This window comes from Solenopsis invicta, chromosome 5, assembly GCF_016802725.1.
Source record: "Solenopsis invicta isolate M01_SB chromosome 5, UNIL_Sinv_3.0, whole genome shotgun sequence".
Lineage (NCBI taxonomy): Eukaryota > Metazoa > Arthropoda > Insecta > Hymenoptera > Formicidae > Solenopsis > Solenopsis invicta.
This window is the reverse complement of record NC_052668.1, coordinates 26,750,511-26,822,599: the sequence shown is the minus strand read 5'-3', so window position 1 is coordinate 26,822,599 and position 72,089 is coordinate 26,750,511. Positions and strand designations below refer to the sequence as shown.

Genomic DNA, 72,089 nt, shown 5'->3' with positions numbered 1-72,089 from the left:
AATTTTGTTTCTATTAGATGTAGTTTTGCAAATATATAATTAACAAAAATAATTAACGTCACTATTGTCTTCTCTTATCCAAATAACATATAGTTGAAAATTGGGTCATGTAAAACGTTTTTTAGACGTTTTTTACGGGGGAGGGGGAGAAGGATCGGACGTTAAGGAGAGAAAATACGATCGAGAATAGGAAGATACGCGTCAAAAAGCAGTTCGGTATCATTTTGTTTGTTGAGTCCTTTTTGTTGTCTCTTTATGTGCAACATTTCAGATATCGATCTTTTTTAAAAGATGGTTTTTTATCTAAAATTTCTACGTTATTCCAATCAAAATCATGATTGTTCTCGATGCGATGTTTCGTAATAACGTAAGAAGAACTGGATTTTCTGATATCCGATTTATGTTCCGTGACTTGTTTTAAGTTGACGTTTTGTCTGTCCCACATAAGACGACTCACAATCTCTACAATTAATTTTGTAGATTACATCATTGCACGATAATCGGTCTTTTTCCGCGGTTATAAATTTATTATGTTTGAAGGGGATTGTAAACGCTACGTTGCAGTCATACTTATTAGGGAAAGACAAAAATTTGATACCGACTTGATATAAGGGATCGTGAAATACCATCTAAAATAAACTATGGCAAAGATAAAATTTAATGGATAGTTATTGTCAAGTAAAATATTAATCATAAGAATGAAATTTTTTTAATGAAACTGTGGATGTGATAATGAAATAATTCGGTCCACCATACCAAAAACAACACCTTTTTTTATGACACAACGGGTGATGCGAAAGAATTCAACCATTTAAACCGATGAAGACTAATGAAGTCTGGGATCAATTTTGGTCCATAGGAAATAAATTTCACTTGTCAAAGTGTACATTCAATCGTTTATCGTTTAACAACAACGCGTACTCTCACTGTCTCTCAAGTAAGACTGTATACTGACTGTAAATCGAGTCGCTCGGGTAACATTTTATATACTTTAATGCTCACGGAAAGTCAAGCGGGCAAGAATATACAAATAATAAATAAATACATGTAAGCAAACGAAGAAATAGTAGAAGTCGTTAACTTAAAATGTAAATAAATAAATAAAAATATTATAACGGCGAGTTAGCTATTACAATTAAAATGTCACAAATTTAATAAAAAATATAAATAAATAAATGGAAATAAAAATAATTAGCGACGAGTTAACTGTTACATGCAATTAAAATGAGTCGTCATGATAGATAAAAATACAAATAAATAAATAAACTAAAATAAAAGTAATTTAGCGAGGAATATTAGATGTTAGGAATAAGAATTACAAAATTTTTAAATCAATTTCTTCAATGAATATTGAATGTAAAAAAAAAATAATTGTGATTTGCGAAACGCAATAAATCATTGTGTTCATTCAAGAAACTCTGATTTTAAAATTTTGATTTTTATTTCTAATACTTAATATATTCCTCCATTGTGCCAAACTGTATGGTAACATGTTCCAATATTACAGTTTATAATATATTTACTTTGAAGAATTATGCGGCTGAAACGGCTGACTATGAGTAACTTTGTTGTGTTACAAATGTCAAGGCTATTAAGAAAAAAGAATTACGTAAAGAAGGTGCATTGATACACAAGTTCCGTAATTATTTTTTCAGTATTCATGAAGTGGGTGGCATTGAATTGATTGCATCAATTCGAAGGAATTCCGAATGTTAAAAATAAAAATCGATTCCTCTTGGATCCTCATTTCGGTAGCTCACAAAGAAATGAAAACATATGCGGTAACAGTAAACATGTCAGCTTTCGGAATAGTTTTGAACGTGAGTAATTAATACCCATAATAGAATAACAGAGATGCATGTAAAAGATAAGAGAACCTTAAATTGTTAATTCTTCGGCTCTCCTACTTATTAGATGCTAATTGAAATATCCAAATGGGAATGAAGTGTCGCATTACGAATGTTCCTTAGAATATTTATATCAAATGGTTTTGAAAATTCCTAAAATATAAAATTAATTTTGCAGAAATTATGAGAAAATTACGGAATAGTCTAAAAATATTCAAGGATAGTCATAAAAGTTTTTAATATATTATCGAGAATAACCATATGTTTCAAGAATATTCTTCATATATTTTTAGAGTAATAATAAAATGTTTCTGATAATTTTTAGAGAATGTTTGCACATATAATATTTTTTAAGAATATCTAAAACATTGTTGCATGCTCGTCCTGAGGAAGCGACTATTATCGATTCACGCGAGGCGTTCGATGAACGCGACAAGAAAAGATTCCCTGCTAACGGTCTTGGAGTTTTCGGGACACGGAGCTGTCAGCTAAGATTGTGATATCTCTACGAACGAATTAATTATATCGACCTCTAACATTAAAGTCAGCGTTTCCTTTTTAAAAGAGAATGTTGATTTGTTTCGTCGCGCGTCTGATTCTTCTCTTGCAAGTGTGTGTGTGTCTCGCCGAGTGCGCAACAATATTTATGATGTTGAAACCGGCTAGACCAGGCAGCAGACGGCCACCACGCGACTCGCTCGACGCAACAAGATTTATGTTTATCGAGAAAAACTCCAGATACTAAGCAAATAATTACAGAGCATATATGTATCACTTGAGAACAGTCGTACAAAGTAACATTTCAGATTTAACAAGAAAAACAATATTTACAGTTAATGTTTTACATATTGACATCAATATCAATGCAAAGGCCGTTACTTTCATGTGTTTCCGTATGCGGATAGATATTCATGAGCAAACATTACTTGTACTTATTGTTAGACAAATTTACGAAAACGCCTTAGACGCAGAGTTGCCATTGAGGCGCCGATTTGCAGCCACACCGACAGCCAGAGGGAACAGACCCACTTGCACCGGCTGGCACTTTATCCCCACTTATCGGCGTACGTCGAGCAGCCAAGGCGACGAGTGGGGAGCTCTACTGTCTCTTTCTTTCTCAAGCGGTCTATCTCCTTCTCAACCTATCCTCTTCTGTCTCGAGCGTTCTCTTTCTTTCTTGTTACAGGCGCAGCTTTGCTTTCAACCATCAGCGATTTGAGATTTTCGTATCGCGGAGCAAGTCACGACGCGCGCGCGCGCGCTATGTATTAATATATATACACGTTTTCTACTTATACATATATAAAAAATACATGACGATATAGCGATTTTTTTATCTTAATGGTATATTTACAAAATGAGAAAAAAATTGAAAAAATATATAGCTATACTATGCATAAAACATTTATAAATATAATTAATCCATATACATGTTAACAAAAATCTTAATTATTTCTAAATTACAATGTAGAAATATTGCAATATGAAATATATAACACATATATATTACACATATTTAGCATGGTGGTATGTTAAATAAAGAACCAAACAGTATCGAAGAAATTATAAAATTTTGAATAATTGCACTAAGATGATAATAAATTATTACAATTGAAGTAGTTTTGTCAAAATAACATTTCAGGAATATTTGTCACAACTAAAATAAGTCTGAAAGCGTGATATGAATGTTTCACAATTATTTGAAAAATCGTTTGATTCTTTATTTATAATATTACCATGCTGAATGTGTAATATTTCATACAGCAATATTTCTACATCATAATTTAGAAATAATTGTGCATTTTGGTAAACTTTTATTTGAATTAATTCTTTTACAAATGTTTTACGTTTAGCACAGCTATAAGTATCTTTCCTAATTATTTCTTTCAAAATTTAATTTTGCAAATATATCACTAAGATGATTCGCATATCGTTATACTTTTACCGAAATACTATTTCTAAATTAATTGAACAGTTATCAATATTTTATAAAAGGTCAATACTTGTACATCTATTTATCTAAATGTACCTACACAATTGATGATTACAATTTTTATGCAAGATTTCGTTAGATAATTTAATACATGTTGTCCTATCGGGGAATGTTACGCGTCTCATCGCCAATTCGACAACTCTAGATCTGAAGTCACATATGGCTGTTACTGTTGCTATAACATGATTTCGACTCTCGAGATTCTTCAGTCGAATTCAGGCGATTACAATATTCAGTACTTTAATACAGCAAATAAAATGTGTTAGTATTTCAGTCCACTCTTGGCCACTATGCGCGTTTTTTATTTAAAATGTATCACGTTACAAAAAATTATGCTCACTTTTTATATGAAACAAATACAACTATTACCGAAATTATTTTTTTTTTTTTTTTAAATATTTATTTACACAAACGTACATAGTGTTGCTCAACGGAAACCGCGAGAAGGTGGTGGTCTCTTCCGTCAGGAGGAAAATGTAAAAAATTCTAATCTATACTTGAAAGTAATAAAAATTATAAGCAATATTTAATCAGCTACATTGTTTTACAATATTAACTAGTTGCATAAAAAATGGAATTAGTAAACGTTGTAAAATAATGTACCTGATGTAATATCACTTTCAAAATAAATTTTTTACATTTCCCTCAGTGTGTGTGTGTGTGTGTGTGTGTGTGTGCATGTGTGTGTGTGCGTGCGTGCGTCCGTGCGCTTAACTCTATATTGTTTTTACACGCTCGTTTTTTTCGAGCAATGTCCTTATAAAAAGGTACATACATATAAGTGTATAGGGTAATAATAAAAAGACAATCATTTATATTTATTTTTGTACGAGTAATTTATTTATTAAAATATTTATTAATAATTATGGTGCCTGCCCCCCTACTGCCAAAACCCCTGCCTCTTCGTCCTCCTCCCCTTCCTCTCTCGCCTCTACTTCTGTAATACCCGCGTTGCCGGTACCAGCGGGCACGAGAGCGTCCTGCACCAGGACCGTTTCGACGAACTGAAAAATAAATGTAACTCAATGTAAAAATAAAATTATATATATATATATATATATATATACACACATACATACATATATATATATATATATATATATATACATATTTACATATAAATATTGTAATAAGTATTACTATTATTTTGCTGCTGCTGTTGTGCATACAGCGCCTGCTGCTGTGGTTGCTCTTGCTGCAGTGGTTGCTCCTGCTGCTGTTGTTGCTCCTGCTGCTGTTGTTGCTCCTGCTGCTGTTGTTGTTCCGACTGGTGTTGGTGCAGCTGTTCTTGCAACAGCAGATTGACCGCTTGTTGAAGGCGGCCAATCTGCTGCTGCTGCTGCTGCTGCGGTTGCTGCTGTTCTTGCCGCCACTCGTGCAACATTTGTTGCATAGCCTCCATAGATTGCTCTATTTGGTCCAGCCTTCGCTGGAACCCTTGACGGACGATCTGTTTATCTGAAAAATACAAACAATGTTAATAAATAAAAAAAATATATGAATATATATTATGTAGTAATTCTGAAGGCAAGGTTGACGCAAAATATCAATAATTTTGTTTGAAATATAAATAATTTACATAATTAACATAATACTACAAGTAAATAATGCAAGCTATGTGAATTATTATAAATTGCATAACACAATACAGAAAGTTATAGCGCAATAAAATTATTAATATATCCCAAAGAAAAATAACTCATCAAGTCAATGTCAAATAGACATCGATTCAATCTAAAAATCATCGTTTTGACAGCAATTTCATTTTTCGCTAAAGAGCAATTTTAATAATGATAAAATAAAAATATCTAATATCCCAGAGAATTAAAAAAAAATAAGTTTATGTCATCAAGTCTGAGTTCATTTTGAGATGCAAAAAAAACTTTTTTTTTTTAAAGTCAAAAACAGAATTTTGTGCTTCTGAAAATAAACTCGTGAATTGACATAAACCTGTATTTAAAAAAATTTTTTTATAATTTTTTGAGATGTCATATTTTTTATTTTATCACTGTTACAATCACATCCCAGCGAGGAATTATAATGAAATCAACGTCAGAAAGATGATTTTTATATTAAAAATTTTTATATTAAATCAATATCCATGCGATATCAATTTGATGAGTTACTTCTTTTTGGAATATATTAATAACTTTATTCCGTTCTAACTTTCTGTATTGATATTCAATTAACAATTTGCATAGTAGCTTACATAGTAGTAAAAGAATCGTTAGACATGTAAACAAGACATATACATAACCCCTTGTATGAAAAATTATTTCTTTTATTCGTTGAATTATGATACGTCTCTGAATTATTAGACGCACAATCCCGTTAAAGAATTACTTTAATCATTGAAATAACATGAATTGACTTTATCATTATGTTAGTATTAATAAAATATTTATAACTAACCTGCCATATCGCTGTCCGTCGCTGTCGCAGGAACATAAACAAATGACAGCGGAGACGCGGATCATCGATAAACGCGCGTCCACATGACTTTTTACCAAGTGATTAGTGAGACGCGGCCTAAATGTGGCATCACTGTTCTGAAATATGCTTCAATTGTTTTTCTATGCTCTATGTTCATTGTTATCTATTTGGTCGCAACGTCTTGCTGCTGATCAGAGCTCTGTCTTCAGTTGGCAAATATTTACGACCAAAAAGGTAAAACGAATTTTTACACAACACATTCACAACACACACACTCACATATTCCGAAAGAGAATAGAATTCAACAAATAAATATTGTGGGAGTGACGAACCACGGGATCCTAATCTCTTTCTGTGACATTGGCAATATTTATATATATTTATTATTTAATTTATACGGAAATGTCCGATAAATCAATCAAAAAAAGAAAGCGAACCTTCTTAGAAGCTTGGCTTTCCGATAATCGATATAAATCTTGGATACGTAAAGTTCCATCCGATAATTCTTTCTACCATTGCACTGTATGCAATAAAAATTTGTCATGCAATTCAGCATATGTTTCGAGACACATGGATTCTGTGGGTCATAAAAATAAACTTAAAAAAGAATTATTAGAAAACAGTGATGAAGTATCACAACAAAGATATAAAACATTTCAGCCACAATGGTTAGAAATTGAAGAATATAAATGTTGGTTACGCGAAGTGGCACATAATAAAAGTTTATTTTTTTGTTCAATTTGCGATACATATGGAAGTATATCAGGGGGATTATCGCATATTGAACGACACGCAGAATCCAAAACTCATTTAGAGAAATGTAAAAATGTGGAAAAGAACACGTGTAGTAAAGAATCATATAGAAGTAATGATTTGCCATTTGAGGAACGTAAAAAAGAAGCTGAAATGAGATATGCAACATTAATTGCTAGTCTCGATATTTCTTTTAATAATGCAAAACACATTCTAGAATTTTTCCAAAATTTATCTGATGATCCACATGTATTGAAAAAAATGACAATGGGTCGTATAAAGTGCAGAAATGTTGTCACAAATGCAGTATACCCAATGATAAGAGAACATGTCGTAGACAACATACAAAATCAAAAATTTTGCGTATATATTAATGAAACGTCTGACATTACAAATGACAAATGGATGACTTTTCTTGTAAGATACGTAGATTTAGAGATATTAGATATTCGTATTCAGTTAGTAAAATTAATTGATATAGATGCAAAAGATTCCAGTTCGGACAAGTTAATTAACGCATTTAAATGTGAAATGTGGCGATTAAAGATACCATTTGGAAATATTGTTGCCTTGTCATGCGACAATGCGTCTGTCATGACTGGGAAACAAAAATCATTCAAAAAAAAATTGGAAGAATTATGTCCGAATTTGTTAACATTTTCGTGTCCTTGCCATTCCGCAGCGTTAGCAGCTCGTGCTGCATGTAACAACATACCCGATGTTTGTGATGACTTTTTAAAAAGAATTGTTAAATATGTTAACAGCAGTCCAAAACGTACTGCTATTTTCCGTGAATTTTGTCTCAGTTTTGAAAATAGGTATTTAAAATTTAAAAAATTGTGTGAAACACGCTGGCTTTCTCATTATCAATGCGTAGATAGACTTCTGGAATCTTGGCATACAATTGAACTTTTTTTAACTGAGCAAGTTGTCAGTGAAAAAAGTAAATCTGGAGAAGAATTATTGATTATAATGCGCAAAGTCGATGTAAAAGCGTATTTTTTATTTATAAAATATATTTTAAATGAATTTAATGCATTCAATGCATTCTTTCAAGCAACAGAAACGCGGATACATGTGTTACATTCTAAATCAGTTCAATTTCTTTTTAAAATTTGCAAAAATTTTTTGAAAAATGAACTTATGAAATCTTTCACAGAGAACATTATGAATATAGTATTCTCTGAAAAAGAAAATCATAAAGTGTTACATGAAATTACTTTTGGACCCGATTGCGATGAATATCTAAACGAAATAATAATGCAAGGTCACGAAAACGATGTTGCAACAGTTCGAGAAAATTGTGTGTCGTTTTATGTGACTGCTGCAGAAGAAATTCGCAAAAGATTACCCATTAATAATTTATTTTTATCAAAGTTAAATGTTTTCCGACCATATATAACTTTATATAATACAGATAGAGAAACATCATTTAAAGATGTTTCTTTCATAGCCAAAACTATCGGTGGTTTTGAAGAAGATGGTTTAAAGAAAGAATGGATTGCATTGCCATCAGACTTTACAAATGAGGAAAAGCAAAGTCTTTCAACAAAAACATTTGACAAAATGTGGAAAAGAATTTTGCAATGTCAGGACGTTAATAATAGAGCTAAATATCCAAATTTAAAAAGTGTTGTAAATGCTGTTCGATGTCTTCCCAATTCTAATGCCGATGCGGAGAGAATATTTTCTCTTTTAACTGATGTTAAAACGAATAAACGTAATAAACTTTCATCGGCAACCGTTAATGCAATTTGCGTTATTAAGTCGTCATTAAAAGCATGTAACGAAACTTGCATAAACATGACGATAAAAGAAAAAGATTTATCTCTTATGTCACCAGACAAATTATATAAAAGTAACGCTAAAAAAGACCAGAATACTTTAACATTACATGCAGTGCATGTTAATGATATTGCTGGTCCTTCGTGGGCAGATTAAAATAAAAATTAATATATTACAATTTATTTCTTGTCCGTAAGGACATCGCTCCAAAAGAGTGATTCAAATACCTTGTCCGTAAGGACATTGCTTGAAATAGTTTAAAATATTTTGTCCGTAAGGACATCGCTCGAAACAGTATAAAATATTTTGTCCGTAAGGACATCAAACGAAAAAGTGTGTAAAAGACTTTGTCCGTAAGGACATCGCTCGAAAGAGTGTACAAAAGACTTTGTCCGTAAGGACATCACTCGAAAGAGTGTACAAAAGACTTTGTCCGTAAGGACATCGCTCGAAAGAGTGTGCAAAATATTATGTCCGTAAGGACATCGCTCGAAAGAGTGTACAAAAGACTTTGTCCGTAAGGACATCGCTCGAAAGAGTGTGCAAAATATTATGTCCGTAAGGACATCGCTCGAAAGAATGGATGTGCAAAATATTTTGTCCGTAAGGACATCGCTCGAAAAAAACGAGCGTGTAAAAACAATATAGAGTTAAGCGCACGGACGCACGCACGCACACACACACATGCACACACACACACACACACACACACACACACACACTGAGGGAAATGTAAAAAATTTATTTTGAAAGTGATATTACATCAGGTACATTATTTTACAACGTTTACTAATTCCATTTTTTATGCAACTAGTTAATATTGTAAAACAATGTAGCTGATTAAATATTGCTTATAATTTTTATTACTTTCAAGTATAGATTAGAATTTTTTACATTTTCCTCCTGACGGAAGAGACCACCACCTTCTCGCGGTTTCCGTTGCGCAACACTATGTACGTTTGTGTAAATAAATATTTATGTAAAATACAGTAAATGTAAGAAAACAGGTTATCAAAAAAAAAAAAAAATAATTTCGGTAATAGTTGTATTTGTTTCATATAAAAAGTGAGCATAATTTTTTGTAACGTGATACATTTTAAATAAAAAACGCGCATAGTGGCCAAGAGTGGACTGAAATACTAACACATTTTATTTGCTGTATTAAAGTACTGAATATTGTAATCGCCTGAATTCGACTGAAGAATCTCGAGAGTCGAAATCATGTTATAGCAACAGTAACAGCCATATGTGACTTCAGATCTAGAGTTGTCGAATTGGCGATGAGACGCGTAACATTCCCCGATAGGACAACATGTATTAAATTATCTAACGAAATCTTGCATAAAAATTGTAATCATCAATTGTGTAGGTACATTTAGATAAATAGATGTACAAGTATTGACCTTTTATAAAATATTGATAACTGTTCAATTAATTTAGAAATAGTATTTCGGTAAAAGTATAACGATATGCGAATCATCTTAGTGATATATTTGCAAAATTAAATTTTGAAAGAAATAATTAGGAAAGATACTTATAGCTGTGCTAAACGTAAAACATTTGTAAAAGAATTAATTCAAATAAAAGTTTACCAAAATGCACAATTATTTCTAAATTATGATGTAGAAATATTGCTGTATGAAATATTACACATTCAGCATGGTAATATTATAAATAAAGAATCAAACGATTTTTCAAATAATTGTGAAACATTCATATCACGCTTTCAGACTTATTTTAGTTGTGACAAATATTCCTGAAATGTTATTTTGACAAAACTACTTCAATTGTAATAATTTATTATCATCTTAGTGCAATTATTCAAAATTTTATAATTTCTTCGATACTGTTTGGTTCTTTATTTAACATACCACCATGCTAAATATGTGTAATATATATGTGTTATATATTTCATATTGCAATATTTCTACATTGTAATTTAGAAATAATTAAGATTTTTGTTAACATGTATATGGATTAATTATATTTATAAATGTTTTATGCATAGTATAGCTATATATTTTTTCAATTTTTTTCTCATTTTGTAAATATACCATTAAGACAAAAAAATCGCTATATCGTCATGTATTTTTTATATATGTATAAGTAGAAAACGTGTATATATATTAATACATAGCGCGCGCGCGCGCGTCGTGACTCGCTCCGCGATACGAAAATCTCAAATCGCTGATGATTGAAAGCAAAGCTGCGCCTGTAACAAGAAAGAAAGAGAACGCTCGAGACAGAAGAGGATAGGTTGAGAAGGAGATAGACCGCTTGAGAAAGAAAGAGACAGTAGAGCTCCCCACTCGTCGCCTTGGCTGCTCGACGTACGCCGATAAGTCGGGATAAAGTGCCAGCCGGTGCAAGAGGGTCTGTTCCCTCTGGCTGTCGGTGTGGCTGCAAATCGGCGCCCAATGGCAACTCTGCAAGCCAGTGACAGCCGCGGTAGGCGGTGCGGTGAAGCGGGTAAAACAATCATTGCTGCTTGTCTCTCTTCACCGCAACACCAGCCGCGGCTACCAATGGTTTGACGACCGACAGGCCCCCGCGAGCGGTTAGTAGGGAAAATATGTGCTCATTCGCCGACTTTACTAATTTTTATCTCGGTAACTATTGCGAATTTTTGAAAATGGTAACGGACTTTTCTTCTTAGTTTAACTTGCTCTATCAACTCACGAAAGCATAAGTGAACGATATGTTAAACCCTGTATTGCAGTTCAAATTTTTCGGTTTCTCCGTGTTACATTTCACAAACACAAACACACACGCACGCACGCACGCACGCATATATTTTTTGCTTACAGTCCGCTACAAATTTTTTTCACTAATACTGCATCTCTCTTATGTCTGTCTGAATTTTTTTTATTAGCAGAATTGTTGTCCAAAAGTCACCTTTTCTGTATTAATCTAATACATATATTGTACTATGATTCAAATATGATATAATATCAATTTATAATATAGTTAAAAAAAAACTTTTTTTAAATATCTGGAAAAAACAGAAAAATTCTAGTTTTTTTCTGAAAAATTGTTTTTTTTGTAAAAATTATTGTTTTTGTACATGATATGCTACCTAATTAATATAATAAGACGTTAAAATAAAACTCGTATAAGCGCTAGAATTAATATTTAGCTAATTTTTATGTTTATATTTGGAATATTACATCACCCAATGTTTAATCATTATTAATTACTAGCTGTGCCCCGCACATAGAGATATTACATATAGAGTAGAGAAGCCAGCCTCAAAAGTGACCCGTTGACAGAAAAAAACAGAAAACGAGAGCTTTAGTTTATCTCTCTTTTAATGGTGCTAGTACAACAAAGACAAGAATATAGGTCCTATCTTCTCTCTCTTTCTAACGGGAGGACATTTCCACTTACAGATCTGTTTATAACTCCTCTACTCCATATATAATATCTCTATGACCCCGCCACGCGTTGTTGTGGTTCAGTCTGGTTAAATGAAAAAGTAAGAAAAGGAAAAGCGCGGTATACAATTTGTATGGGTATACAATTTTTATATAAAAACACGCGCGTATTCGAATGCAACGTTATGTCGAAAATTTTAAAGCATTCGTTGAAGAACTTTTAGAGATTTAAGATTTTCAACAAACGAATATAATTACATTTTTATTTATATAGATTTTTCTGATACATAACATTACTGTTATTAAAAAATTAATAAAAATTAAAATTTTGTAACATCTGTGATTACATATTATATAAAATTTAATGCAAAACATAATGTATATAAACATTTTTACTTGCGCCTAATATATGCCGCCAGCGCATAGTATTACGCGCACTATTTTGCTCCGTGTTCTAATGTCCCATTATGCCCCAAAGTGTATAAATTTACTTTAATAATATGAAACATTACAGGGAATAAATACATTTATATAAATATTTATTAATGTGACAAAAAAAGTCAATTAATAACATAAATGTACTTGCGGTAATAAAAAATAGAATTTTCTTATTGCTTACCTCTTACGCAAATGTACTCAGAAATTCTAACCATCTCTAAAGTTGCGGAAAGCACAGCAAATACATTAAATAATTTCTAACAACTTTAAACTAAAAATAATATAAAAACTGAAAACAGCATATGGTAAGATATCCATACATCCAATAGTACATCGATACATCCAATAGTAGTTATTACATAACATTTCATTACATAGTAACATCTCTGAAAAGTTATCAACTATGCCCCTTTATATCCCGTGACGTTATTACGCCCCTATTTATTGTTAACTGGGAAAAGTGCCGAAGAAATCTAATCTTAACGTAGATAAAATTTTAGCGCCGCAATTTATGTTTCTTCTCTTCCCAATTCCAACTTTCTTCTCCTTTACGGAAGACGTTCATTTGCGAATTTACATCAATATTTATATAATTGTTTTGTCCCTGTGAACCGGTCACCGGTAACCATGCATTCGTAGTAGACGTTGGATTTCTGAATTGCATAATTAATCATTAATACATGCGAAATGCTTTATAAAATTGAAATATTGTGATTAAAAAGATACGCTAAGAAATTTGTGAGAAAAGAAAACATTAAATTTCTCGTACCCTGTTTTGGCAAAATCCGTCCACATTTGTGTTAAGTGGTGTATCATCTTACCATCTTTCGAATCAACCGCAGGTAGAGATATACCTAAATTTTTTCTCTTAGAAAAATGAAACAAGTACGGCAATTCCTCGCCATGACACGCACCTATAAAATATTTTTAATCAACTGATTATTAAACAATTAATTAAACCAATAAATTAACTTTTCAAATATTTGAAAAAAGCAATTTATTTTTTTAATTAAATATTATAACACGGAACCATTTTTATTTAAATGAAAAAAGAAACATTTTAAATCTTCTTATGTTACAATTACGATATGAATTTATTTATATTCTCTAAAATTAAAAAATTTTTAGATCTTTAGATAGTTGTAAATTAATTAGTGATAATACCTGGGTATTTAATATCTAATAGTTTTTTCATGACAGAATTTTCACTCTCGTATGAAAATTTATACAAATATGTCGCTTTGTTATGATTCAGCTTGGTCTGAATATCTATTACTTCCATTACACTACGATACATTAACTCGTCATTAAGAAAATCAACGTAATTTGCCATAGTTTCCTCTGATATTGCTTTATCACCAAAATATAAAGTTCGCAGGTTCTCAACTGTAACTGATATCTTTGGCAGCATAGATAAAATGCTGGAATGTATGCTGGAGTTTTTAAAATCGGAATCGAATTTTTTTAATTCTTCTTTAGTAAAATCTAAAATAATTTTAAGGATATTTTAACAGTGTTTGTTATATAAATCGATGCATGATATTGAGATGCAACTCGGGAAAAATGTTTACGTATAATTATATATCAAATATATTCATTTCGCGGATCATCTGATCTTTCCGCCTGTCTCGATCACCGGCTTCTCTCGCTCACGTCGTCGTGCTCAGCGACGGAACAATAGGCGTGCAGTCGGGTTTTTAAATATTACGCGTTTCACTCGCGCTCATTCGAGTGCTCCCGGCATTCAAATTCACAGCTAAGCTGACTCTCTTTGCTATGCAATTGCGAATAATATATGTATATGCTCAAAAAATTACGGATTAATCAAACTTTACATAGATTTGTACAATATTTTATCCCTAAAAGTTTTACTTAACTCTGTTGAGGTCACGTTTAATTTGACAGATACATACAAAAATGTTTTTTAAATATTTTTAAACAGACCGCTGACGACTCAGCCCCAAACAGCAGCTGTTCTTATATCTTTTAGCAGTGGAATAATGTAAAATTTGTACGGCCAATGTGTCTATAGTATAGACTCTATACTTTGTTCACAGCAAGAACATATCCAGCGAGGACAAAAACTCAATCGTTTAGGACCGTGAGCTCCGCAGAGTTAATTGTAAACAATTGGCATGTTTGCTACGTCACCTAATCTCAGAGTTATGTTATTTTTAAATAACAACTTTTGCATAAAAATTTAAAACCTGTAAACTAATGTATTTAATGAAAACAAAAAACAAAACTCACATCCGCAAATATTACTGCTTACAATAAAAGATCCCTCGCAATTGGTGAAACCTATAAGTAATGGTACCTTAACCCCGCGATTCATAAATTTCTTTAAGTCTCCCGGAAAAACTGGTTTCGATGATTCGTTATCCGAAGTAGGTGTAAATCTTAGGCCCTGGCAAAAATAGTTTATTAAATGATTATTAAATTATTTATAGGAAGGATTTTAGATGCGCACAAAACCAGTCGGACACAGCTGGTGTGTCAATCGGACACAGCTGGTGTGTCAATCGGACACGCGATAGTCCAATCGGATAGGATTCTAATCGGATGTAAGTTGAGGTATTTATTTAGAATACCCCATCTCATCTCCAATTTTGATGAAATTGGAGGTGATCAGGCTCATTCGACGCGTTTCTGCATGAAATAAAAAATCTGACAGAAAAAAGCGACGGACTGCCCAGCAAATCGAGATATCAATCGTTTATAAAATTGACATTGCAGCATTGTACGAGTTAGAAAACCTAGAGAACCTCTGGGGGAGAAAATTGCCAAGGGGGATCACGTGACCAACTCTGTGATTGACAAGCTTCGTCGCGAGGAACTATCAGTGATTCCGCGTAATGGGTGACGGCCAATGCATTGACGTCGCAATGCAAAATCTACACATTTCCGCCAGCCAATCACAGAGTCGGTCACGTGACCCCCCTTGGCGATTCTCTCTCCTAGGCTGCGTTCAGATTCCCCACCAGGGTGCACCCAGACATCATTCTATCCTTGTTTAACATTTGGTAAACAACAAAGATAAAACGACATCATGGTGCACCCGGGTGAGGAATCTGAACGCAACCCTAGAGGTTCTCTAAAAAAAACCTGTTAGCGCGGCGTACTGTAACGAATCGAGCATGCGTCGTGCTAGAAAGTGTGCAAAATTTGAAATTATACTGTTTTATTATATTGTATAAAATATAATTTTATACTTAATATAATAATATCAAAATTTTTTGTCTTACTCAATTAATGAGTCTATCGTACACTAAAAATGTAAACTTGATAAAAATTAGCAAAGGCCTCAACGCAAGGTATCCTTGTGAAACGTAACGTTTCATAAAATCATTGCTAAAATTTTTTGCTTTATTAAATTGATAAGTGTAAAACAAATTAAATTAGAGCAAGCAACAAATGTCTGCTTTACAACAAGAAAACAATTAGTAAAGATTAATTTTGTTGTAAAGCAGACATCTGTTGCCCGCTTTAACTTATTTGTTTTATACTTATCAATTTAGTAAAGCAAAAAATTTTTGCAATAATTTTATAAAATGTTATTTCATAACAATACCAGTAGTATGACTATGAGAGTTCTAACCCAGGTGCTCCGAGGGGGGGTGAGGTGCGCGGGGGAAATGTGGGTGCGGGGTAATGACGTCACCCCCGGGACTTACCGTTATCTGTTTACATAAACAGAGATAACCGTCATAATATCTATGTAGATAGTAATAACCATATTTGTTTATGTAAATAGATAGCCTTGGGGGGGGGGGGGACCCTCGGTGCCTGAGTTAGAACTCTCATAATATATATTTATAATTCGCGGCGCGCGGGCCTGACGTGGCGTGCGCGGAACTGTCCGCCGCCGCGCGCACAAAGAAATAAATTTGCTCACTCCCCTCGACCTCCACTTCGTCCTCACCTGTAAAGGTGGTGGTGCTCGAAGAGGATTACCCGGGGAGGCTGTCCGTGGGAACGAACTCCTTGAAGAAGACGTTCATCCACGTGCCCCACGTCATTTTTCTCACTTACAATGTTTGCTAATCGAGAGCACGGTTACGACTGAGGAACAAAGGGCTGTGCGAGAGCATCCTCCGTCGCACTGCGTATTTACAATTAATCGCATGTATATAGAATGACGAGTATCTTTTATACGTTCCCCGATATGTGGGGGTAGATTTTCATGAAACGATGATTCAAGGGATCGATTGCCGCTGCATGACGCAAGCTTAGACAAAGAAGATGTGGATAGGTAGGCAAAATATCGATGCGAATATGACCTGTTGTCAAATACACGATCCCCCGATATAGGGGGGGGGGGGTAGATTTGTTGGCAAAACGATTCAAAACAGGTATCAACCGCCGCTGCATGATGCAAGCTTAGACAAAGAAGTTGCAAACGTCGGTGCGAACATCCCTCGATATGTGGGATAGATTTTTATGAAACGATGATTCAAAACAGGCACGGACAGGTTGCATTAAACAAATCGCGAGGCAATGACGATGCTTCCCCCAGTTGAATAAAGGGACAAAGGAGTTGCAGATAAAATATATAATAAGTCAATTAGCGCTCAGACCTCAGTAGATGTCTCGGAAGCATACCGAATCGGCCGCAATATGCAGTGGTAAAAATGGCTGAGCGTATCGAAGACGTTGAGTTCGAAAATGTTGGGAACATAGATAATAATATGGACATTGATAATGATTCGTTCGAAAATATGCGAATGAATTTTGAGAATTTAATAGACGAAGAATCTGACGAAGAGTTACCTATGATAATGATTGCAATCAAAGTGAACATCCTGAGAATTTTGTGGAAAGAGTCATGTCAAATGCGCAAATCCATGCTTTGAATCAGAGTACAAAATATTGTATGATTCATGTTTATTATACATCGTATGATTCTCGATCACTGTGTGCAACGTGCATGATTGAAAGGGCGCAATACACATGGAGAGTAATGCGCATTATTCGAGATCATGAAACAGGTTCTTTTATTGCGCTAAACGGTCGATCTTGTACCAACTGCAGGCGATCAATGTTTCTGAAGATTCCATGTGACATGTGCCCAATATGTGTGTCTACACAATAAGAAAGACATTTATTATCAGTCAACGCATAGATGTCGATTTTTGAAGCAAAGTTTGCACAAGATCAATATCGCGTTCAAAGCATCAATCGATACTGTAATCGATCGTATAAACTATATACGTGCAAGTGCTGCTTGACATTTTATAGTGCGTGTTAATAATTGAAAAATGGAAAATAGTGAGCAAGTGGAACGCGAACTGCTCGAGCAATGCTCGCAGGTCGCAAATTTAGCAGAATGTTTTACGTGGTTGCAACGATGCGACGAGTGCCTTGCACAGCTCGAAGAATGTTGTAGTAGTGCCAAACGTCCACGGCTCACCGTCGGCTCTAAACAATCCATAGTGGCGAGAATCGCGCGACTCGCGGGTGCAAAAGCGCAGTTAGAAAAGCGTTTCATGCACTTTGGTGGTGGTGATGGGCACGCTAGTAGTAGCGCCGATGACAAAAAATCGCTTGTGTGGCGCGAGATCGACGTTGCGTTTGAGTCACGTATTCTTACGGGTGCTGTAATAAACGCGGATTATATTGAGCCGCGACATTTCTTGGAAGACGCTAGTGATTTAGTGATCGAGCAAGTGCGAGACGCTATCGCGAAACATGGAAGTGTAAAAGTGAACACTGTATTCAACGGTGAATTTGTAAACATTCGTGACGATCGCGATAATAAAAGTCTCGCGACGAAAAACTATGAATTGTACAGAGCATCAAATTTGCGCGAGTGGTATGAACGACGCGTTATTGAAGTAATAGTAGCAATGCTCGACGAGTTTCAGGAACACGATAGTGGTTAGGCGTTACACCGAATACAGAACTTGATGGTGAATATAAACAAACTTAATCCTATGCGGGATGTTGTATCAAAATGCCGATGGAAGCAAGTGACAAACATGCGGTAATTAATGTGCAATCGAAAGACAATGCTTGTTTTGCGTGGTCGGTGGTGGCTGCCCTATACCCCGCCAAAAATCATGCCGACCGGGAATCGTCGTATCCGCATTATTCGACTGTTTTAAAGTTTAACGATATACAATTTCCAATGAAAGTGAAAGACATTGGAAAATTTGAACGATTAAACGACGTGTCGGTGAACGTGTACGGTACCGAACTTGATAGAAAAGAAAAGATACAGTACGTTGTACCGTTACGTCTGACTGAAGATAAAAAGGAGAAACACATCAATCTTTTTTACGTGGAAGATAAACATGACGTCACCCACGGCCACTTTGCGTGGATTAAGAACCTGTCGCGATTGGTCAGCTCACAACTAAACAAACATAATGGAAGAAAGTACATTTGCGATCGGTAAGTGTAATAATAAAAAAATAAAAAAAAAAGTTCACACTTTTAATTATTGTTTAGTATTGTTTAGTAAACAAAAAATAATTTGTTTATTACAGATGCCTGCATTACTTCCACTCTGAAGAAAAATTGCAGTCGCATGTAGTGGAGTGCAAGAAAATAAATGACTGCGCCATCATTCTACCGAGAGAGGACCAGAAATGGCTAGAATTCGACTCATACAACAACAAGGAGCGCGTCCCCTTTGTAATTTACGCCGATTTGGAGTGCGTATTGAGGAAGATGGAGAATGAAACAGAGAACACGTTGAGTTTCGCGTATCAACATCACAAGGTATTTAGCATAGCTTACTATGTTAAATGCTCGTTCGACGACGCGTTATCAAAGTATTGCTTTCGCCGCGATAAGGACTGTATCGCGTGGTTCGCGAAAGAATTAGAAAATTTGGCGCATGACATGAAAGCCCGAATATCCGCCAATGTTCCAATGGAACAATTAACAAGACAGCAACAAGAGGCATTCTTGAACGCGACGAAGTGCCATATATGCGAAAAACCGTTTGTATCAGATAAGCGCCTTATCCGTAACGAGTGGCTTGATAATCAACGGGTGCACGATCATTGTCATCCGACCGGCAAGTACCGTGGTCCCGCTCATAATAAATGTAATCTAAATTATAAGAATACGTACGTTATTCCAGTCGTTTTTCACAATTTGAGCGGTTACGACGCGCATTTTATAATAAAAGAAATTTCTACCGCGTTCGAAGGCAAGATCGACCTACTACCGATTAATAAAGAAAAATATATTTCGTTCACTAAACACGTCGCAGCTACCGGTATAGGAACAAAATCGGGCGAGGTACGAAATTGTATACGATTTCGATTCATCGACTCATATAAATTCCTAAGTGCGAGTCTCGAAAAATTGGCGTCGTTTCTAGGTATTGAACAATTAAACATTACTCGTTCCGAATTTTCCACATTGTCAAACGAGGATTTCGAACTCCTCACGCGCAAAGGCGTTTTTCCGTACGAGTACGTTGATGATGCCGAAAAGCTTTTAGAAACGCGTTTACCACCGCGCGAATCTTTCTACAGTTCACTGAGAGGACAGACGGTATCAGAGCATGATTACGCTCATGCCGAGAACGTATGGCAACGGTTCGCAATTGAAACGCTGGGCGAATACAGCGATTTATATTTGAAAACAGATGTCTTATTATTAGCCGACATTTTCGAAAACTTTCGCGACAAAAGCATGCAGAGTTACGGTTTGGATCCCGCGCATTACTATACATTGCCAGGCTACACGTGGGATGCAATGTTGAAGAAAACGGGTATAAGATTCGAGTTGCTCACGGACATAGAAATGCTACTTTACGTGGAACGTGGAATTCGTGGCGGTTTAAGCCAGTGTTCGGGCAGATATGCGAAGGCTAATAATAAGTACATGAAATCGTACGATCCGTCAAAACCATCGACTTATTTGATGTATAATGATGTGAATAATCTGTATGGGTGGGCAATGTGTCAACCGTTGCCATACGGTGAATTTAAATGGGTCGAAAACGTTGACAATTTCGATGTAAACGCGATCGCATTTGACTCGGACACCGGATATATACTGGAAGTCGACCTTGCATATGAGAATCAGCTGCACGATCGACACAGTGACTTACCGTTTTGTCCTTCGAGCGATAAGCCTCCAGGGTCAAGGCAGAAGAAATTACTAGCAACAGTGCATGATAAAAAGCGTTACGTCATCCACTACCGCAATCTTCAACAGTGCACGCGTCACGGGCTTCGAATCGTAAAGATACATCGCGTACTTCAATTCGCTCAATCCACCTGGCTCCGCGATTATATAGAATTAAATACAGAGTTTCGAACGAACGCGAAAAATGATTTCGAGAAAAATTTATACAAATTAATGAATAATGCAGTTTTCGGTAAAACCATGGAAAATGTACGTAATCACGTTAATATAAAATTAGTAACGCAATGGGAAGGCCGTTACGGGGCAGAGGCCATGATTGCTGCTCCGAATTTTCATAGTCGCAGCGTTTTCGCAGAAAATCTGGTTGCCATAGAAATGCGTAAACTATCGGTAAAATTTAACAAACCAATATATGTCGGTATGTGTATTCTCGACATTTCGAAAATCTGTCTTTACGAATTTCACTATGATTATATGCTGCCATTGTATAAAGATAAATGTAAGATACTCTATACAGACACAGACAGCCTCATCTATGTCATTGAGTGTGACAATGTGTACATGGATATGAAACGTGATATCGCGAGATACGACACGAGCGATTATCCCGCCGACAATGAATATAATATGCCTCTTGCGAATAAGAAGGTTCCAGGGCTAATGAAAGACGAGAATTGTGGCAAGATTATGACCGAATTTGTAGGGCTAAGAGCAAAAATGTATGCGGTAAAAGTAGAAGGGAAAAACGACACAAAAAAGGCGAAAGGTGTAAAGAATAGCGTTGTAGAACGAACTATAACGTTTGAAGATTATACGCGTTGCTTGCACGACGGGATAGAAATGACTCGTCAGCAAGCGTGTATACGTTCGAAGCTCCACGATGTACACACAATCAAAGAGAGAAAGATTGCTCTCAGCCCGTTCGATGACAAGCGTTACATCTTGCCTGATTCTACTGAAACATTGCCTTGGGGACATTGGTGTATACCATCGTAATACATTTTTATACGTTTTAATACTTTATTTATAACATTGTGTATTACAATAAGACAATTAATGCGATGCTTATTACTAATTTAAGTTGATTCTGCGTGACTTATTAAACAATATATTATATAACAATGTAAGTTGATAATACTTCGTGACTCAATATTATTGTAACAATAAAAGGTGATACTTTGTGTGACTTAGTGTAAAAAAAAAAAAAAATAAATAAAGAAAAAAAAATGAAGGGTGACAATTTTGCGTGACTTATTATTGTAATAACATTTAATGTAGATTAATTTTTGCGTGACTTAGTACGAGTATATTCTTTCCGCTCTTTTGTATATGTTTGTGTATTTTTCTTACAAATATATGTGTGTATAAAATCAAACAACGTCTCTTTTATTTATCCACGAATTATGCAATCCATCGAATCCCAGCCATTTCACGTAGACTCTATCTCCTTTCTTCCTCCGAATTTTCTCGACAAGGAAAACGTCCGGTTACTTCGCTTGATGTAATTCATGTTCGTAGAAAGCGCCCGCGATGCTTTTTCCACGATAATCTTCGAAGAGGTGACAGTTAATGCGATGCTTAAGCTTATTACTAATTTAAGTCGATTTTGCATTACAATGTTTATTACAAATATATGCGTGTATTACAAAATATATATGTATATAAATCAAATAACGTCTCTTTTATTTATCCACGAATTATGCGATCCATCAAATCCCAGCCATTTAATGTAGACTTTATTTCCTTTTTTCCTCAAAATTTTCTCGATAAGGAAAACGTCCGGATACTTCGCTTGCTATTGTACATAGTTCAAGAGCGATGCCAAAAACTGTTCAAACGAGCGACTGATGCAATACTGATCGTTAAATGGTAATGTTTGCAGTTATTAATGTTGTATTGGAAACGTATAGATGGAGAGGGAAGGCTTCCCCCTCTTTTCAATAATTGCATCATCATCATCATCATCATCATCATCGTTATCGCTTGAACATGTCACTATACGTTTTTGCGTTCCGAAAACATACAAGAACGTTAAACGAAATATGAACAACCTATATGAAATATGAAAAAAACGTTGGAGAAACGTCTGACGTATGTGAAACATGTATAAGAACGTTAAACGAAATATGAACAACCTATATGAAACATGAAAAAAACGTTGGAGAAACGTCTGACGTACGTGAAACATGTATAAGAACGTTAAACGAAATGTGAACAACCTATATGAAACATGTAAAAAACAGGTTGATTGTGTGTACATCGTGGAGCTTCGAACGTATACACGCTTGCTGACGAGTCATTTCTATCCCGTCGTGCAAGCAACGCGTATAATCTTCAAACGTTATAGTTCGTTCTACAACGCTATTCTTTACACCTTTCGCCTTTTTTGTGTCGTTTTTCCCTTCTACTTTTACCGCATACATTTTTGCTCTTAGCCCTACAAATTCGGTCATAATCTTGCCACAATTCTCGTCTTTCATTAGCCCTGGAACCTTCTTATTCGCAAGAGGCATATTATATTCATTGTCGGCGGGATAATCGCTCGTGTCGTATCTCGCGATATCACGTTTCATATCCATGTACACATTGTCACACTCAATGACATAGATGAGGCTGTCTGTGTCTGTATAGAGTATCTTACATTTATCTTTATACAATGGCAGCATATAATCATAGTGAAATTCGTAAAGACAGATTTTCGAAATGTCGAGAATACACATACCGACATATATTGGTTTGTTAAATTTTACCGATAGTTTACGCATTTCTATGGCAACCAGATTTTCTGTGAAAACGCTGCGACTATGAAAATTCGGAGCAGCAATCATGGCCTCTGCCCCGTAACGGCCTTCCCATTGCGTTACTAATTTTATATTAACGTGATTACGTACATTTTCCATGGTTTTACCGAAAACTGCATTATTCATTAATTTGTATAAATTTTTCTCGAAATCATTTTTCGCGTTCGTTCGAAACTCTGTATTTAATTCTATATAATCGCGGAGCCAGGTGGATTGAGCGAATTGAAGTACGCGATGTATCTTTACGATTCGAAGCCCGTGACGCGTGCACTGTTGAAGATTGCGGTAGTGGATGACGTAACGCTTTTTATCATGCACTGTTGCTAGTAATTTCTTCTGCCTTGACCCTGGAGGCTTATCGCTCGAAGGACAAAACGGTAAGTCACTGTGTCGATCGTGCAGCTGATTCTCATATGCAAGGTCGACTTCCAGTATATATCCGGTGTCCGAGTCAAATGCGATCGCGTTTACATCGAAATTGTCAACGTTTTCGACCCATTTAAATTCACCGTATGGCAACGGTTGACACATTGCCCACCCATACAGATTATTCACATCATTATACATCAAATAAGTCGATGGTTTTGACGGATCGTACGATTTCATGTACTTATTATTAGCCTTCGCATATCTGCCCGAACACTGGCTTAAACCGCCACGAATTCCACGTTCCACGTAAAGTAGCATTTCTATGTCCGTGAGCAACTCGAATCTTATACCCGTTTTCTTCAACATTGCATCCCACGTGTAGCCTGGCAATGTATAGTAATGCGCGGGATCCAAACCGTAACTCTGCATGCTTTTGTCGCGAAAGTTTTCGAAAATGTCGGCTAATAATAAGACATCTGTTTTCAAATATAAATCGCTGTATTCGCCCAGCGTTTCAATTGCGAACCGTTGCCATACGTTCTCGGCATGAGCGTAATCATGCTCTGATACCGTCTGTCCTCTCAGTGAACTGTAGAAAGATTCGCGCGGTGGTAAACGCGTTTCTAAAAGCTTTTCGGCATCATCAACGTACTCGTACGGAAAAACGCCTTTGCGCGTGAGGAGTTCGAAATCCTCGTTTGACAATGTGGAAAATTCGGAACGAGTAATGTTTAATTGTTCAATACCTAGAAACGACGCCAATTTTTCGAGACTCGCACTTAGGAATTTATATGAGTCGATGAATCGAAATCGTATACAATTTCGTACCTCGCCCGATTTTGTTCCTATACCGGTAGCTGCGACGTGTTTAGTGAACGAAATATATTTTTCTTTATTAATCGGTAGTAGGTCGATCTTGCCTTCGAACGCGGTAGAAATTTCTTTTATTATAAAATGCGCGTCGTAACCGCTCAAATTGTGAAAAACGACTGGAATAACGTACGTATTCTTATAATTTAGATTACATTTATTATGAGCGGGACCACGGTACTTGCCGGTCGGATGACAATGATCGTGCACCCGTTGATTATCAAGCCACTCGTTACGGATAAGGCGCTTATCTGATACAAACGGTTTTTCGCATATATGGCACTTCGTCGCGTTCAAGAATGCCTCTTGTTGCTGTCTTGTTAATTGTTCCATTGGAACATTGGCGGATATTCGGGCTTTCATGTCATGCGCCAAATTTTCTAATTCTTTCGCGAACCACGCGATACAGTCCTTATCGCGGCGAAAGCGATACTTTGATAACGCGTCGTCGAACGAGCATTTAACATAGTAAGCTATGCTAAATACCTTGTGATGTTGATACGCGAAACTCAACGTGTTCTCTGTTTCATTCTCCATCTTCCTCAATACGCACTCCAAATCGGCGTAAATTACAAAGGGGACGCGCTCCTTGTTGTTGTATGAGTCGAATTCTAGCCATTTCTGGTCCTCTCTCGGTAGAATGATGGCGCAGTCATTTATTTTCTTGCACTCCACTACATGCGACTGCAATTTTTCTTCAGAGTGGAAGTAATGCAGGCATCTGTAATAAACAAATTATTTTTTTGTTTACTAAACAATACTAAACAATAATTAAAAGTGTGAACTTTTTTTTTATTTTTTTATTATTACACTTACCGATCGCAAATGTACTTTCTTCCATTATGTTTGTTTAGTTGTGAGCTGACCAATCGCGACAGGTTCTTAATCCACGCAAAGTGGCCGTGGGTGACGTCATGTTTATCTTCCACGTAAAAAAGATTGATGTGTTTCTCCTTTTTATCTTCAGTCAGACGTAACGGTACAACGTACTGTATCTTTTCTTTTCTATCAAGTTCGGTACCGTACACGTTCACCGACACGTCGTTTAATCGTTCAAATTTTCCAATGTCTTTCACTTTCATTGGAAATTGTATATCGTTAAACTTTAAAACAGTCGAATAATGCGGATACGACGATTCCCGGTCGGCATGATTTTTGGCGGGGTATAGGGCAGCCACCACCGACCACGCAAAACAAGCATTGTCTTTCGATTGCACATTAATTACCGCATGTTTGTCACTTGCTTCCATCGGCATTTTGATACAACATCCCGCATAGGATTAAGTTTGTTTATATTCACCATCAAGTTCTGTATTCGGTGTAACGCCTAACCACTATCGTGTTCCTGAAACTCGTCGAGCATTGCTACTATTACTTCAATAACGCGTCGTTCATACCACTCGCGCAAATTTGATGCTCTGTACAATTCATAGTTTTTCGTCGCGAGACTTTTATTATCGCGATCGTCACGAATGTTTACAAATTCACCGTTGAATACAGTGTTCACTTTTACACTTCCATGTTTCGCGATAGCGTCTCGCACTTGCTCGATCACTAAATCACTAGCGTCTTCCAAGAAATGTCGCGGCTCAATATAATCCGCGTTTATTACAGCACCCGTAAGAATACGTGACTCAAACGCAACGTCGATCTCGCGCCACACAAGCGATTTTTTGTCATCGGCGCTACTACTAGCGTGCCCATCACCACCACCAAAGTGCATGAAACGCTTTTCTAACTGCGCTTTTGCACCCGCGAGTCGCGCGATTCTCGCCACTATGGATTGTTTAGAGCCGACGGTGAGCCGTGGACGTTTGGCACTACTACAACATTCTTCGAGCTGTGCAAGGCACTCGTCGCATCGTTGCAACCACGTAAAACATTCTGCTAAATTTGCGACCTGCGAGCATTGCTCGAGCAGTTCGCGTTCCACTTGCTCACTATTTTCCATTTTTCAATTATTAACACGCACTATAAAATGTCAAGCAGCACTTGCACGTATATAGTTTATACGATCGATTACAGTATCGATTGATGCTTTGAACGCGATATTGATCTTGTGCAAACTTTGCTTCAAAAATCGACATCTATGCGTTGACTGATAATAAATGTCTTTCTTATTGTGTAGACACACATATTGGGCACATGTCACATGGAATCTTCAGAAACATTGATCGCCTGCAGTTGGTACAAGATCGACCGTTTAGCGCAATAAAAGAACCTGTTTCATGATCTCGAATAATGCGCATTACTCTCCATGTGTATTGCGCCCTTTCAATCATGCACGTTGCACACAGTGATCGAGAATCATACGATGTATAATAAACATGAATCATACAATATTTTGTACTCTGATTCAAAGCACGGATTTGCGCATTTGACATGACTCTTTTCACGAAATCCTCAGGATGTTCACTCTGATTGCAACCATTATCGTCGGGTAACTCTTCGTCAAATTCTTCGTCTATTAAATTCTCAAAATTCATTTGCATATTTTCGAACGAATCATTATCAATGTCCATATTATTGTCTATGTTCCCAACATTTTCGAACTCAACGTCTTCGATACACTCAGCCATTTTTACCACTGCATATTGCGACCGATTCGGTATGCTTCCGAGACATCTACTGAGGTCTGAGCGCTAATTGACTTATTATGTATTTTATCTGCAACTTCTTTGTCTCTTTATTCAACTGGGGGAAGCATCGTCATTGCCTCGCGATTTGTTTAATGCAACCTGTTCGTGCCTGTTTTGAATCATCGTTTCATGAAAATCTATCCCACATATCGGGGGATGTTCACACCGACGTTTGCGACTTCTTTGTTTAAGCTTGCATCATGCAGCGGCGGTTGATACCTGTTTTGAATCGTTTTGCCAACAAATCTACCCCCCCCCCCCCTATATCGGGGGATCGTGTATTTGACAACAGGTCATATTCGCATCGATATTTTGCCTACCTATCCACATCTTCTTTGTCTAAGCTTGCGTCATGCAGCGGCAATCGATCCCTTGAATCATCGTTTCATGAAAATCTACCCCCACATATCGGGGAACGTATAAAAGATACTCGTCATTCTATATACATGCGATTAATTGTAAATACGCAGTGCGACGGAGGATGCTCTCGCACAGCCCTTTGTTCCTCAGTCGTAACCGTGCTCTCGATTAGCAAACATTGTAAGTGAGAAAAATGACGTGGGGCACGTGGATGAACGTCTTCTTCAAGGAGTTCGTTCCCACGGACAGCCTCCCCGGGTAATCCTCTTCGAGCACCACCACCTTTACAGGTGAGGACGAAGTGGAGGTCGAGGGGAGTGAGCAAATTTATTTCTTTGTGCGCGCGGCGGCGGACAGTTCCGCGAACGCCACGTCAGGCTCGCGACGCGAATCATAAATATATATTATGAGAGTTCTAACTCAGGCACCGAGGGTCCCCCCCCCCCCTAAGGCTATCTATTTACATAAACAAATATGGTTATTACTATCTACATAGATATTATGACGGTTATCTCTGTTTATGTAAACAGATAACGGTAAGTCCCGGGGGTGACGTCATTACCCCGCACCCACATTTCCCCCGCGCACCTCACCCCCCCTCGGAGCACCATGGGTTAGAACTCTCATAGTCATACTACTAATACCTTGTGTAAAGTCTTTTGCTAATTTTTATCAAGTTTCCATTTTTAGTACACGACAGACTTATTTATTTGATAAGGTAAAATACTTTTATGAAATATTGTTTCAACTTGTGTCCAATTGGGACCGTGTCCGTTTGGGACCATCGCGTGTCCGTTTCAATTTGTGTCTGGCTGTGTCTGACTGGTTTTGTGCGCATTTGTGACTCTTCCATTATAAACATACCATTTTCACCATGGAACAGTGTTGTTGAATCTCCTACAAAAAAGACATTAAAAGATAAAAAAGAGATTAAAGATCATATTTTTCTTGCATAACCTATATTGCAGCTTACATATTATAATTTATTACATTTGTATAATTACAATGAAATGTTTAAAAAATTACCGTTTTTGTCAAGAGAAATTTTTCTTGAGTCTCTATAAGCTTCTTTGCATCAATTATTTTGAGAAATTCGTAAGCGACTTTTGGATTTGTGGTTACTTTGCCAAGTTTTTCGGCAAGCCGAAAACCTTTGTTCATCGAATGTGACTGTTGTTCAATTTAGGCCCAAGGACATCTCATAACTCCGCTTTGTAATATCGCTTTGTGAAATAAACCTGTAAAACAGTTGTAACAAATTAATTCTAACTTGTCATCATTAAATCTTTCTTCTTTGTTCTTTACAATATACAAAATATTTTCATATCAATTTTAATTCCTGTAATCACATCAATTCCTTAATAATTTTGATTAATCTTGCCTTATTAAAAATTTCTCTCTTATTTTTCTCTTTTTCTACTCCCCCCCCCCTCCACCCCTATCTCTCTCTCTCTCTATCTCAGAAAATTAATTTACAATTGAAATTTGAATTAAACATCGAAAAGTTATAAGTAAAACATTTTTTATGTTTACGTAAAATTAACTAAAAGAACAAACAAATTTTTTATTTATTTAATATAACTGTAGATTTCTTATTTTTTGAACATATTAATGTTATAATGTTTTTATTGTTAAAAAATTACAATTTAATTCTGAAAAAATTTATGATTAATTAATGTAAAAGATTATTTGAAGATTTAAAATTATTGTTACACATGTATCAATTTATATCGACAAAATACCTTTGGCTAACGGAGACAAAGTTAAACAATGTGCGATGACTCCGTCAGCACTTTCGTCGAAGATAGTGACATTTTCTGGATCTCCATCAAACTGTTATATATTTCTTTGAACCCATTGTAATGCCAAAATTACATCTTTTAGACCTTGATTACCCGTTGCCACTTTATCGTTGAGGTTCAAAAATCCTGAATTTATAAATGCATCGTTTTTGTCAAATTGATTCATCTCAATAAAAAATAATTAATGATCCTATTTTACATCTAAGAATAAAATAAATCGCGCTATAATTTGTTTCTAATACACCGCTCGTGTGAGCGCAAATAGTCTTCCATGCAGAAAATAAAAAAGAAGAGAGGTTGTAAATGTATTACAAATTTATAAACAAAGATTGATTTTACTTTTTATGTTATTTTTTTCTTTTTGCGAGTCTGTATTTTTTAAATGTCCGCGGTATGGTCTATAAAATAAAAGTACATATCTAAGAGAAATAATCATTAAAATCTAAACGTTTACTACTTTAAAATGCCGGATACAAATGACAATGCAGTTATTACATATGGAAACGAATAACGTACCTAGAGCACCTAGTCTATAATTTAAGGTAACCAAAACTACGTCTTTCTGCACTATGTAATCGGGTCCGTGCATGGTTGCATCACCGGAACCTCTACTAAAACTACCGCCGTGTATCCATACCATTATCGCGCGTTTCTTCCCAGGTTTGATTTTCTTGATAAATACATTTAAATAGAGACAATCTTCATTGCCCACTATTTTATTTGTTAATAGATTTATTTGAACAGAGTTGTTTCCATACTTCGAGGCGTCTCTACTACCGGACCACGGTTCTGCTGGTACCGGATCCTAAATATGTAAAATGCGTTCATAGGATGACCCATTTGCGCACATGGTGCGATTCTCTGTGTCAGAAGAAATAATAGGGTGCATTCCAATTTCAATCTTCTTAGACACTTTCGTGCACACGGCGACACAAGTTGCGTTCCAATTGTCAACACATCTGTACTTGACCCGAGGGTTATTAGTCGACTGCGTAAGCTAGTGTTTTCTAGTCCAATTAAATAGTTAATAACCACAGTAGCTATAAGTGAGGTTGAAACAATGGAAACGCAGTTTCTATCATTAAAAAGTGTTAAAGGCATGTATATGGTATCCATTGAAAAATAATCCTAACTTTATCCGAATCTGTGCAAAGCGTACACATTAGTACATACTTTGTTTCAATTAAGTCATGTACAATGTTACACTTTGTGCAATCTTGTGTACGTATATATGTGTTAAGATGTGTGAAGCAATTGGAAAACACCCATCACCTTTCTCCCTTGCGCAACATATTGCGATCAAATAATAATTTTTAAATGAGAGCAGTTATTAAAACTATGAATAAGCACTTTAAGTTCCGTATGAATGAGAAACGGCGCGCTCTGGATGACTATACTGTTTTATTTCTTTATCGTAGCAAATATCTTTGCATTTAATCATTAATTTATATTAACCAAATTATATTTAACAAATTAGAAGATCAAATTATATTAGAAATAAATCGTTTATAATTAGCAATTTTTCTAAATGATCGCGTTTCTATGAAAATTTTCTTATCATCATTATCTCTGATGTGGTTAATTAAAATATTTTCTTAAAAATAAACAATATTTTATTATATTAATTTTTTTATTTTATACTTATGTATAATAAAAACTAGATTATGTAATAAAATTATATAATAATAAATGTGAAAAACAACTTATTTGTATAATAATTATATATTATACTAATGAACTGCTTTATCAGTATTAATTATAATTTTCTTATAACGGTAATTCTTTATTTAAGGAAAATTTTTTAAACGTATTTAAAGAATTTAAAAATAACTAATTAAATGATTAAACTCATTAAATGAGTCCTATTCAATCATAACAGACTCTTAGTACTTATGTTATTTTATAATACATTTTTAAGTTTATTAAACTGTACGCCGAATAAATTTTCAATATTAAAACACCATCTTAAGTTGAACGAGAATAATGATGTCACACTATTGATAATCACAATTTAATAATAATGGTGCTAATCTATTCTGTATTTGTTATGACGATGACGCCAAAAAGAAGGTCTTTTTCCATATATTAAATACTGTTAAGAATTTGTTGCAAAAAATAACAAAAATTCAAATTAATTAACCTCTAATATTTAAACTAATTTAATTAATAATTAAATAAATTAAAAAGTTTTAAAAACTTGTTTGTAATAATAAAACTTTACTTACTTTAAATCTGAGTTCTCCAATCGGCGGTTTCGCATATGGTATTCCTCAAAAGGCGATGTAATAATCGTCATAAACATCTCTTTCTGTGATACCAATTAATTTTCCCTCGTTCACGCATATTTCAATTCTACTGTTATTCATGATGAAGGCGCTGGAAAAATTACGGAAAAGACAGGATTGATTAGTTTCTCGGTCTATAGTCTAGAGTCTAGAGTATACGTGATTTGGTCTATACACTGTAAATGTGTGCGTTCTGAGAAAAATAACAAACATTCCAAGTGGGATTAAAAATTAACTGTTTCAATAAGCTTTATTCATTGTAATAACGTTATTTTACAACCTATACTTAATACTAAGCAGCATACCTATCGGTATGTAAATACTAGAAATAAAAAATAATTAAATAATGATTTATTAATAATTATTAGTAATCATAAAATATATTAATAAATTACTGAATACAATAATTGAAGAATTACATTTATTACTGGACTTTTTGTAAGGTTTACAGCGCATGCAATAAATAGGTATACATATACGACGAACACAGTGTATACCCAGGTAACACACAGATTTAAAAAGAATTTTGGCTTATGGCATCAGTCATTTAAAAATGTAAAAAGAGTTTTCGAAAAGAGTTGTTGTTACATCTGAAAATGAATTCTAAATTAATGATATAAGTGTCAATCTTTTTTAAATTCTCTACATTATTTGTGCAAAGTATGCAAAGTAAATGATACATAAACAGTACGTAAATAATTTTTGTAATCTTTTAGTTTGGCCAGTTGGCAAGAATGTGAAACCAGTTATGTAGGTCAAACGAAAAGACAACTAAAAACAAGGATTAAAGAACACGAAAATGTTATTGAAAGAATTCACAGGTTCTCCTTCAATAATTTCGGTTAATAGAATAGAAAAAAATCACAATATCATTATTTTTATCAGTAATTTCTATTGAAAACATGTTAAAACAGAGCTGTCCAGATTTTGTACTTTTGGGCTTGAAATTGAAATATGAATGTGTTCATACCTATTGCCGTCCTATTCCTCACTTCACTGCTGTTTGTCATAGTGCGCGACTTTATTAATATATGATACTAATCATAAGATATTATTTATATATTCAATTATAAAACATATTACTCATAAATTGCATAGTAAAAGTACAATTTTATACGTCTATTTTAAATACATTTATATAACTGACACATAAATTTATTATGTAACGAAACGGAATACAGCGCTGACTCTCATTAGCCTTTGCAACATTTTTTATTTGTTTAAAACGGAATACATAATTAACCCTCATTAGCCAATGTAGGGTCACTCGCGTCCGAGTAAAATTTTCCGCGTTGCATATATCAGTACGTGCCATGATTACGTAGTTTCACCAATTATTATTATTAATTCACTTTTTAATCGTATACTAGAACAACCAAGTAAAATTTTAAATGAAAACCATCTCATTACGGTGTATTCTTTAATGAAAGCATAAAACGTAACCCCACGTTGGCTAGTAAGGGTTAATATTATTATTTTTGTCAGTTATTTTCTGCATTACCTGTGAGTTAATACGTATTCATGAATTAAGTAGTTTTTCACAATATCTGTAAAGTCATAATTATTGATGAATTATGTATTAATATGTTTACAAGTATAATTTTATATGTATATTTTAAGTATACATTTATATAATTGGTATTGATTAATGTTACATAAATTTATTATGTAACAAAACGGAATACATAATTAATATTATTATTTTTGTTAGTAACTTTCTGCATTACCTGTGAGATAATACGTAGGCGAGAGTGGGCTAAATCGGACCGTGTTCCAAATGGGACTTTTTTAATTTAATTGAGTACAGTTAAGCAGATTTCGTGCCATTTATAATGTAAAGTCCTTATAAGACACCGAACATGTGGCAGCAGTTTGACAGTTCTCTGTCATAATGTTTATAGAATAGACGCGAACATGCATTTTCAACTAGCGTGCGCAAATTAAAAAAGAAAAAGAATTCTTGTAAATCATTATTTAAAATGTTTTAAAAATTTGAAAGATAAGTAATTTAAGATATAGAGTGTAGAATTCGAAAATATCAAGTGTTTTGTGAATACTTTTGCGGTTTATTATAAAATTTGGTTCAAAGTTCAAAAATCGAACATTTAGATAAGAATTGCAACCTGATCGTAGCATTAGTGATTGAATGATCGAATCGGGTCCTAGAAATGTTAAACTAACAAAGTATTATGAGTCACAAAACACGGAATAATTGAATTTCATTGATTTCAATTCTAATTTCATAATAACGATAACATAACACATGACTGGGAAACATCTAATTATACTCGTACATATAAACTGTCTAATTTTTTTCTTTTTATGGTAAACATTTGTTCCAATTATTAAGAATTACCCTGTATAATTGGTATTGTCTGACATTTTATTACATAACAAAACGGAATAAATAATTAATATTATTATCTTTCTCAGCAGTTTTCCGCATCACCCGTGAGGTACTATTGCAGATACGTTTCTTTTTTAAATGATTTTCTTGGGAGGTCTATTCTACTTATGTGCTTTGTCTTAGAGTTACTATTTGATTTCCTGATTCTTACATGAGGCGTGTGAAAGCTTCAGCCATGCCAATTCGTATCACATACACTGTGTATGTATGTACATACATGTTTGCTCCGTAACAGCTTGCAAAGCGATTCTCCTTTAATCAAGTTAGCTATTTAGTCCGTAAAATGTTTAAACATGTGTGGCATTTTTAACAAAAGTAAAGTCTTTGTTGAAAGAAGATTGTATAATATCATTTAATTTCAATTCTTTCAAATTGATTGTCATCTGTTACATCAACTGCAGATTGTTACAAAAGTGTGAATTGCTCAAACGGTGGAGACTTAAAAAGAAAACAAAAGTTGAATATTATGAAACTTATAAAAGCCATCTCTTTCCTTAATTTTGAAAACAATGCAAAAACAAAGTAATTCCAAATTTTAACGTAAAACCGGCGATAATTAAAAAATAATGCACTTGTGAACCTACAATTATACCAATTTTTTTGTTTTTTGATTTTCAATCATCTTCCGAGCTATTGACCTCCACTTTTGAAACTCTCAGTATACGTACATTAGATCCAATAATGTTATAACAATATTAAATTTATGTTCTGGTAGAAATTACAAAATAATGTAATAATAATATTGTAAAACATATATTTATTGAATTCTTTACAAATATTCCCATTCTTCCTTTAATCATATCGACCGCTTTTTTGGCAATCATATACACAGATACATTTGTGTGCGCCGATAAAAATTCAGGCATAGTGGATGCATCTGCCACACGTAATCCGTGAATACCAATCACCTGAAAAACATAGCATATAAATTTATGAACACATGAGAGAGACGTCATAATTATATTGATGTAAATATTTCAGTACACTTTCCATCAAATACCTTTAATTTAGAATCGACGACAGCAGTTAGATCCTTTTTAGTTCCCATTTTGCATGTTCCAGCATAATGAAAGCTCGTGTAAGATAGTATTCTTATCATGCACTCCCAATACTTATCAGAGTCATATTCGTAGTTATTGCATTCAGTGTAAGTAATATTTAATAGCTGAGAATCGAAGGCTTGCATCACTTTTGTACGACAAATACTTAACGCAATTCTAACATCGGCGATTATTATTTTGACGTCATCAGGATCATCAAAATAATTTGGCACGATATCTGGTTCAACATTAATGTCATTAGCCATTAACATTATTCAACCACGACTTTTTGATTTCAACAATATTGGGCAAATACGTGCTAGTATAGCTCCATTTCTGACATATTGATTTTTTTAAGTCTAATAATCAGTACAAACAAAATCTTTTGTTGTACTACCAGGAAAAAATACATATGTATGTATATCTCTAACTACTTTATTCATTTTTTTAAACAGACTTTTTTCAAAAATTGAACTTTTATGTATAATAGTATAATACAAAGGTATAATACAATAAAGTTAAAATTAGTTTTATTTTAGGTGTATCTATGTGTTTATAACTGGTTTACCTTTTTAAACTGTTTTTTAGCCACAATTGAAAATTTCTAAATTTATTTAATTACCTCTTCTACATTTATGCCAAGTTCCAAATTAGAATTTTAGTGCAATAAATAATCTGTAAATAAAGGGTATAATAGGTGAATTTTTAAAACCAAATTTTTTTTCGGAAAATGAGTAAAGTAGTTAAATAAATATTTGTACTATAAAACTTCGATAAAAAACATTTTTAATATTTAATTTACAAAATATATAGCGTATTATTGTTCCAATATATTGTTCCAAAATCATAGATTCAAATCCCGTCCATACGTTTTCAAAGTTATAAAATAATGTGTAATTATAATTAGTGAATTAAGAATCTTATATGCAAAACAAATTAAACTATAAGAATAATAAGATCTGTTAAAAAACTGAAAAAAAAAATTTTATTGTAATTAACAAAGAAACGGGCCTAGGCTAAAAATTTTTGTCTTGACCTAAAAATCATTGCAGGCGCAATTGCTTATGAGCGCTAAATGAGTATTTTGTACTCGTAGCTAAATATACATTTTTACATCTTAAATTTACACACAGCGTATTTTTACAATTCAAAAATACTTATAACTATACGTTATTACTACTCGGATATACTCGTATGCAATCTGCTTTAAGTACTCATTTTTTCGGGAAAGTTCTTGTTTGTTTTTTAGAAACGGGGTCGTACTCATCGAGCAAATTACACGGTTTTACCACTCAAATTTACCGTTCTCGAATGCTAAAAACGTGCTAAAAACGAATTATTTTTGAAACTTTAAGATGCTCACCCCTTTTTGTAACCTTCTTTTTGTGAGATGTTCTTTTGTTTAGAATATCGTCTGTTGCCATCCATAATAATCGCCAAGTGTTTAGGCATTTTGCCGGTTCTCATAATTCTCATGACCAAAAAAATTAACACACTTTTTGTCCATGAAAATAAATTGACCACCAGCACAAACAGTAAACCACTTATCGAAATCAGTATTTTCTTATTGTAAGGTAAAAACTTTAAATGAAGTGCTATCTTCGACCAAACATACTGTTAAATAAAGGTTTGCTCGGATTCTTTCTCTTCCGTTTGTGTGTTTTATATATCTTTCTCCTCTCTTGCCTTGCTTCAATTACTTTCTCTATTCGGACAGTCCCCTTCCCAACTTTCGTTCCCACCGCACGCGAGGACCATCCGTTACTTGCCAAGCCAGTGACAGCCACGGCAGGCAGCGCGGTAAGAAGGGAGAAGCGATAAGTGATGGGCAAAACAGTTATTTTTACTATTCGGTTATAACCGTTACTGTTATTTTAAAGTAACTGGTTATTTTAACAGTTATTTGGTTAAATGATTATCAGTAGTTAACCACATTATAATTTACAATAATTTACAATATGTTAGAAAATCTTAACTAATTATTTGTCATATTAATTAAGCTCAATTTTATATTAAAAGAAATATTAATATAATTAAGGTAAAATGTTGTTATTGAAGGAAGAAACAGAAAAATATTATTTTTAAAATTTTTACTTTTTTAATACATATTTTATTTTAAAAATATATAAACAAAATTATTATATACAATTTAAACTTTTTTTAATTATGAAAATAATAACATGTTTAATAAAATAAAATTTAACATAAAATACAGAAAGAAATTAATGAATTGTATAATAATCACAGTAAAATGTATGCGGATTATAATTATGGCTGCCTCAATAAGGATATTCACACTTATATTTGAGTGTTGATAGGCTGCAGGATAGAAGCTTTCTAAAGACTCAAGAATTTCTTTATTCTACAATCAATCGACATGTTTAAAAAATTTATTGTACGACAAATGTAATATCGACATTATTATGCTTGTAAAATTGTAATTTGTTAAAAATAACAGTTTAGTCCAATAACCGTTATTTTCCAAATTTAATAAGGCTTATTGAAGTTATTTTTCAATAACGCTTACTTAGTAACAGATAAGGAAATAACGGTCCATCACTATAATATCTATCGGCCAGCATTAGCGTAAAATTCACGTTCTGAGCCGCTCGTTCCCTTGTTCCCACGCTAGGCGACCGCTGGGTGGTCCCCGCACGCGGTGAGTAGGAAAAATATGCACTTATTCACTGACTTTACTATTTTTTATTGGTAACTATTGCGAATTTTGAAAAATAGTAAAGGACTTTTTTTTCTCAGTTTGACTTGCTCTATTAATCTACGAGAGCACAAGTAAACTTTACCTGGCACCCTATATATGTATATACATACAGAAAAGAAGAAAAATCCTTTACCATTTCTCAAAATTCGCAATAGTTACCAAAATAAAAATTACTAAAATCAACGAACGTTCGCGTACTTTTTCTAAACCCACCGCGTGCGGGGACCACCTAACGGTCGTCTAGGAGCAGGCCGCGCGGTGAGGGCGTTACCCGATGAGAACAGGTACAGTGGAATCTATGATCTTTTCAGATAGATCATTTAAGTGGAATCTATATAACTAATCGAGTGGCTGGTCCACTCGAAAACAGTACTAGAATCTACGTCAAAATTTAATCGATGTTTCAAATTCTTCTATGAATTTCTGTGAAATATCCGTATAAATATCATATTATTACACCACATAATTCCAATAAGTAAAACAACATTTTTGTAACACTTTAAAAAATATTTTTCACAAAAATGTAAACGGGAATTTTCTCTCGGAAATTTCCAAACGGCCACTCATCCAAGTTGTGATCGCGCTTGACGTTGCTTGACTTCCAAGATCGCTGCGAAGTGGATCTCTCGTGATGACCTATAAACACTTTATTCTAATATGTGTATATGACTAATAGATTAGGTAAATATACATTCGGGAGCGAAATTAAGGGATCACCTATTTTGACTCTGAAAAATAGGCGTAACTCAAGAGAGTGTAATTTTGTCAAAAATGATCGTAAAAAAATGTTTAAAAAAACACTTTAAAATTTAAAATCTCCAGTTTTGAGATTGGTAAGTCATTAAACGATTTACAGATTGTTTACAAAGTTACGCGGATTCAAATAGGGATGCGTCAAATTTCAAAATATTTTACAAACTTTACAAAGCTCCACGACGCAAAATAAAAATCGCACGTAAATGCGCTTTTCAAACATTTGAAAGCGTGAATCTTTATCTTTGATTTGCGTATTTGTTGAGTTTTGTATGATTTTTTTTCACTGAGTTATTCAGCATTGAAGCAAAGATGGTTCCTTTTTTAATGTTGAATAAATCGGTGAATTTATCGGACTTTTCCACGCAGAAAACATACATGGTGAAATGGCTTCAAGATAATGAGAATGAAGACAGCGACAAAAATAATTTTTACTCAGCTAATGTTCTTCTTTTTGGGAGTAAGTAAACATATTATCTCTAAATGTGAAAAACAGGCCAATAACGAGCAGTAATTTTAGTTGTTAAAAATAAAATTACATATATTTTCTCAATTAGCATTCAAAAAAATAACGCGGGACTAGTTTCTGCCTTACTAAGACCTTCTTCAGCCGCTATATACAACATATTCCGATATTGACAAGTTAATTACATATTAATTCAAATATTATATAAGTTAACTAAATATTCTAAATTTCGGAGTCAAAGTTTATACATAAAACCGCATTTCACGTCCTGTGTTGTTTTCTTGTGTTATTACTGCGTATTTGGTTCCATTATTCGTGGAGATCTTTATTTATTGTATCTATCTGTCATCATGTAAGTGTGTCTATATCGAATTTGTACAATTTTTCTTAGTGTATATTGTTACTCTTGATTGTTATTCTAATTAAAGACGAGTTACATACCAATTTAAGTTTTGGCAAAATTGACCTTACATTTTCCTGGCGAGAGGAAAGACACAGGCGTGCTTGTCGACAGATCGTGATCGACTGAACTTCGAGATTCCGCTAACGATTTTTCGCAAAGTCGATGTTGATCATAACATCATTTATTTATCGTATATCTCGATAGTTACTGTTTTCGATTCTGTCTAATAAATCAAAATAAGATACATCAAGATACTCAGTATCACTGTTCAAATTGATGCTGTTCTTTTGAGCTTTTATGTGAATTATTTCAGAGATTAATCTTTTGTAATAATTTTGTTCATAATCTAAAATTTCCGGATTGTCCCAATCAAAACTATGATTGTATTCCATTCTATGTTCTGTGATTACTGAGTATCCCGATGAATCCCTATTGATGTTCTTTCTGTGTTCATTCACTTTCGTTCTTAGTTTCCTTTTGATTTGGCCTACGTAAGTTGCATCACAATCTTTGCAGTTAATTTAATATATAACATTATTGTTATCATCTATTGGGTCCCTGTCCTTGTGTTTTTTTATAATACCATTAAGTCTGTTAAGGCATTTGTAACCTATGATAAATTGATTTTTGTCTATTGCCGATGCTACCGTTTCGGAAACATTTTTTATGTATGGTAATACAATGATTTTTTTCGTTGTTCCTTCTGAGGCAGGCCTCTCACAATTCTATTTCCGTTATGTAGACATTTTATTAGCCTCACCGAAAAATCGAGCAAACATAATTTTAGATACCTTTAATAGTTAGAGAATAGGGCTACAGTAGTCGTCGTACATGGGGCGACCTTGGAGCAGCCGGATCCTAATTCCTCGGGTGAAAACCCGATAATCACTTCCATGAAATAGACCTTTTCGTGTCAGCAGGATTCGAGCAGAGCACGTCCCAGGCGATAATTGGACGATCGCCTGTGTAGTCTCTTCCGAACCATGGGGCCGTGATCTTGAAATAGCCATTATGCGGGATAACACCACTGGTCCTGACTCAGCAATGGAAGTCTGCGTGTCCTTGGGTCCGTGTTACCTAACCGGTTGACCGTGGTCAGTTGACCGACTAAAATTTACTTTTATTTTCATCCACGGGCGCCGACTACATGGGTGCACATTTATTCGACGTCAATGCTGATGGTTGATATTAATAAGTATTTCAAATACTTTTCAACCACTCGAAAATTTCTATTAGATGTAGTTTTGCAAATACATTTTACAATTAACAAAAATAATTAACGTCACTATTGTCTTCTCTTATCCAGATAACATATAGTTGAAAATTGGGTCATGTAGACGTTTTTTATTAAACAGATTTTCCGAAATTTTTTCATATTTAATTTAATTATTATATTTTTGTAACAGACGTAACACTTTTTTTAACTCATTCCAGAAGGTTCAAAGCAGTTTATAAAGCAATAAAAAAATTGATTTTTCAAAAATTCTACAGTGGTGTTACCCCTTAAAAGCTCGTTTAAATCTGAGGCGGACACTTCGGTGCCTTTCCTCGTTAGTATTCATTTACATATTATTGCCTTAATTATTGCTACTGGTATTTATAATATATATTAAATAATGCAAAAATTTGCAACTTATTATTAATAACCATTGATAGCAAAAGAAAAAGTTTGTGAGAGATGACTAATCCGCTACACTCGGAATTGCTCTTATTGTAAGTATTATAAAAAATTATAATTATTCAGAATAATATGTTATTAGTAGTATTAGAAATTTTTTCTTCAACTAATAGCATGTAACTTGAATTTATTTTGCAACTCAATAGACAATTTTATTTTTATCGGACGGCTGCTTGGCGTCGTCGATCACTTTTGTTTGTTAAGATAGGTCATCCATCGATAAATTGAAACGCTGCGACAAGCAAACGTGAGAGAGAATCCGAAAAACTGGTTGTACATTGCAACACTCGCCTTTCATGCTTGGTTCAACGCACTAGTCATAGCATGAATATTTCTATTTATATTTTATCCAATGCGACAGACGAGATGCTGATAAAGATCGAAAGAAAGAATGTGCTATTGAATGCGTTCACACCTAAAGTACTCCAATTTATATGCGGGAAGCTTCTCCTTGACATTTCACCATTTTCGCGACGTCGCGCGTCAAGTGACAAAACATTTTTGCATAGAATTCCGACAATCGACGTAATTTTATTGGTCTCAATATCGAACGTAGTTAATTTTGATGTCGAAAAAAACTGGCGAAAAATTTAACATTTAGACTTTTGCAATTTTGCTTCTTCGTCAAAAAACTCAAGGTGTCTTTTTTCTTAAAGGCATACTATCAAGAATTATGTTTGATTGTTAGAAACGTTTATCACATGAAACAAACACAGGATTTAGTGCTCTTTGTGTGCTAATTTATTGCACTAATTGCAATGTTATTTAACTCCAACAGTTTAGCAAGATATAATTTTTCTGCTAACTTTCAAGAAAGTTAAAATGCTTATTAAAGAAAAACAATTATAAATAAAGTGCTGACGGTATAATTTAGTGCTAATTATACGCTTTCAAAATATACACCATGAAATCTTTGTGCTCATCCTTTTTGACCAAAAAACCGCTCTAAACGTGGACACGTGCAAGAGTAAAGTGTCAGTTAGTATGTATGTTAACAAGTAGACAAGCGCATTTATGTCCGCAACAAAATGATGTAAAATAATAGGCCAAAATAACGAGCAATATTACAATTTTAATGAATTGTAAGTTTAATTTTAAATCAATATTAACGAATATCAATCTCGGAACATGCTTCAATATAACTTGATCTTCCTCAACCGATGCATACACATAAAATAAATATTGAGAAGAATATTCGAGTACAAAAAAATAAATATTGAGACGTACAATCATTTAGTCCTAGTAATTTATATTTTTCATTATCAGGACTTATAAATTTATTGGGTATGTCCTCCAATTTTATTAAAGTATCATAAATATCAAATGTCATAATAATTCCTGAAAAAATTTCTCATTTCATCGATCGTCTTTAATGGTAACAATTCCGTCACCAAATCTTTTTCATCTTCATTAGCAACTGGTAGTTATTTAGTACAAAAAGTACTTTGCAAATTATGATGCTTGAAATGCACAGTACTTCCGGCATTAGAACTATCCGTGTCATTAAGTGTACAGCGTGGAGGCTGCCCGATTGGATTTACATCGCTTGTGTGTGTGTGTGTGTGTGTGTGTATGTGTTTCCACGTGTGTGTGTGTGTGTAAGCACGCGCACGACGTTTTGGTTTTATTTAACCATTATCAGCCAAAATTTAACATTATCTAAATCACCCTGCTACTTAATTTTTACCTTTATATATTTATCATTTTTTTAAATAGTTTTTGGAGACTAAATATTATATCGTAACTTATTTCAATTTATATGAATATTTTATTGATTTATTTCATTAGATATAAAATTTATGAAATAATTTATTTTATAAATTTTATATTTAAAAAAAAATAATAATAATAAACTGAGGGGACGGTAATTTTATATTAATTCATATAAAATATTAACTAAAAAGTTGGAATAAAAGGAACACTATTTAATATACCGTTTTTTTATCTTCTAAAAGATTGACAATGGCGTGTACTTTTTCTTTCGTATAATTATTTTTTAAAAAGTTTACCCAAGCTCGAAGGCAGAATATTTTGCCTACTGTGTCAGCAGTTAAACGATTACGCTTGTTTACAATGAAGTCGAAACCATGATATGGGCAGAGTAGAAGTAAATGCAAAATCAAAAATGTAAAAATATTCTTAAATGTCATTATTCAAATCAAACAAAAAAAATATTTCAAATAATCTAGATAATGTCAAGCTCATGTGAATTTTTATTCCGAAAAATACACTTAGAGAAATGATAGCTGCAATGTAATAAATAGACTTCTACAATATCATAAATTATAAAAACCAGAACAAAATTAAGTTACGAGTACATTAATCAATCAAATACGTTTCTTGCTGTACAAAGTCTTGATCAGTGAAATTTAAATACAAGTACATTTCAGTAAATTGACTGTAATATCATTGCAAATCACAGAAGTCCTATATGAACCTTCGATTCAAATTTTTGAAATGAACACGCAATTAAATACAAATAAATAGTTAAATAAATAAAGAAATAAGTAAACAATAAATAAATAGTGAAAAAAATAAATAATTAATAAATGTAATAAAAAATAAAATAAGTAAAAAGATAATAGAGATCTTGAGGAAAGTATATAAAATCACACAGACAATACAAGCACGAAGACCTAGCTACGACCGTAGAAGGCATTTTTGTTGAATTTGTATTGATACAGCAACAGTCAAAATATCTCTCTCTATTATATTAAAAAGTAATGTTACTGTAGTCTTATGATTAAGGTAATTTTGTTCAATAGATTCTTTTTATATTTAGTTCTTCGTTTTTAGGCGAGAATGTATGAAAGTACAATATGTTAAAAATTTTTTTCTTGTCAACAATTATTTTAGTGTGGTTAATAAAATGATTTCCAGTCATATGGTAGAAGAACTATATTGAGAATCAAAACAAAAAAACAGAGACTTTGAAACTTTCCTCATATTAGATTAGTTCGTGAAATAATGAATTGAAAACTCACATACAGTAATGTGTTAAATTAAATGTGAGTTGCGTGTTCGTCTTGGATCGATTTTTAGATGTCACTCCTATGACTTACGGTAAGAGACTGATAAAATTTGAAACAAGTAGGCCAACAGAAAATGAGACGAAAATATAAATATAAGTATCTGTGTGTTTGAATATAGGAAATTATTTGTCTATTTTTCTAAATCTTTAGACAAATCAAAATATGTACTCTTTATCAGTTTTGTATCTTTGTTGAGATTAATACTACTTTTTTGTCTTTTTTGTCTATCTTTAATGTGAATTATTTCGGCAATAAGTTTCGTATGAAAATTTGATTCAGAATTAAGTATGATGACATGGTTCCAGTTAAAAGTCTGATTGTATTTTATAATTCGTTTTGAAACAACTGAATGTTGTGTCGGTTCTAATATTATATTATTCCTGTGTTCTTTGAATCTTGTTCCTAATTATCTCTTTGTCTGTTCTACATATGTATGTGGCATCACAATCGTTACATTGGATTTTGTACACCAAATTATTATTTTTTTCTGATGGATTTTATCCTTATAAACTTTGATAAATTTAAAAAATTACAAACAAATGCAAAGTTCGAGGCTCCTATGAATAACAATTCAATAAAGGAAAGACGCCTTATCTCTTAGAATCTAAGACTTAGGTTAAGGCGATTCCGACATATCTTGTTGGCACGTTTTTGTAAGCGGATATCGCAGCTTCACTTTTGGTGAAATTTTATTTCGTCATTTAACTCGATTCGTCAAATTCGTGATAAAATCTGTAATTTTAACGTTTGTTACATATTCTAAGTTTTGTACTGAGGAAGACTGTTTACTTTTTTAATTTGGCCTTTGTTTTTGTTTTTGGCGCACAACACCCAGCACAGCTCTTAGGCTCGTCTTCCTTTATTGATTTGACAAATTTGTTAAGTTTATTGCTGATCTTATAGCCGACTGTGAATTTAGTTTCGTCTATTACGGATGTTGTAGACTCTGTTACGTGTTTTGCACATGGCAATACAAAAAATTTTTTTTTTGTTTTGTCTTCTATCATTACAATCTTTCTCTTCCTTTGTGTTACAGTGTTTTTTTATCTTCCCTCATACGCAAGTGTTTTAACTTCAGATTTATACTATTGAAAATGCTTTTCAAACGGAAAACCATTATCCAACAGGATTTTTATACATAATTTTTTGAGGTTTTTTTGTTGGAACTGAGAGTGGAATAACAAAATAGCTCTGTCAACAAGATTATACATCGTACCGATTTTGTGGCAATGAGGGTGATTGGAATAGTATGATGAGATTCTCCCGGAAAAGATTTATCTACGGTATCAATCTATCTGGATTTTTTTATTAATAACTTTCAATGTGAGGTCTAAGAAATTTATGCTACGATCTTTTTCAAATTACACTATAAATTTAAGACGGTCGTGATAATTATTGGAAATATTTAAGATATATGTGTAATCTTGTTGGCAGAAGTGGCTAATAATAAAATGTCGTCCACATAACGATAATAAAATAGGATTTCTGTATTCGCTCTTTCGCTTGAGTTTTCCTCTAGATTTTGCATGATGACATCAGCTAAGGTTGGAGACAACGGTGAACCCATATCGGGGTGCAAAACGTCTAGCTGCTTATACAGGGTGAGTCATTTTAATATATGGACTCGAATATCTTCCAAATAACGGTATCTACAAAAAAATGGTTTAGATAAAAGTTGACCAGGACAGAGGGGGTCATTCAATTGTACCATTAGTTTTGACCTTGAGGTCAATTTTGAAGGTTATTTCAAGGTCACGATGGTTTTTTTAAATGGGACACCCTATTTTTGACTGCGGATTTCGAAAGAGCGGAAAATTTTACATCAAACTTGTCTTATGAAAAAATTGTTTTTGCGACCTTGGAAAGGTCAAAAATGAAGGTGAAATGTCTGAAAAACGATCTGGTGTACTTTTTCTGAAATGACGTGGTTTTCTGGGTAACACAAATGTGCATAATGCTTAAACAAAGTCAATGAATTGTAAAAGTGTTAATCACTTTGACTAGCTTGACCTTGAGGTCAATTTTCAAGGTTGTTTGAGGCTCATAACGCATTTTTTGATTAGTAAACCCTATTTTTGACCGCAGAACCTGTTTCTTGACAATGGGCTCTTAAACAATGGCACTTTTTACATGAGCATAGGGATTTTTTAGTTTTTCGACTTGACCTTTTGAAGGTCATATCAAGGTCATATCAAGGTCAAAAGCACTTTCATCTTACTTTTAGCGTTACCCGGAAACAACGACGTGGACGTAGTAAGTTCTGTTTCCTTTAGGGTGCTTGATTATCGTGAGTCCCCGTGCCTCTCACGTCGGGGTGCTTGATTATCGTGAGTCCCCTTGCCTCTCACGTCGGGGTGCTTGATTATCGTGAGTCCCCTCGCCTCTCACTGACACTGTAATTTAAATGAATTACCCACGGAGTAATTGTTCAAAATTACCTCCGTTGGCTTCGAGGCATAACTGCAATCTGTTTTGAAAACTATCCACAGTTCTAAGCAGGGTAGCTCTAGGAATGGCTGCACAAGCTCTACGAATGCGGTCCATAAAATCATCTCTTGTAGTTGGTCGTTCAGCAAAAACAACATTTTTCAAGTATCCCCATAAAAAGAAATCAGGCGACGTCAAATCTGGTGAGCAAGGAGACCATTCAACTGGACCCCTTCGTCCAATCCATCTGTCATTGTAACTGGCATTTAAAAAGGCACGTACAATGAGTGCATAATGCGGTGCAGCACCATCTTGTTGAAGCCACATTCTTGCTCTTGTTGCTAAGTCAACATCTTCTAATAACTAAGGAGCGCGATACATCGTCTCAGGACCGTGCGTTACGCCGTCCGGCGGCGCCGTTGCTAAGGCGCGAGCGGTCGGAGGGGAGTAATAGGCGTGCGTCGAAGAATCCGGCCGAAAGTTGCAAGTAGTAATGTTTAAGCATTATGCACATTTGTGTTACCCAGAAAACCACGTCATTTCAGAAAAAGTACACCAGATCGTTTTTTAGGCATTTCACCTTCATTTTTGACCTTTCCAAGGTCGCAAAAACAATTTTTTCATAAGACAAGTTTGATGTAAAATTTTCCGCTCTTTCGAAATACGCAGTCAAAAATAGGGTGTCCCATTTAAAAAAACCATTGTGACCTTGAAATAACCTTCAAAATTGACCTCAAGGTCAAAACCAATGGTACAATTGAATGACCCCCTCTGTCCTGGTCAACTATTATCTAAACCATTTTTTTGTAGATACCGTTATTAAGATATTCGGGTCCATAGATTAAAATGACTCACCCTGTATATCACATCGTTAAAAGTGAAATATGTGGATTCCATTACAAATTTAATAGCTGACATAAAGTCACTTTTTTATGGGATGTTAGTATTTTTCAATATGTTCCCATCTGTTGCAGATGCCGACTATCGCTAAGTCAAAGAGTACGTCAGTGAACAAAGATAATACGTCTAAGGACAATAATGTAAGCGAGTCGCTTATTTCTTTGTCCGAGAGCAAACTGTACAACTCCAAACTGTTGTTCACGTGACTCACGTCACGTTGCGCGGGGGAGACTGAAACAATTGTCTGAAATAATTTTTTGTAGGAAAGTTGCAAAAGAATGAAGAGCAATATTGGTTGAGGATACATTTATTCTGAGAGAGAAATTGTCTTTGTGGATCTTAGGCAAATCATAAGCTTTCGATAAGGCGTTATCACTCGTTCCAAGAGAATAAAAATCGCGTTTCGAGATATATTTCCTCTCGCACCATTTTTTCAGTAAGTTTTTTAATTTTTCTTCTATTGATAGAATGGGATCTTTTTCGTGATATAGAGTAAGTGTTCTCATCCTCTAATAGATTCATCATTTTTTCCAAGTATACTACTTTATCTAATGCTACGGTTACGTTGTCCTTATCCGCCCTTGTGAAAACAACATTGGGATTGTCTTTACAGAACTGTTTGGTGGATTTATGGAGAGCTAAAATTTCTTTATTTCCCACATTACTCTTAACTTTCTTGTGTAGGAAACTGTGAAGATGCGCAATTATAACATTGCCCATTTTGATTTGCTTGTCAAATTGGTAATGTTTGTTATTGCTCTCAATATTTTTTTATGTATTCGTGTATGGCGGTTTTTTTTTGTTTAACTTAGCGGGAAGACCAAAATTGCCACCAAATTGTAACAATCTCTTCACATTTGAGGGTTATTTCTTCATTTGATAGGTTTATGAATTATTTTTGGTTCTTTTGCTTTAAAAGGTCAATGTGAGTTTTAAATTTGTTTGGAAAAACCGTAATAACATTTTATGGAAGGTCTGATGAACCTTTTTCAGAGGTAACATTATTCTCGAATATGTTGTCAAATAATAACTTAATCGGTATATAAATATTACTTAATTATAGAAAACAATTTTTTAATTATAATTAATAATTTTCTTAATTATAGTAAACCGTTTTGTTGAAATAAAAAAATGTTTTTTATTGTTGAAAAATTTATTTAAATCTAAGTCAGGTTTACTAAATATAATACGATAAAATATTTGTTGAAATTTAGTAAATAAAGTTTTAAAAGATTAAATCCAGATTTTTAAAATTTTAAAAATTACATTTTAGTAAATAATTGTTTAAATTTAGTTTTTCAAAATTGTAAAAATGATCAATAGTTTATTAAGAAAAAAAACGTTTTTTTAAAATAATTTGTCACTTTTGAGAAAATGTAAACTTGAATAAAGGTAATGTATTCGGTAAAAGACAAAACACTTTGTTATTTTTAGGAATCTTTTTTTATTTTTAAAAAGCATTTTTTTGTCTACGAGTTTTCTTTCTTCCATTAAAATATTTTTTCGTATAAAATATGAATGATTTAAGAAAGAGTTATACATAATTTTTTATTAATCTTTCCTGTAGAATCGATTGGCACAATCAGTTTTTTCTACAGTCAATTTTTAATAATTTGTTCATAACAATTAGTTACAAAATTGATTTCTTCACCTTGCTTTTCATGTCAATAATGTTTTTTCATGCTGCGGTACTGTTTGTACCAGTTGTTATTTTTTTGACTATCTTTACTGATATTGTCATGGGAAGGAACAGGTTTTAATTATACTTCAAGCCTCGTTCTCGAGATTACACATGTAGTTTCCTTTCTTTCAACTGTTAGCCACAATTTTAGAGTGAGTCAAAAAAAGCGCGCCGGTGGTGGCGTTTCTGCTACACCGCCTCGCGCGCCACGTGATATCCCGTTTCATTCCTTTCCTTCGTGCGCTAGAAGCCACATGCGATTTAGTACGAGATATCTTAATCTGAACGTTTAGTGCATAGATAGGATAGTCATCATGCCAGGAAAGCATAAAACCGAAGCTATAGAAGATCTGTATAAGAAAATACGAAAGATACAACGGAAATTAGATATCATGCGTGCCGTTCCCGAAAGTTCCAGCACGTTGGAGGAGGAGGAGGAGGAAGATCAAGAAATGGACGACGAGAGAGAATCAGAACAATCTAATGTAATAGAAATCGGTAAGAACTTACGGATAATAGAAAATTCTTGTAGCAAAATCTAGAATACAACACACCTAACAAACTTACACGAGAGGCAAAAAAAAAAAAATCTATTGAGTTTGCACGAAAGGCAAAACATAATAGAAATAATATCACTCCTGCTTATATGTCACGCCATTTTTTTCCCCTAGATTCAGAAAAAGAGGACAAAGCACAGCCTCCTGAGCAATTAGATAATGAAAACATCGCACCAAATAATCCGGGTCAGAATACAACGCCGACAATTGACAATAAGGTTTTAGCAGTGCTTGGAGAAGATCCGCAAAAATCAAAAGCCCTAGATGTTACTTTACATGATTCTTTAAAACTTCGTTGGAATTACTGGGTGAAACACGGCTTAGAAAAGAAGTCCAAAGAAGAACTGTTGGTCAAGTATGCTCGTTCGACGGAATTCGATGCACCTAAATTAATCCCAGAAATTACCGCTATACTCTCAGAATCAGCAATTAAGAGAGACAATTTTATGGTTGACAATCAAAAATTAGCAGGGTCCGCTCTCACAGCACTCGGTTTGGCTCTAACAATGATTATGACCGAGAAAGAAGATATAGATAAGTTATTGTTCATCGAAAGACATCGAACGAAGCGGCCAAATTATTAATGGCAATCCACTATAATGAGACGGAGTCGCGCAAAGCTTTTATTTACCCCGGAATTAATAAGCAATTTAAGACGACTCTTAAAGAAAGAAAATCGGATGCTTTTCTGTTTGGGGAAAACTTAGCAGAAAAAATTAAAGAATCTAAAAATATTGCAAGGTTAACACAGAATGTCAAACATCAACAGTTTTCAAAGAATCTGTCACAATATTCTAAGAAGAATTTAAACGCGAAGAGCCTGCAGGAGAAGAGGCCCAATCGTGCAGGCTATTCCAACACTCAGGGCTACAACCGTCCTCGTCTAACCTTCAGAACGAAAGATCCAGCGTACAACTCGAGAGCACGGACACACCGAAGTTCCAGCCGGTCTACGAGAAAAACCAGATAGATGTATGTATCGCAGGCCGATTAAAATTTTTCTTGTTCGAATGGCAGAAACTTACGACTGATAAATTTGTACTAGGCTATATACAAGGTCACAAAATCAAATTCTCTTCTAAAGTTTATCAAGAACAAAAACCAGTAGTAACGTTTAATTCTAAAACAGAAAAAGAGAACTGCAGAAAAGCCATTTTATCCTTATGGAAGAAGGGCGTGATCAAAGATTGTAAGCCAAAAAAGAATCAATTTCTGTCATCGTATTTTTTAGTACAAAAACCAGACGGATCATACCGCTTCATTTTAAATTTAAAGAAATTAAATGAATTTATAACAACTACCCATTTCAAATTAGAAGACTTGCGTACAGCGATAAAACTAATATTTCCGGGTGATTTTATGGCTTCAATAGACCTTGAGGATGCATATTATGTAGTACCGATACATAAAGACAGTCGAAAGTACTTGCGTTTCGAATTCCTAGATACAATATACGAATTTGTTTGCTTACCATTCGGACTTTGTACAAGCCCTTTTATTTTCACTAAATTACTGAAGCCGGTTGCAAAATTCCTACGAAGTCAGGGCTTATCCTCAGTTATATACTTAGACGATTTCCTCTGCATAGGGAGTACTTTAAATGAATGTAGACATAACGTCTTAGAAACGCGAGAATTATTGTCTCGTTTAGGCTTCATCATAAATGATAGAAAAAGTCAACTTGAACCGTCAACAAAATGTAAATTTTTAGGTTTTGTCATCGATTCTATCAAATATCATATAGAACTGACAAAAACAAAAAGAGAACATCTGTGTCACATGTTAACTAAATTTATGTTAAAGAAAACTTGCTTAATCAGTGAATTAGCACAGGTGATTGGTAAATTAGTCGCAGCCTGTCCAGCAATAGAATACGGTTTACTATACACAAGACTCTTAGAAATAGAAAAACTGTTTGCCCTTATTATCAATGATTATGATTACACTAAGACTATTATAATTCCCAAAGATCTTATTTTAGACTTAGATTGGTGGAAAGCCAAATTGAAAAATTTGGTCAATCCAATTAAATCGGGAGATTTTAAAATAATACTTTACACTGACGCATCTACAACTGGCTGGGGAGCTGTAAGCGGTAATGAGAGGATACATGGTTTTTGGAATAAATCCGAGAAAAAGAGACATATAAACTATTTAGAGCTTTTGACGGTATACTTAGCTTTATGTAAATTATTAACAAATGTTAGAGATTGTCAGATCCTTCTACGAATAGACAATACTACACCAATATCTTATATTAACAAGATGGGAGACGTTAGATATTCAAAATATAACGCCCTAGCTAGAAAAATTTGGGCTGAAGAAAGAAATATATTTTTATTCGCATCTTATATAGCTTCCAAAGACAATGTAGAAGCAGACGCTCTATCACGCTTAAAGAACGATGATGGAGAATGGGAGCTAGCACCTTTCGCTTTTAACACAATAGTTAAAAAATTCGGCACACCAGAAATAGATTTATTTGCCACAAATCTAAATAAAAAATGCACTAGATTTGCTTCCTGGTATCCAGAACCTAATAGTGAACAGATTGATGCTTTTACTTTTTCGTGGTCAAACCTAAATTTTTATGCCTTTCCCCCATTCGCCTTAATCTTAAGAACTTTAGTCAAAATAAAGCACGATAAGGCCTGCGGTATTGTCGTGGCACCTGACTGGCCAAATCAACCATGGTATCCTCTCTTTACTAGCTTATTAATATCCAATCCGATTCACCTTGATGCAAGCCCTAACCTGCTCTTATCACCAACCAGGTTGTCACAACACCCCAGAGCGCAACATCTCCGTTTAATTGTAGGGAGATTATCAGCGAAGCCTTTCGGAAGAGAGGTGTACCTCACGAGTCCTTAGAAATAATGATAGCGTCCTTGGCCAACTCAACAGTTAAACAATACGAATCTTCATTACGCCAATGGAAAATATATTGTGAACAAAAACATATAAATTTTTTCGAGCCGTCGTGCAACAACGTAATACAATTCTTAACAGAATGCTTTAGAGCCGGTGCGTCATATGGCACTTTAAATTCTCATAGGTCTGCGATTTCTCTGATTTCAGAAAATAAGATAGGAAAAGCTAATCTAATCAGTCGTTTTTTGAAAGGAGTTTTTAGATTAAAATCAGCACGCCCGAGGTATGCGTTTACATGGGATGTATCTATAGTACTTAAATATTTAGAAACGCTCTATCCCCTAAAAAATCTAAGTCTTAAAAAATTAACACAAAAAACTGCAATGTTACTAGCTTTATGTACAGCTCAAAGAGCACAAACGCTAACCAGTATTACTATTGATAATATTACTAAGTTACCAGGACGTTTAGAAATTAGAATTCCAGATATGATAAAGACGTCAGGACCTGGGAGGTTTCAACCTTTACTTATAATAGCAGCCTTTAACGAAAAGCCAGCATTATGTCTAATGCAATCAATTCGTAGATACCTAGAAGTTACAGCACAGCTTAGAGGAAATATACAACAGCTCTTTATTACAACTAAAAGACCTTACAGAGCAATAAATACACAGACTTTCAGCCAGTGGATCAAATCCATTCTCAAAGAGAGTAAAATAGATACTTCCATTTTCTCAGCACACTCAACGAGACATGCTTCCACTTCAAAAGCGTTTTCTAAAGATATAAATTTGTCAATAATTAGAAGAACAGCAGGCTGGTCAGAAAGTTCTCAGGTTTTCGCTAATTTCTACAACCGTCCACTTACAGTCGACAATAATGTTTTTTCAAATACGGTGTTAACGGAGTAAAAAAAAAAAATTTATATATATATATAATGCGGCTATATTTAATTTTATACATATAAAAAAAAAAAATTCTAGAGATATTGTAATAGCATAGTATGAATATATGTATAATACAATCAATATATACACATATATATATATATATATATATATATAATATATATATATATATATAGGTATATATAGTTAATGTTTCTCAAAATTGCTATCTCTAAACAACTACATGTGTAATCTCGAGAACGAGGCTTGAAGTATAATTGAACGATCAAACGAACTTACCTGTAAGTGAAGTTCGATCGTAATTATACGAAAAGCCTCGTTCGAAGAGATTACACTCCCTTCCAGATAAGAAAGTTTTTTCTTTTCATACCCAAATCTCTCTACATAGGAGCAATTTTAAGAATACAAACTCTAAAGAATGAAACGAGATATCACATGGCGCGCGAGGCGGTGTAGCAGAAACGCCACCACCGGCGCGCTTTTTTGACTCACTCTAAAATTGTGGCTAATAGTTGAAAGAAAGGAAACTACATGTGTAATCTCTTCGAACGAGGCTTTTCGTAAAATTACGATCAAACTTCACTTACAGGTAAGTTCGTTTGATCGTTCAATTATTCTTATATCTAGTTTATATTACACAATAATCAAAGGGCTAGTGGGAGTGTTCGTGCGATACTCAAGGCGCAAGTTCCTTCCTGTTGAAATCAGCTTTACTTGAAATATAATTTTTTAGTAACAGTATCGCAAGCGTATATTAGGTTATTGTTCCGAAGATCTTAAGTTCGAATCTCACCGATGCGTTCTCAAAAATTGTTAAATAATGCGTAATTGTAATTAGTGAAATAAGAATCTGTAACGACCTGGCTTTTAGGCGCACGGGGCGGCGTGAGTTCGGCGGGCGAGGACGCGGGTGAGGTCGCCAAGAGAACTAGACGTGGATGGTTGGTAAATAAACGAGACTTTATTTCGCGTATCTTCGGTGCGGTACAAGATCGTAGCGTTCTGGTCGCGGCGCGCGGACGGACGAATGACGATGAGGCTCGGACGGACGTAACAAAAGCTTAGAATTACGCGCGGACGGGCAAATGGAGAATCAGAACGCGCGGACGGAAAAAAAAACGGAACGTAGGACGCGATAGTCGGAACGGCTGGGTTTAAACGCGGTATCTACAGACGGTGTTTATTTACAGGCGCAGGATTCCAAGCCGAGATTCTCGAAATTCGGAATCCCTATTGACGCGCTGGTGCCGTGGCCTTGCCGAAGGCCGTGGGCGCCATGGCCACGGCCGGAGACGTCGCGCGCGCGATACAGCTGAGCGGAACGGTACGGTATCGGAGGGGGAATCCCTGCCGCTCAAGATCGGTCCAGCGACCGCCCCTCAGGTCGAGCGCGTGCGCGCGGAGATCTCTCGACGCGCGGATGCGAATACGCGCGCTACGCCAGTTTTACTACCTTATTTTACTATCTTATTCGTACAATATTATGTAGCGTTAAGGTTATACTTATAACACACTACAATATAATATTTTAGCAATATCGTAGCAACATTGCAACATTTTAGCGTCATTGCAGAAACATTGCGAAGTTGCCGTAATATTTACAGAGTGCGCCGGTTTCTCGCTGTCCGGTTGTTCGTCCGGACAGCCTGGAACGGTGGACGGTCCGAGGAGAGGCGCGGAAAGGCGGTTTGTTACAAATCTTATATGCGAAACAATAAATACAGATTAAGCTATAAGAATAATAGAATCTGTTACAAAATAAAAGAAAATGTTTAATATTTAATTGAATTCAACTAAATATTTTGTTACTTTTACAAATGTTTATTACGATTTAAAGTGTAAATTTTTTACATTGCAAAATTGTTTATTTAAATCTAATAAATATTAATTGTATTGAAGGAACTATTGTGGCTAATCACGAATACAAATCACATGTATTCATTTAAAGAGATATATTTTGAGAGTAATTTTATACAGATTATATTATCAGTCATAAACGTGAACATCTTCCAAAGGCGAGCGGGGCAACCAAGTAACATTCTGCGTTGTCAAGTGGGGAAAAAATAAAAACGTAATTCTTTGTTCTTCCTTCTGTCACACATCCTTCAGTCATCTATAGCAATCTATCTATATCCCTAGGAACTAAAAAAGACTAAAGACATAGAACATAAATGATAAAAACAATATCCAACAATCCGACCCCTTGATTTTATCATTGTATTTATGATCTTCTTTATATGTTTTGATAGAGTCGGAGCTCCTAGCGGCTTTGTCAAACAATCTGCTGTCATATTCTTGCTGTATACGTGCTTGACTATAATATTTTCCTTTCTAACAGCCTCTTGGATGTAGTAGCATCTTCGGTTCATCAATTTTGATTTAGTTTTAAAACTCCCTCCGTTTGCCAATCTAACAGCGTTCAAATTGTCACAATTTAATTCTCTTTTTACTTCTTCTGTATATCCCATCTCATATAGTAATCTGGAGGTCCATATTATTTCCTTTAATCCCTCCAGCATAGCTTCTAGTTCGCTTTCCGTCGATGACAATGCAACGATTGATTGTTTCTTACTTCTCCAATGTATCAAGTTTCCGTTCCTGTATAATAGCAATCCAGTAAAAGATTTTGCGTCTTCTGTTCTATCCCACGATGCATCAGATTCACATCTTATCTTCGTTGTTGAGTTCTCCCTTTTAAATTCCAAGCAGTAATTAATAGTACCTTTCAGGTATCGAAGAATTCTCTTTAATGCTGCCATGTGCATTACTCTTGGTTTGTTGTTGAATTGTGATAAACAACTCAATGCAAATGATATATCTGGTCTAGTATGAACACTCAAGTACATTAGTCTTCCCATCAGCTCCTGATACGCTTGAACATCAGCTTTCTCACTTCCTTCACAATCTTCCATTTTCGTGTTTATGTCTATTGGCATCTTCACAACATTACACTCTTTCATTCCATAGAATTCAAGTAATTTTTCAATGTATTTCTTTTGATGTACAGATATTTTTCCTTCTTCTTGATCTACTTGCATTCCTAGTACAACTTTTGCTTCTCCAAGGTCTTTAATGTCTATATATTTTCTAATCTTGTCAATATAGCTCTTCTCAAAATTATTATCACTTGACACTGTCGACATATCGTCTACATGTATTCCGCAGTAAAAGAATTTATTTCTCTCTCTGGCAAAAAATAAACAAGGGTCTTCCTTAGATTGGCTTAATCCACATTTAATTAGAGCATTGGTGAGAAATTCATTCCAGCATCTACCAGCAGCTTGTTTGAGCCCATATATACTCCTTTTTAATCTGCACATTTGTTCCTTATTTACTTGTAGTCCATCTGGTAACTCCATAAGTATTTCCTCTTCTAATCTTCCATGTAGAAATGCTGTCTTCACGTCGTAGATTTTCACCTTCCTTTCTTCTTGTGCACTTATACTAAATAACAGTCTTATGGTCTCAATTCTTACTACTGGAGCAAACGTTTCACCATAATCTACTCCTGGTCGTTGCCCACATCCTTGTGCAACTAATCGTGCTTTATATCGATTGTCCTGTATTTGGATCTTCTTTTATATTAAACACCCACTTGCATTTAATAACTCTTTTATTCTTCGGTCGTGGTATAATGTCCCATACTCCATGTTCTTCATTGATGTCAATTCATCGTTAATAGCTTGTCTCCAATATTTCCAATCTATTGACTTTTCTGCCTCTTAAACGTTTCTTGGAATATCTTTATCTATAATTATCATTGCAGATTGCTGTTCTTTAATTCTTGTAGATCTTCTGACATTTTCCTGTTCCTTTCTTCTTTCCTCTTCTTCTCGTCTTAAATTTTTTCGCATTTCCATCATAACTTTCGTTGTTCCTTTTGGTCTTCCTTTGATTTTCATTGCTGTTGGCTGCATTTGGATTTCCACACTTTCATTTTCTCCTATGCGTTCTTCAATTCTCTCATTTGTAGAATCTTCATTTTCCTCTTCTATTTCATCTCTATCATCAAGTCCTCCCATATCTGCATCTTCATATTCACTGCTTTCTGATTCTACTCTTGCTTCTCCTTCATTTTCTTGAATTTCTTCTTGATTTTCTCCCATATTATTATCATCTTCTGATTCCAGTCCTACAATAATCAATTTATTATCTATTATATGTTCTTCTTCTTTCTCTCTTTTAAATAATTCAGATCCATTTTTACTTTCATCGAATTTAACATCACAGTCTGTTTTTATTCTCCCTGTTTCAGGAATGTAAACTCTATAAGTATTATTTGCTGCATATCCTACAAATATTCCTTTAATAATCTTTGAATCAAATTTTCTTCTTCCCTGTTCTTTATTCATAATATAAACAAAAATGTGTGTATATATATAGGGTGGATCTTAAAAAATAAGCTCACTAATTATATAGTGTTATTTCTTGCTAAAATCTGATTCAAAAAGTCCTAAAACATTTTTTTCAATGATGCTTAATAAAGTAGTAATTATTGTGAAAAGCTAATTCAATCAGGTCCGTCCCTTAGATTGACTTATTGTTAGATAAACATATGTCGGTGAATCACGTGTCTGATAGTATGCGTGATAGGCGCCACTTCTCGTTGCTAGTTGCTTCTGCAACTTCGCACTGCCGATACCGTACAATATTCTTACGCGTCGTAATAATGCGAAAAATTTTTTATTGAAAATTATATTTCTTTTATTAGCAGCATCTCCTTAGAAATAATTTCGACAAGGCATAGAACTCTCGTCAACACGTACTATATGACACATAGTGCTTACATAAAAAACCTACAATCTTTTTTATTTAACAATTATTTAAAAATTGTTTTTTAAAAATTCGAAACACTATGCGTCCTTTTACATGGAATAGAATACACATAATCTTTTGCTTGTTATTTCTAATTTAAATTATACTTCCTTAAGTAATCTTTTAAGTAATTCTCTCATAAAATTTGTTCTCTATGTATTGTAATTACAGATGGCTTTATTACTTTAATATTTTGATTTTGGAACAGAAGTTTCTACAGAAAATGTAGGAATAATAAAAATCACACAGAAAACAAGATAAACTTTTGGAAATGCAAAAAATAAATTCTATTTTATGTTAAAGTGTTTCTTAAATAATCCATTTTTTCAAAAATCTTTGCATTAACACTTAAATCTCGAAAACGCATCATTTAATGAATATTCTTGCGTGTAGTTTTGTCCCGTCAGTCTAAAGCAATAAATTTTTTTTCAAGAATGTATTTGATACGTCTGCGGTTTGTGGTGCTTATGTCAAGATGTAATTTTTTTGATTAATTTTAAAAGAAAGGCAGCTGTTACCAGTTGTGTTCAGAAAGTGTGTATAGTAAATACCACGATCCAAAACACAACGATTTCTTAATATAAGAAAAGAGGGAATTTTGGGAGGGTATATAATTATGCGATTAATAAGCGTTGAACTTAGAAGAGTAAAATAGTCTTTATTTTGATAAAAAAAAGTTTTGACATGCGTGATTGAGCGTACATTTTGCATGGGCATGTATTTGTTACGTCCAGAATTCTCGAAATAAGTCTCTCGGGTCGGTTGGCAGGTAGAGACTTAGGGAAATAATTTGAGCGAGGTAGGAAGAACGGAACAGGCCTAATCTCTCGCACACATGTCTCCGGGCGAGTGCGACGAGTCGAATGCCTCAGGTGAGTCAGAATGTAGGTCAGGTGTCAAGAATGACGACCTATGACTTTCATTCAAACTCTTGCATTCGTGTAGTCCTTATTTTGCGTAAACGAATTGAATCGCTTTTACGCGGAATCGGACCAAGTGCAATTTTATCGGAGCGGAAATTAGAGGTGATTGAAATAAACGAAAATGATTAAAATTAAGGATTACAATTTATTTTAACATAATAAAAGAAATAACCGATTACAATGATAGGTGATGACTAAAATAATAATTATTAATTTGCAAATAACATTTTTGTTAGTAGAGAACATGTATGATAAAAAGAAGAAGAATCTTATGATCTTAACAGAAAATGCAATTATAACTTAAATTCTAATTGGTTACATTTGTGCTTAACGAGATATAAATGTGCGTGTGTGGGTGTATATTGTGATCAGGGGATTTTTAGCTATCCAGGTAGGCTTTGAAGCGAGTCGAAGATTTCTTCCAATTCATTGGCTACTCTTCGATTCGTTTCGATATTTTCGTTTACTATATTCTCTATTTGTTCGGGAGTAAATAATGAGTAGGAATGCGGGTTTTCTTGAGCAAAACTCTAACGCGGGGGAGTACGGATCTTCCGGGGGTCTTCGAACAGGTGAATCGGGATTACGATGAAAAAAATCGGGGGAAGGTGTAGGAGGAATATCTGTAGGAGAAAAGGTTGAATCCCGAGGAGATGCTAAGGGCTCTACAAGGGGATTGAAGGTAGAAGAAGGTGACCCTGGTGATTGTTTAAAATCTGTTTCTACATGGGATCCAGGGGAGTAAGAGGGGGAGAGATAACGACAAGGGGGAAGAGACAATGATTCGGCGGACGGATTTGAGATTGGTGGAGATGAATCGGTCGGTTCGTCGGAAGTTCTTAAATTAATTAAAGCGTTAGGCAAAACAGAATTTTTTCCTCGCTGATTGTGTAATTTTCCGTAGAGCGATAACGATGCGCCAAGCTTCCGGAGCTTCTTATTTCGACGATTCCGACAGTTCTTAATGCCTCTTCGAGATTTATGTTCAGGGACTCGCTTATGCACTAGAATGAATTTGAGAATTAAGGCTACGTTCTCTCTTTCTAATGAAGGAAAATAAAATCTATATTTTATCTTCTTGAAAGAAAAAAAAGGAAAAAAAAAAGGAAAAAGTTTGAATTAATAAATGGAACGGAATTCTTCGTTTCCGATGGAAGGAAAGAAAGCTGCGAATTCGATCGAACGAGAGAGAGTTCGATTGTATCCAGCAGGGAATAAAGAGAGTCGCGGACCCAATCGAAAGAGAGAGAGTTCGATTGTATCCTGCGGGAAATAAAGAGAGTCGCGGACCCAATCGAAAGAGAGAGAGAGTTCGATTGTATCCTGCGGGAAATAAAGAAAGTCGCGGACCCAATCGAAAGAGCTCGATTATATCCTGCGGGAAATAAAGAGAGTCGCGGACCCAATCGAAAGAGAGAGAGAGTTCGATTGTATCCTGCGGGAAATAAAGAGAGTAATAGAGGGAGGAAAGGAAGGGTGGTGAAATAATGGTGGGTATATGAGTGTTTTGAAAAATATAATAAATATCTTACTAGAAAGAGAAGGTAGTCTTATGAAGAGTAAAAATAAAATAATGGACGGTTAAGACTTACTGTTGGATGAAATTTGTGAAGATGCGAACGATTTGGTGTTTGGCGGAGCGGATTCAACTTACAACGGCGGACGGCTGGTCGACGGTTGGCACTCAGAGTGTTCGGAAGTTGCAAAGAACTTGTTAACTAATTCTCACAACGCCGCGTCAAATTTAAGTACGGTAAATACGAATCCGAACGTCACAAACTCGGACATATAATGTCACGGAATGTGCGACGGATCGAACTGGAGTGAATCGCGAACAATGAATGACGAAAAATGAGCGATTGAGCAGAATGAAAAAAGGTGCGGTAAGTGCTCGTAAGTGACTGTAAATGATTGTAAGTAAGTGCTCGCGGGCTCCGGAGCTCCTTCCTTTTATACCTGATTCTGCCTATGATTCCTATGGGATTTTAATCCGCAGGTGTACCGTCTCTTATTATTGCCCACGCCCTACCTATTAATTGCGCGACAAGTGTTTCGTGTCGATGGGGTCAATCATCCGCGTTTCAACGCTTGCTTCTGCCAAAATCGGCACGTGTCAAGGGTGGACCAGCCGTATTGACTCGACTTTAGCGTATCTGCGCGGTTAAGATAGACCATTTTTTCGAAATTTTCGGTTGCTTGGCTGCATCGATTTCAAAAGAAAAGAATTGTTACTCCGCAGAACGTAACATATTCGTGTGAAATATTTTGTAAACATATTTGTTTGTTTGTATGGTTAGGTGTCACCATTTGTGATATAAATGTTTGAATGCATTGTATAATATTAATTGTACGAACGTTGTATGATATAATCAAATGCATAAATTTTGTATAATGTTAGAAAGATTGTATATTGTTGCGATCTATTAAAATTAAGTAAATGATCGCGTATATATGGTGGAGGAGCTTTGCGGTTTGGATTTGCGCCGTCTTCCGTGTAATATCGGTGCATTTTTCTGCCCGTATTCCCATGTTTAGAGTTTTACTTATTTTAATTGAATTGAATTTGAACTGAGTTTTGGTTGCCAGGGGGATACATTAACTCACCGAGCTTTCATATTTTAAATCGAGAAAAGAGAAGAGGTTGTGATTTTAACTCGCGTGAAATTACTGTAAGTTTTATTAAATAATTTTTGAATAGGATGAAAATCAGTAAGTACCCGGAGAAGTCCGCTCGAATGCTTTATGAGGGGTTGAAATTTATTTTAGAAAGGTTGAGAGACACTGGTTAGAGAGAAAGTGAGTCGAAGAGTCGCTGCGGCCAGGCTTCCTCGACGGCTAGATGGAAGTGGTGTATTCCGATTTTAATGATTCCTCATCTCCGAGGCCGGTCGCGTCTTTTTCGTCTCGCCGTTTATATTGTATGTAGAATAAAATGAAGTTTTAGCATAAATTTTAGTCGCACACGGATATGTCCACTGTTCTCCAGGACCGCATTCTGTTTCATAGAAGCCAATTAGTTAATTGCCGGTTGTTACAGTACCAGATTCTCGTGGTCCAACGTTGTTACGTTCCTTAGCTCGCTTACGTTTATTTGTTGCGATTTTTGTTCTTAGACGTACGTTATCTAATAATAAAATTGCACAGTAGTCACATTAATTAAATACTTTAATGTATTACGTATTAAAAAAAAGAACAAAAATTATGTGATTACAGTCTTCAAATTTGCGCCCACATATTCATTACCAACACAAGCATCCGTGAAAATAAATTTTGGAGTAATATGTATGAGACGTATTTTAAAAATTTATTTTAAAAATAAAAGTATTAACTTAAATAATCGAAAAATGTCTCCCTTTAAAATGAGCCATGGAAAATTGTTCTACAATTTTTGTTTTTTACAAAGTTCAAATATCGACTTCAGGAAAGATTAAGTGGGCGTTCAACAGTAAAATTTAACGATCACCTACAGTTTCTCAAAAGAGAGTGTAACATGATAGATCAAAAAAATAATAAATTAAACGATTCAAAACGCATTTTACAACTTAATGTTTCTACATATTTTTAATATTGACTTTGAAAACATATACTGACTTTTTACGGAGCTATAGAGACAAAAATAAAGATGCAACAAACTTTATAACGAATTTTGCGAGTTTATTTAATATGAATTAAAAATCGCACACAAATGCAATTTGCAGCGTGCGAAATCGTAAATCTTTATCTTTAATTTGCGTACTTGATGAGCGATTATTCAACATTAAAGCAAAAAAGGCCATTTTTGCTTTAGTGTTACTTAACTCAGTAAAGAAAAATCGTACAACGCTCAACAAATACGCAAATTAAAAGTAAAGCTCCACGCTTTCGAATGCTGCTTTCGAAACTGCATTTGCGTGCAATTTTTATTTTGCGTCGTGGAGCTTTGGAAAGTTTGTATAAAATTTTGAGATTTGACGCATCTCCATTTAAATTCGCGTAACTTCGTAAATAATCTGTGAATCGTTTAATGACTTATCAATCTCAAGACTAAAGATTTCAAGGTTTAAAATACTTTTTTTAACTTTTTGTATGATTATTTTTGACAAAGTTACACTCTTTTGAATTACGCCTATTTTTTGGAGTCAGAATACGTGATCCGTTAATTTTGCTGTCGAGTGTAGATGAATAATTATTAAAATTTAATTTAATTCTGAAATTTGAGTTATAATCGTGCAAAATTATAGGTTTCAGGTCTTCTGTAATTTTTTACAAGCTTAGTTCCAAAAATTCTGATACCAAATGGTGTACCATATTTCAGATATAATGATTGATGACTATGATTAGTATTTCAACTGCAATATGAAGTTTTCAAAAAATTCCCACAATTGGGTAAATGCGTAGAATAAAATATGTTTGTAACTTAATTACTGTAGTACCCTAAATATATAAAATGTTTTAAAAAATATGGATTGATTACGTCTTTGCTTGAGAGGTGTGAATCGCGTTAATTTAATGGCAGTTATTGCTACAAATTTTTAATAATTAGAATAATCAATGCTGATAAAATACTATTTTATTATTAATTTTCTTTGTTTTTTTATATTATCCGTTCTTTAGAGAATGTATTCTAGAAATTAAGTTTTGATCGCTTCCTCGAATTAAAATTGAAGAAATGTAGGGCAGAATTGAATCTAATTATTCCACAAAGTTCTTTCATTTGACAATCGGATTTAACCCGCGATAAGTCTTCATACATAACACACATACTCGCCATCTGTTCGAAATTGTTGATTAATGACAACTCCCACGAGGTAGGCAAAATATTTAGTAAGGCTAAGGAAATTTCCTGCCACCGCTTTGGTAGAAAGAGCAGCGGGGAAACAAACTTCAATGTGAGGGAAGCAAACCGAGAAAGAACGTTGAGATCTGTGATATGTTAATCTTTATCAGGTTATGGTTCTTTATTGTAGGCGCCTAAACATTTTCCTTGTAAATATTTTCCCAGCGACTTTTCGACGCGAGTAAGTAGCGCGAGAATGCGGCTACGTCACGGCCGACGCGCCTTCGACTTTCTGCGAAAGTACCTAACGGTGTATGTACGTTGCGACCGCATTAACGAATGTGGTGCAACTTCGTTACGTACTGTAGAAATCCTTATACGAGATCAGTTCTCTTAAACATACGAAATTAAATACGAAAGTTGGGCACTGGCGTGAGCGTGCCACTCTTACGATCGAAATTTCTAAATTAATATGTGTAATCGCCTCAGACAGCAAACGCGAAAGGTACTCACGGACTCGACAGAGAACATGCGATCGGGAAGAACATCGCGATTGCTAGACAAAAACAACACGAGACGTGACTAAAAATGACGCACAAGAATAAGAAGAATTATAACGCGAGACTTAATTGAGGAGTCGGCGGTGCTTTACGGAACGAAAAGTAAGTAAACACAATAAGTAAAGGAATTAAACAGTAAGAGTATATGTAAAGAAGTCTCATGAGAGGCTAATAAACATTAATTTGTTGAAAAGTATAAAGCAATTTTTATTTCTAAATACCTTAATTTTCAACAAATTGACCGTTAACAAATCGTAAGTAGTAATAGTCGAAATTGGTCAAACATGGAAAACTTCAAATATGATTTTTACAACTTTTCCTGCTCATAAAAAAGTGGAATTTGGTATTGAGCGTTATGTTTCGTCATACTCTACATAAATTTATCGATTTCAGGGATTACATCTCCAGGGCAGAAACCCCCCTATATCGTGGACATCCCCCTAACTATCCTAGGTAGTAAGCTGACATTATTTGTCGTCATTTTGATATCAAGATGTTGTCAAAGACGTTATTTCGATGTCAAATATCGTGAGCTTGTTAGCTGGGGTATAATTTGTATGTCCTAACCAAAGAAAAGAGTAACGTGACTATCAATTTTATTTACACATTCATCGTACGTCGGCGATGGTCAAACGGACTCATGCGTTTATATATGCGACTTTGAAATTATTATTTAAAGATCGTGTAGTTTTGTAATCTGCGTTTGATGTACTACGTTTTAAATTGTAATCATTTGCAATAATTCATTAATCTTTAAATTTGATCTATGAGTTTAGTGAAGCAAAGGTTCCAGGATGTCAGAAGTTCAAGTCCAGTTAAAGCAAAAAAAATTTCTTTTAAGTCTTTTTTCAACGTTTCTATGTAATTTAAAAATTAAAATTTAATTTATAATGAATATTAATTTACATGTGAAAACCAGTCCTCGTTTATTAATTTGGGTGTTATTATGGCAATTACTGCCTCTGCTGTAACTTGACCATGACAACCTCTTTACAGTAAAATAGATGTGCAGCAAAATGGTTGCGATGTAATTATGGTAACCTCTTTACAGCGAAATAGTTGTGCAGCTAAATGGCTGCGATATTATTTTAAAAGCCTTGTTTTAAAAACGTTGTCGCTCTTTCGTTGTTACAACTTTGTCGTGACGCGCGTCACATTGGTGTTGCGGCAGTAGCTGTACCAGACAAAAATGCTGCGATTTAACTGCGATAACACTATCGCAGACGTTTTATAACTTTATGTGCTATTTGAGAAAATACTAGTTAAATATTATTTAATTGCTTATATCTCGATTTTGGAATTAAAAAAAAAAACGAATACAACGAAACGAAAAAATGAAAGAATGTGAAATCGAATGCATTCACATCTAAAATAGTCCAATTTATACGCGGAAAGTTTCTCCTGGAAATTTCACCTCTTTTATGTGGTCGCGCGTCGAGTGTCAAGACATTTTTGCATGAAATTCCGACAATTGGCGTAATTCGATTGGTCTCAATATCGGACGCATTTAATTTCAATCTCGAAAAAAGCTGACACTTCAACTTTCGGCAAGAAATTTAAGACTCTTAGACTTTTTGCAATTTTGCTTTTTTGTCAAAAAGCTCAATGTGTCTTTTTTCTCAAGAATTATGTTAGATTGTTAGAAACGTCTATCACATGAAACATACACAGGATTTAGTGTGCTAATTTATTGCTCTAATTGCGATTTTATTGTTCCAGCCGTTTAGCTAAAAATAATTTTTCTGCTAACCTTCAAGAAAGTTAAAATGCCCAGTAAAGAAAAAAGAAATGAAGAATAAAGTGCTGACGCTATAATTTAGTGCTAATTATATGCTTTCAAAATATACCATGAAATCTTTGTGCTCATTCTCTCTGATCAAAAAACCGCCCCAGACGTCGACGCGTACAAGAGTAAAGAGTTAGTTATAGTATGTGTATCAAGAGGGTAAACAATTTAATCGTGGGCCACTGTCTCTGATATCATTATGAACTCTTTACGAAATCCTCATATAATCATTTTGCAATTAGATGTAATCATCTGAGTGATGAGAATCTGATGAAATTATGAGAAATTATAATAAAATCATCAGAAATCATAAGTAAATCAGAAGAAATCATTTTGGATTTCTGTGTAATCATTCGAAGTCATGTGTAATCATCATGAAATTTATAATGAAATCATGTATGACCGTCGTAAAATTTGACGAAATTAGTACAGGCTTTTGGCTTTTGTAATCACCTTTTCATACTATTATTAAAAAAAAGGTTATCAAAAATTTTCACGATTCTTTTATTAGAAAAATCTTTTATCAATCATAATGAATTCAAATAAAGTCTTAAATATACTTACCTATTTTCTGAGTGGTTAGCCCTCAATTTAATATTACTTGAAATAAATGAGCAAGTAATAGTGTTTTTAATCAAATAAAATCATTTTTAATCTGATAATTACATATGCAACCACAACAACTTTTTGTGTAATCAGATGAAATTATTTGCAATCAGATAAAATTATATGAAAACAAATAAAATCATACAATCTGTGGGACAACATTTTGGATATTGGTTACCCCTCGGTATGTTATTATTTTTTATAATGGAATTCATAAATAATTGGAAACAAATTTTAGTAAATTTATAAAAATATTAAGGTGACATATAAATCAAAGATAAAGATATCAATTTTAGAGAATTATTGTATTTTATTAACATCATACGTTTATCCTTTTCATCCATGCATGTCTAATATGACTTGTATCACTTTGCTATAATGATGAAAATAAATTTTCTGTTTACAAACAGACAAGCTCGTTTATGTCAACAACAAAATGATGTAAAATAATAGGCCAGAAAACGAGCGATATTACAATTTTAATAGATCATAAATTTAATTTAAACCAATGTTTATGAATATCAATCTTGGAACATGATTCGTTTTAACTTGATTTTCCTCAACTTCCTTCCCGATGCATACAAACAAGATAAATATTGAGAAGAATATTCGAGTACAAAAAAATAAACATTGAGATGTATAATGAACTAGTCCTAGTAATTTATATTTTTCATTATCAGGGCTTATAAATTTATTGGGTATGTCTTTTAATTTTATTAAAGTATCATAAATATCACATAATGTAATAATTCTTGAAAAAATATCAAAATTATACATAAGTGTAAGTATGAGTTAATATAAGTTAATATAAGTTTTAACATCATCAATTATAGATATTTATTTCTATTCACATTTAGTTCCACAAATATTATAAAGAACTTCCAATAAAATGTAACGTATTATAGTCCATGTAATTTAGTAGTAGATTTCAATAAAGATTGTGAGCAAAGTATTCACCTGGTAAAGATAGTTTTGATTTTTCTGTACCATTACAATTTATTTTGCAACATTTAATTCCCTCACGTAGCATTACATGTAATTTTATTACATCTTTAGATAATTTAGCATTCGATAAAACATTGCTTCCTATCTGGATTACAATTGGTTTTTTCTGACACTTTCTAACATACATCCTCATACCTTTGTTTATAGCATTTGATACTATAATAGTATATAATCAAACATTGGTACAGTATCTCGTAGGTTATTCATCTATAATTGCAAAGCATAAATATAGTAAAGTAAATTAGTGGTCATAAAGAAGAAAGGTATATATAAATTATATAGATATAAGGTATATATAAATAATCAAGCTTGAGTATTTCATTTAAAAAAATTTTTGTTATTTAATTATAGTAGAATAAAAATTAAAATATTTCAAAATTTTTGACAATTATAACGAGTTAATTGGTTTATAAGTTGCTAATAATATTCTGAATATAAAAATTATCATGAGATGTTAATACAGATTTGATTACATACTTTATCTCGATTACGTAATAAAGGGTAATTGATAGATGCAGCCAACATTATATGAAAATTGCTATCAAAAACACATGTACTAATAACAGATATAATTTGATTGTTCAATGTAATAGGACGTAAGGACGTATTGCTTCCATTTTTTAAAATAGGTATAACATTATCATATTTTGGGCATGATAAAGAATCCTGAATAAATTGTGTATTTTGTCCTAAATATTATACTTTGCGGTACGTTTCTTTTTTTTCTGTTTTGCCAATTCTCGTCACTTTTCAACTTTATTACAAGCTAATACACCTGAGTGCTTTTATCTGCAGAACATTTATTGCAAATTTTTCGTCCACCATACCTTTCTTCATCACCCAATACTAACGAACATCCATCCATTACATTTGTTAGTACTGAATTTTTTCATATAGCACATAAGTGTGTATCCGTTGGTACATCGTCATTACTACAAGCTTGGCATGGTAAATTGCTTAAATTTCGATTCATTATAATTTTGTCATTAATTTTTACGGTTTTATTTTGAGGATTTAATGTTTGAAAAATGTTATTTGAAGTAAAAATACCAACTTAATACGGCTGTAAGAATATTTTTACCTACTTACCTCAAATGCAACAGATTCCATCACATTACATTAAGTTACATCCACGATTTTTATTTTTCAATTAACGTAATTTAAATGTATTGCAATGTATTTGTCGATTCTTAATTGGTGTTTAAAGTTTTCAATAAATTATTTTTAATTTTATTGAATTCTCCCTCAACTGCCGCTCTGAAAGCAGATATTCGTCCGTAATTGATTTCTATTAATGCAGAACCAAAGTGGAAGAAGCTGAATATCCTTATAATATAATCACCAGAAATCATATGTAAATCAGCAGATATTATTTTGAATTTCTGTGTACTCATTCGAAATCATGTATGATTATCATGAAATTTGATGAAATCAGCTTTTGGCTTTTGTAATCAATTTTTCATGTTGACCTTTTATCAACCATAATGAATTTCAATAAATTCTTGAATATATACCTATTTTCTGAGTGGTTACCCTGCAATTTAATTTTATTTGAAAGAAATTAACCAATGATTGTGTTGCTAATCAAATAAAATCATTTTTCATCACAAGAAATCTGCGTATTTACATACGCAATTATGAAAAATCCAGAGTTGGATAAGTTAATACATTCTTTTAACTAAATTAAGTTAAAGTCAATGGTTTATAAAATTAATTAGTTACGTTAAAAGTTACATGAACAAAGAACCAACTAGTTAAAAGTTACGTTAAGAGTAAATTAATTTGAGTTAAATTAGAAATTGATTTTGAAAAACATTATTCATATTAAGGGGGGATTCCGATTTTTCGGGTCAAAAAAATCGATTTTTTTTTTCACGGAATATTTTAGTTTAACATCTCAAGAATATCTCCAGAAAATTTCATTTCAAAATTTGTTGAATTCGGAGAAAGGAGAATGTGGTGTAAATACGAGTTTGGAATATCAATAAATGTCAACGTTTCTTTTATACTGGATATTCGAAAAAAATTGCAAATGCGTTTAGTGACACGATATTAAATGGAAAGCTAATGCGAACTGGAAACAGTTCTTCTCTCTGCCTCTCTCTTGTAAAGTTTGTCACAATTTTCTATATAGTCTTCTTATGCATCCCCGTAACGTAAATAAGTTTCATTAAAGGTACTCGCATCGTCTGAAAAGCTTGCCGTCGTTTAATCATCGTCTCCTTGCAGATTACATTATGAGCCCGCATTGGAACGAGTGCTTCACGTACGTAGATGCGTATAAGAAATCATTGGAGCATCTGGAAAAATTTTGGGGCGAGGTTGGTGACTGTATCGATTGGAGCAAGCCCTGGCACAAGGTCTTGGACAATTCTAACAACCGTTCACGAAATGGTATCGAAGAAAATTGTTATATTTTGTAGTCGTAATTTTTTCGAGACTATTCAATTTTTACTTCCAACTGTATTATATTCATCTAGCCTATAAGCGCTGCAATATTATTTAATATTAACTACACAAAAAAAAAGTAGTATCAAATTAACAATTCATTGTTTCATATATAAGCAAGAATATAAAATTTTCTTGGTAGAATTTATAATCTTAAACAGACATAATTTGCTTACACGAAGAAAAGAATTTTCTTTATGTAAGCATGAAACAATGAATTGTTGATTTAATAATAATTTTTTTCTATGTATTGTTTCTGAAATATTAATTAATATTAATAAATGTAGATTATATACCCACTCGTGATAATATTATATGAACATCGTATAAAGAAATAATATTATTAATACTTTAAGTCATCGGGAGAGTTATAACTTTTAAATGTAATAATTATAAGTTTTATAATTTACATTAATTTTTTATTAAAACAATATTCATATATCATTTTTATATTATTCTACGGATATTATAATAATATATCACAAATATTATATAAAAACGAGCATATAACATTATTACAATATTCTCACAACAATAAAATATTGAAAATGTTAAATAATATTATCGGAATATTATTTTAATATTATTATAATTTTTAATAATTCGTATAATATTCTAAGAATATTGTAATGCTCACAGAGCTATAGAAACATAGAAATTTGCAAATAACCTTTCAGCTTCCGTTATACATATATATCTTCTTTTAAAATTGATTTCACTCTGTACTTTCAATCGCTGAACGTTTTATGGAACCACCAAAAGTCTCGAAATTTGTCTCAGTAAAGCGTCTATTCCAGGTCGAAGGATTTCAGCCACTTTGAATTTATTCCCGTATTACGCTAAGCTGTTTAGACGTAGATTTTAAACGCGTTACGCGAGTCGCTGCATGAATATTTAAGCTGTACTCGAGGAACAATTAATAGAATGCATTCTCTCTAATTGACCTCGTGGGAGTACTTGTGCGTGCAAAACACAAGACTTATATACAGAGATCTCGCTTTTCTCTCACGCAGATTTATCGGTGACAAACTGAACGCTTGTTACAACGCGGTGGATCGACACGTGCATGCCGGATATGGGGAGAAGACGGCTCTCATCCATCACAGCCTCTAAACATCGTTAATACGCAAAGTGACGTACAACGAACTTCTGGAGAAGACGTCCGTGTTGTTGGGCGCGTCAGCGGATTTGGGTGTGCGTAAAGAAGACAGGGTGATCATATACATGCCGCAGATCCCTGAAACTATAACCGCAATACTCGCTACTGCTAGATTTGGGACGATTCACCCGATGGTCTTTAGAGGTAATAATAAAATGACGGTAATTGCGACCAAATGTCTATTAACCGTCCGTGATTTAAAACTCTTGGACATTTGACGCGTTCAGACTTTTTACATTTTTTCTTCAACTCCAAATGCAAGTATAGTACTATGCTAAATGGCGCCACGGGTATGATCATTGTACCGAAGACAAAGTGCATTGTATTTCAA

The 72,089-nt window shown here is 33.9% G+C and overlaps 1 protein-coding gene across 5 annotated transcripts; it reads right to left on the bottom strand.

The window, feature by feature from the left end:
* Positions 1-12,707: 12,707 nt before the first annotated feature.
* Positions 12,708-32,946, bottom strand: LOC105200645 (juvenile hormone esterase). 5 transcript variants are annotated; one of them, XM_039449371.1, is made up of 10 exons: positions 32,829-32,946; positions 31,799-31,949; positions 30,090-30,434; positions 29,514-29,699; positions 28,798-29,009; positions 28,636-28,668; positions 14,874-15,030; positions 13,788-14,108; positions 13,393-13,537; positions 12,708-13,276 (listed from the first exon to the last, which is right to left on the bottom strand). In XM_039449371.1, exons 5-10 carry the CDS (start codon positions 28,930-28,932, stop codon positions 13,120-13,122), a joined length of 948 nt encoding a protein of 315 aa, XP_039305305.1. In that variant the 5' UTR covers positions 28,933-29,009; positions 29,514-29,699; positions 30,090-30,434; positions 31,799-31,949; positions 32,829-32,946; the 3' UTR covers positions 12,708-13,119. The 5 variants fall into 5 exon arrangements, with proteins under 5 accessions (XP_039305305.1, XP_039305304.1, XP_039305308.1 ...); XM_039449370.1 differs by having other exon boundaries at positions 30,090-30,378; XM_039449374.1 differs by lacking the exon at positions 13,788-14,108 and having other exon boundaries at positions 30,090-30,378.
* Positions 32,947-72,089: the final 39,143 nt, after the last annotated feature.

Bases quoted from the DNA above. Each gene is read 5' to 3' on its own strand.
- LOC105200645 (XM_039449371.1), bottom strand. From the start codon at position 28,932: ATGAACAAAGGTTTTCGGCTTGCCGAAAAACTTGGCAAAGTAACCACA. The intron at 13,538-13,787 runs GTATTATCACTA...AATATTTTATAG, and splicing joins ATTAGATATTAAATACCCAG to GTGCGTGTCATGGCGAGGAA. The intron at 13,277-13,392 runs GTACGAGAAATT...TATGCAATTCAG, and splicing joins ACGGATTTTGCCAAAACAGG to AAATCCAACGTCTACTACGA.